This window comes from Salmo trutta, chromosome 3 (assembly GCF_901001165.1).
Source record: "Salmo trutta chromosome 3, fSalTru1.1, whole genome shotgun sequence".
Taxonomy (NCBI): domain Eukaryota; kingdom Metazoa; phylum Chordata; class Actinopteri; order Salmoniformes; family Salmonidae; genus Salmo; species Salmo trutta.
Window position 1 is genome coordinate 41,024,588 of NC_042959.1, and position 72,089 is coordinate 41,096,676.

The 72,089-nt window shown below is 43.1% G+C and overlaps 1 protein-coding gene across 2 annotated transcripts; it reads right to left on the reverse strand.

Annotated features, from left to right (window-relative positions):
* Window positions 1–15,524: 15,524 nt before the first annotated feature.
* Window positions 15,525–56,420, reverse strand: LOC115175139 (C-terminal-binding protein 1-like). Of its 2 annotated transcripts, XM_029734363.1 has the most exons (10): window positions 56,142–56,420; window positions 47,101–47,202; window positions 34,259–34,413; window positions 28,752–28,896; window positions 26,755–26,961; window positions 24,812–25,026; window positions 16,755–16,885; window positions 16,515–16,642; window positions 16,225–16,339; window positions 15,525–16,121 (listed from the first exon to the last, which is right to left on the reverse strand). In XM_029734363.1, the coding sequence occupies exons 3-10, from the start codon at window positions 34,394–34,396 to the stop codon at window positions 15,932–15,934; spliced, it is 1,269 nt and encodes a 422-aa protein (XP_029590223.1). In that variant the 5' UTR covers window positions 34,397–34,413; window positions 47,101–47,202; window positions 56,142–56,420; the 3' UTR covers window positions 15,525–15,931. The 2 variants fall into 2 exon arrangements, with proteins under 2 accessions (XP_029590223.1, XP_029590217.1); XM_029734357.1 differs by lacking the exon at window positions 47,101–47,202.
* Between the last annotated feature and the right edge of the window lie 15,669 nt (window positions 56,421–72,089).

The following is a 72,089-nucleotide window of genomic DNA, read 5'->3' on the forward strand; positions in this document are numbered from 1 at the left end:
CGGGGTTCATTTTATACCAGATTCTCTGATTTAATTATGTGTGTGTTAATGAAGATAGTCTGAGTAATTATTACCCACTACCAGTTTATAAAGTGTCAGGGTTCGCTGTTGTTTCCCTGCATCACTCAGTGTGTTGTCCTTAAACCAGTGTAGGCATGGAGGGTCTTCAATATGCAATTAACCACCAATTGTCCGAGTTGGAGACCGAGATGGCGAGATCTTTGTCGGAGCATCTGAGGGCAAATGTTGGCGTGGAGAATATTAACGACCTTGAATATGTTCAGCCGGATGAAATAAAATACAATTTGACGCCAATATAGTGCTGGGAATTGCTTCAGTCCTTCAACCAAAGAGGTGAGATCTTGATTGATAAATGTAACACATTTATGTAATTGTTATGAAAAAAGGTGCTATCTAGAACCTAAAATGGTTATTTGGCTGTCCCCATGAGAGAACCCTTTAAAGATCCCTTTTTGATTCCAGGTACATGTATAACCCTTTTGGTTCCAGGTAGAACTCTTCTGGGTTCCATGTAGAACCCTTTCCACCAAAAAGGGTTCTCATATGGGGGCAGCCAAATAACTCTTTCGGAACCCTTTTTTCTAAGAGTGTACACACACAAGGTTAAAAAAGTTTTGCAAATAGTTTGTTTGTTTGCCCTCAAAATAAATGGTTTATGCTGTGAGGAGCGAGGCATATGCAATAAAAGGGGCGGAAATTATAAAAGTACAAAAATATACAAATGTTTCTATAAATTGTTTGTTTGTCCTCTTAGGCTGGTATGGAGTGCAGCGCATAGCCTAACATAGCCTTGCATTTTTTTTAAGAAAATGAAGAATGAATAGGATCTGTAACAATGGATAGGACACTTGTCCTCCTCCAAGCATCAGTGACCTCCAGGAACAGTGGCTTTCCTTTTCACCAAGTTATGGCTCTGCGGCCACTTCAATACTCGTGATTGACAGTCACCTGACTCTCGCTCTCCTGAACAAGGGTAAGAGAATTGTCAACTTTTTTTAAAGCCAAAAGACCAAGTTGAGGAGAGAGATCCAGTGCCTGCTGAATGAAATCGACGGTTACATAAAAGGCAATGACGATCTAACAGCCACTGCTGCCATTCTTTTGTTGATAACCCACTTCAAAGAGAAGGACAAATCTCTGTTCCTCTTGGCAGATGTAAGGAATAGTGTTTTTATACTTATAAAGTTTATATGATTAATGGTGTTTATACTGTACTATTACACATAATTAGAATATTTTTTATATAATATTTTAGGTCACTGCAACTCGGGTTGATGTCGGGGCGCAAATTCCTTTGCCAGACACACCAAGGCTGATCATGCTTGGAAATACATTTATTTGATTTAAGGTGGAACAGAAATATATAGTATTGTGGTACCCATCTAGAGATGTCGAAAGTAACACCCTTACTTTTGTGTATTTCAGGAAATACTCTATTGGGTTCCTCAAAATGAATGGTGTCCATCGAGGGGAGAGTGGTCTGTGTTTTGGATAGTGTTAAATTTGCGTCAATTCGTTTCTGGTATCAGAACAAAATAGTCAGCACATAGTAACTTCTGATTTAGCTGTACTTTAATTAATGCAAACACGTGTATGGTAAATATGTCGTTCGTATACGGTCTCTCTGTGACACCTCGCAGGGCAGACAGAAGAAGAGGGCGTCACATTCTATTGTTCTCTCTTTTATACTCTGACAGAGATAGTTCCCGCTCAATGCTGGCCTGTCAGAGGGAGGAGGAGCGTGGTTTAAACTTGCTCCTCCTATCGTCGGCGTGCAGGCTGGTCCCAGCCTCGTGACGCACTTCCTGTTGCCGGTTGTAGTTCTTCTTGTCTTCAACAGTTGATTTATCCGTAGTTTATATACTTAATATTGTAACATAGCTTCCCCGGTATATTATAAAGGTTATGCATACAAATAGCCAGTTCAACCCTAACAATAGTGAGTCCAACTTTGCTGCTGCCCTCTCTGTGCTCTTCAGCACTTTAAATGTTTTTAACATAGAATACCAGGAGTCATCCTCTGCAACCTTGGAGCTGATACAGAGGTAAGCATTGAACATTTGTTGATCCAACACTTACATTTAGAATTTGTTAGTTACATTGCAGTGATATTTCTTGTTGTTATTTTTTCAATGCCTCAACTGATTTAACTTCTCTAGGGTAGGGGGCAGTATTTTGACGTCCAGATGAAAGGCGTGCCCGTAGTAAACTGCCTGCTACTCAGGCTCAGAAGGTAGGATATGCATATTATTAGTAGATGTGGATAGAAAACACTCTGAAGTTTCTAAAACAGTTTGAATGATGTCTGTGAGTATGACAGAACTCATATGGCAGGCAAAAACCTGAGAAAAATCCAACAAGGAAGTGTGGAAATCTGAGGTTTGTAGTTTTTCAAGTGATTGACTATACAGTATACAGTGACTTAGGGTTCATTTTGCACTTCCAAAGGCTTCCACTAGATGTCAACAGTCTTTAGAACCTTGTTTCATGCTTCTACTGTTACTGGGGAGAGAATAAGAGCTGACTCAATAAGATGACTGCCTGAGACCAATGACTTGTTTACTGGGCGTTCACACAGGTGCGCTTGTCCGGTTGGAATATTATCAAATATTTATGATAAAAAGACCCTAAGGATTGATTGTAAACATCGTTTGACATGTTTCTACGAACGGTAATGGAACTTTTTGACTTTTCGTCTCGGGTTTTGCGTTCGTGCATTATGCCTTTGGAATAGTGATTTGAACGCTCATAAATATGCAGTTTATCGAACAAAACAAACATTTCTTGTGGAAGTGGATGTAACGATCGTCAAAAGGAGTAGACCAAGGTGCAGCGTGGTATGTGTTCATCTTGATATTTATTTTAAATCAGAACACTGAAACAAAATAATAAACAATGGAAAACGACCATCACGTCTTGCAGGCTTCACAAAGTAGTACAAAAATAAGATCCCACAACTCAAGGAGGGAAAAGGGCTGCCTAAGTATGGTTCCCAATCAGCGACAACGATAGGCAGCTGCTTCTGATTGGAAACCATACCTGGCCAAAACATAGAAATATAAACCATAGAATGCCCACCCCACACCCTGACCTAACAACATAGAGAAATAAACCATCTCTCTCAGGTCAGGGCGTGACAGTACCCCCCCCCCCAAAGGTGCGGACTCCCGGCCGCAAACCTGAACCTATAGGGGAGGGTCCGAGTGGGCATCTATACTTGGCGGCGGCTCTGGTTCGGGGCATAGCCCCCACACCGCCCGCTGATACCCCCGTTTCTGTGTCGCCGGAGGAACCAGATCATGGATCATCGCCGGAGGCTCTGAACTGCCGACCACCGCTGAAGACTCTGGGCTGCAGAGCGTCGCTGGAGGCTCCGGACTGGGGAGTGTCGCTGCAGGCTCCGGACTGGAGACCGTCGCTGCAGGCTCCGTGCCATGGTTCATCACTGGAGGCTTTGTGCCATGGATCATCACTGGAGGCTCCAGGCCATGGATCATCACTGGAGGCTTTGTGCCATGGATCATCTCTACAGGCTCCGGGCCATGGATCATCTCTACAGGCTCCGGGCCATGGATCATTCCTACAGGCTCCGGGCCATGGATTATCCCTACAGGCTCCGGGCCATGGATTATTCCTACAGGCTCCGGGCCATGGATTATCCCTACAGGCACCGGGCCATGGATTATCACCGGAGGCTTCGTGCCATGGATCATCCCTACAGGCTCCGGGCCATGGATCATCACTGGAGGCTTCGAGCCATGGATCATCACTGGAGGCTTCGGACCACAGATCATCACTGGAGGCTTCCTACGTGGAGCTGGAACCAGTCTCACCGGACTGGGGAGACGCACAAGAGACTGGGTGCACAGAGCAGGCACAGGGTATACTGGGCCGTGGAGGCGCACTGGAGATCTGGAGCTTAGGGCTGGCACACCCCGTCCTGGCTGGATGGTTATTTTAGCCCAGCGAGGGCGGAGCGCTGGCACAGGACGAACTGATTTGTGCTGGTGAACGGGGGGTACCGTGCGTAGAGCTGGCGCAGGATAACCTGGGCCGAAGAGACGCACTGGAGACCAGAAACGCTGAGCCGGCACACTTCTTCCTGGCTGACGGCCAACTCTAGCACGGCAACGGTGAGGAGCTTGCACCGAGCGCACCGGGCTGTCAGTGCGCACTGGTGACACAGTTCACATCACCGCATAACACGGTGCTTGCTCGTTCAATCGCTCCCCACAGTAAGCACGGGGAGTTGGCTCAGGTCTCAACCCCAACTTTGCCAATCTCCCCGTGTGCCCCCCCCAAAAAATGTTTTGGCGCTGCCTCTCGGGCTTCCGTTGTTGCCTTGCTTGTGCCTCCCAGTATCGCCGTTCCGCTTTCGCTGCCTCTATCGCCTCTTGCGGACGGCGATACTCCCCAGGCCTTGTCCAGGGTCCTGCCCCATCCAGGATTTCCTCCCAGGTCCAGTCATCCTGCCCACGCTGCTTGGTCCTTTGGTGGTGGGATCTTCTGTAACGGTTGTCCAAAGGAGTAGACCAAGGTGCAGCGTGGTATGTGTTCATCTTGATATTTATTTTAAATCAGAACACTGAAACAAAATAATAAACAATGGAAAACGACCATCACGTCTTGCAGGCTTCACAAAGCAGTACAAAAATAAGATCCCACAACTCAAGGAGGGAAAAGGGCTGCCTAAATATGGTTCCCAATCAGCGACAAGGATAGGCAGCTGCCTCTGATTGGAAACCATACCTGGCCAAAACATAGAAATATAAACCATAGAATGCCCACCCCACACTCTGACCTAACAACATAGAGAAATAAACCGTCTCTCTCAGGTCAGGGCGTGACAGTGGGAGTCCTGAGAGTGCATTCCGACGAAGATCAGCTAAAGTAAGTGAAGATTTATAATACTATTTCTGAGTTTTGTTGACTCCAGAACTTGGCGGGTAACTGTATAGCTTGCTTTGATGGCTGAGCTCTGTACTCAGAATATTGAACAATGTGCTTTTGCCATAAAGCTATTTTGAAATCTGCCACAGCGGTTGCAGTAAGGAGAAGTGTATTTATAATTCTTTCAATAACTGTTGTAAATTTCATCAACGTTTATGATCAGTATTTTTGTCAATTGATGTGCTCATTCACCGAAAGTTTTGGAGGCAACACATTTTCTGACATTGAGTCCTGGGAGTGTCATCTGATGAAGATCGTCAAAGGTTAGTGATTAATTTTAGCTGTATTTCTGTTTTTGTGACGCCTCTCCTTGCTTGGAAAATGGCTGTGTGGTTTTTCTTGTCTCAGCACTGTCCTAACATAATCTAATGTTATACTTTCGCCGTAAAGCCTTTTTGAAATCGGACAATGTGGTTGGATTAACGAGAAGTGTATCTTTAAAATGAGATATAATAGTTGTGTGTTTGAGAAATTTGAATTATGAGATTTTTGTTGTTTTGAATTTGCCGCCCTGCTATTTCACTGGCTGTTGAATAGTGTGTCCACTGGTCTTGGCTGGTCTTTGGAAGGAATTAAGAGTCCTCACTGTCAGAGACCGTGTCAAGACCAAGTACAAATGTATCCGACACCAATACAAGACATACTCAATATGTGTTCTCGAGATCGGACTTGAGACCGGTACTACAAGACTGCTTGAAACTAGTCTGATTTTCTCAAACAATGCTGCTCCTCAGATGTTTGAATGGGTTCTTGGAAACATGGGGACATTTCTGGGGAAAATATTAGTGGTTTTGCTTTGGAAAAACTTTGAAATTCACTGTGAGATGGTTCAGATGAGTGCCTAATAAAAGAGGCATAAATTCAAACCCATCGCCACTGACAAGTCAGCATTCAGATTATAGCCCAAAAAATAGACCTTGAGCATTGTGAGGGCCAGATGGCTAAAGGATGTTAGCAGGCATTAAAACTGTCTTTTCTTAATAAAACACAAATGAGGGAATCTCTCTAACCGTTTCTCTAGATGAGCTTGTAAAGGTACCACAGAAGTCATAATAGCTGAGACATTGATGGAAACCAGATGACAGACAACAGCTCCCGTTCAAATCACAGGTTGGCAACAAAACCAGACAGAAAGTGGTCCTATTTCCTCCTACAGTCTCATTTCGCAAAACGTAACCATTAACGATGGAGGATCAAACAAAAATATGGCCTAAATGTTTGCATAGCCAAACTGGACTTTTCTTAATCCAAACATAAAACATCCTTCTTCTGTTTTAGTAGTCTTTTTAGGCCCCATCTCATATGACTCTTCTCCATAGTCTGTTTACCTTACATTTTAACTGTTGCTCAATTTAAAATGTCATATGGGTCTACAAAAACAATTAGATTTGAGGATTTATGTACGTTTTATAGAGCGAATTACTCTTGCCTTTTGGATGATGTTTTGAAAAATATCAAAGCATTTGACTCAGCCTTTTAAGTTTTCTTTAGTTAAAATTTGGACAATTAGCTTCTGTATAAATGTTTGATATGTAGGGGTTGAAACAAGGTTTAAGACATTTCTTTTCAAAGCGGAGCACAGAAGTTTTATTGTGAGCTGAGAGGAGAACCAGCCATCCATGTGAGCACATTTTCCGGCTCCCAGACTTTACAATGTGCTATGTAGGCTAAACCCCTTCTCACCTTATTTTTGGTCATATGTGTAATAATGCCACAACACCGTATATGGATCTATAACAGTTTGGAGATAACTTTTCCATTCAATGTCCTGTGTATTTCCCTGTCTGTGCCCCAAGTCAACCAACTGCAACTCTGCTCAGAGAGGTAGAGAGAGTTGGGGAGGAAGTCTGGAAATTCTGACAGGCAGCATCTCAGTCACTGCTGAACTTATCTGTGAAGGCTGGACCTACCATTCCACAAACACATCCATATGTGAGGAGCCTAATGTTTGTTGGACAGGTTGAAATGAGAGGAAGAAAGTCAAGGTAGGATACCAATCAAGCTTCAACTCCATCTGCTTGTATGCTCTGAAAGAAATATCAGAACTACCAGCTGCTCTTTTCCGGGGATTGTAATTTAGAGTGAAAAGAACACACACATATACAGCTCTTTCTATTGCCCATGCCAGCAGCCTGACTCAAGCCTGTTAGGAAAGGAACTAACAAAATATACAGCCATGATTGTAACTAGTGTCTTAGTTGTAAGTGAGCAATTCAAGTCAGATTTGTGCAAATAAATCATTCTTTGTGAAACAAATGTATGTTTTATTGACATTCAAATATAATTCACCCTAAAAAAGAGTAACCCCATTGCCTCAAAGAAAATCAAACAAGTTGAACAACGGAGTAGATTGATATTTGATTGAGTATGCTACTTACTTGTCTCCTATAATTAAATGCATAGGTTTCTGCGTTCCAACATATACAAATGTAAATCATCAAGATTGCAACTTGCCTTTTTCCCCCACGAAGCAAGATGAATATGTGTTTATTCCTATATCCTTGAGAGGAAATACATGAATATGTTTATTGAAAATCGAAACAATAATCTCATGGGAATTCAGATACAGGTACAATGGCCTTCAGCCTCGCAGGCAGCTATTGTACCATTGAGTAGAGTCTTTGGGTAATGCATCCATTTTCCTTGGACTGAATGCCAACGGACAAAGACACAACATTTGACATTTTAACAGGGACTTTTATTTATTTTAAAAATAATTAATACAAATGCATACAGTCACAACCATCTCTTTTTGGATTTTGGTTAACCCAAAATAATTACACTACCGTTCAAAAGTTTTAGAACACATACTCATTTAAGGGGTTTTCTTTATTTTTATTATTTCTACATTGTAGAATAATAGTGAAGACATCAAAACTATGAAATAACACATGGAATCATGTAGTAACTAAAAAAGTCAAAATATAGTTCATATTTGAGATTCTTCAAATAGCCACCCTTTGCCTAGATGACAGCTTTGCACACTCTTGGCATTCTCTCAACCAGCTTCACTTGGAATGCTTTTCCAACATTCTTGAAAGAGTTCCCACATTTGCTGAGCACTTTTCCTTCACTTTGCGGTCAAACTCATCCCAAAACATCTTAATTGGGTTGAGGTCGGGTGATTTGTGGAGGCTAGGTCATCTGATGCAGCATTCCATCACTCTCCTTCTTGGTAAAATAACCCTTACACAGCCTGGAGGTGTGTTGTTTCTTTTTAATGATCCACATTGTCCTGTTAAAAAATAAATGATGGTCCCATTAAGCCCAAACCAGATGGGATGGCGTATCGCTGCAGAATGCTGTGGTAGCAATGCTGGTTAAGTGTGCCTTGAATTCTAAATAAATCACAGACAGTGTCACCAGCAAAGCACCCCCACACCATAACACCACCTCCTACATGCTTTACAGTGGAAAATACACAGCGGTCGGAACCAAATATCTCCAATTTGGACTCGAGACCAAAGGACACATTTCCACTGGTCTAATGTCCATTGCTCGTGTTTCTTGGCCCAAGCCTCTTTTTGTTATTGGTGTCCTTTAGTAGTGGTTTCTTTGCAGCAATTCAACTATGATGGCCTGATTTACACAGTCTGCTCTGAACAGTTGATGTTGGGATGTGTCTGTTACTTGAACTCTGTGAAGCATTTATTTGGGCTGCTATTTCTGAGGATGGTAACTCTAACTCTGGGACTTCCATTCCTGTGGCGGTCCTCATGAGAGCCAGTTTCATCAGAGATTGATGTTTTTGAGACTGCACTTGAAGAAACTTTCAAAGAACTTGACATTTTCCGTATTGACTGATCTTCATGTCTTAAAGTAATGATGGACTGTCGTTTCTCTTTGCCTATTTGAGCTGTTCTTGCCAGAAGATGGCGCCGACGGAGTTGGCAGCATTGTGACTAGCTCTTAGGAAACTTTGCAGTATTTTGTTTTTTAATGTACTATTTTTTACATTATTAGTTCAGGAAATGTTTTGTGTCATTACATACAGCCAGGAAGAACTATTGGGTATTAGAGCGGCGGTAACTCACCAGAACTACCAGCATTACGACCAGGAATACGACTTCCTTGCAGCAGATCCTTTGTTCACTCTCCCCAGAGCAATTTAACTTATTCCAGAGACTGACTCAAAACATCGCCGGCAGAGGAGAGGCACTTGAGGCGGCCTGCTGGTTCGACTTAAGAGGCGCACACACCACCCAACGCTTCCGAGTATATTACACTCTAAAGTTCAGTCTTTGGGTAACAAAGTTGATGAGCTTAGTGCAAGGATTTCTTTCTAGAGAGACATCGGGGCCTGTAACGTACTTTGTTTCACGGAAACATGGCTCTCTCGGGGTATTCTGTCGGAGTCGGTAAAGCCAGCAGGATTCTCAGTACATCACGCAGACAGGAATAAATATCTCTCCGGGAAGCAGAAGGGCGGAGTGGTGTGTTTCATGATTAACGACTGATGGTGTAATTATAGGAACATACAGGAACTCAAGTCCTTTTGTTCGCCCAACCTATAATACCTCACAAACAAATGCAGAACAGAGAATTCTCCTCTGTCCTCTTGCCACGGCCGTTTACATCCCCCCTCAAGCCGAAACCACAACGGCCCTCAAAGAACTTCACTGGACTTTATGCAAACTGGAAACCACATATCCTGAGGCTGCATTTATTGTAGCTGGTCATTTTAACAAAGCAAATTTGAGGACTAGGCTGCCAAAGTTCTATAAACATATCGACTGTACTACTCGCGCTGCTAAGACTCTCGACCATTGCTATTCAATCTTCTGGAATGCTTACAAGGCCCTCCCCCGCCCTCCTTTCGGCAAATCTGACCACGACTCCATCTTGCTCCTCCTTTCCTATAGGGAGAAACTCAAACAGGAAGTACCCGTGCTAAGGACTATTCAATGCTGGTCTGACCAATCGGAATCCACGCATCAGGATTGTTTTGATCACGTGGACTGGGATATGTTCCGGGTAGCTTACGAAAATAATCTAGAGTTTATATGGAAGTGTATAGGAGATGTAGTACCCACTGTGACTATTAAAACCTACCCTAACCAGAAACCGTGGATAATTGGTAGCATTCGCGCGAAACTGAAAACGCGAACCAGCGCATTTAACCATGGCAAGGTGACTGGGAATATGGCAGAATATAGTGGGCCTCCCGAGTGGCGCAGTGGTCTAAGGCACTGCAGCGCTAGCTGTGTCATTAGAGATCCTGGTTTGAGTCCAGGCTCTGTTGCAGCCGGCTGCGACCAGAAAACCCATGGGGCGGCGCACAATTGGCCCAGCGTCGTCCGGGTTAGTGGCGGATTTGGCCGGCAGGGATGTTCTTGTCCCATCGCGCACCAGCAACTCCTGTGGTGGGCTGGGCAGAATGCACGCTGACACAGTTGCCAGGTGTACAGTGTTCCCACTGACACGTTGGTGCGGTTGGCTTCCGGGTTAAGTGGGTGTTGTGTCAAGAAGCGGCTTGGCTGGATTGTGTTTTGGAGGATGCATGGCTCTCGACCTTCATCTCTCCCGAGTCCGTACGGGAGTTGCAGCGATGGGACAAGACTGTAACTACCAATTGGATACCATGAAATTGGGGAGAAAAGGGGTACAAAAAAATTATAGAAAAATAATATAAACAATGTAGTTATTCACTCCTCAAGGCAATCAAACAAGCTAAACGTCAGTGTAGAGATAAAGTGGAGTTGCAATTCAACGGCTCAAACACGAGACGTATGTGGCAGGGACTACAGACAATCACAGACTACAAAAGGAAAACCAGCCACGTCGCCGAGACCAACGTCTTGTTTCCAGACAGGCTAAACACATTCTTCGCACGCTTTGAGGATAACACAGTGCCACCAACTCGGCCCGCTACCAGGGACTGTGGGCTCTCCTTCTCCATGGCCGACGTGAGTAAAACATTTAAACGTGTTAACCCTCGCAAGGCTGCCGGCCCAGACGACATCCCTAGCCGCATCCTCAGAGCATGTTCAGACCAGCTGGCTGGCTGGTGTTTACGGGCATATTCAATCTCTCCCTTTCCCAGTATGCTGTCCCCACATGCTTCAAGATGGCCACCATTGTTCCTGTACCCAAGAAGGCAAAGGTAACTGAACTTAATGACTATCGCCCCGTAGCACCCGTAGCACTCACCTCTGTCATCAGGAAGTGCTTTGAGAGACTAGGATCAAATCACCTCTACCTTACCTGCCACCCTAGGATCAAATCACCTCTACCTTACCTGCCACCCTAGACCCACTTCAATTTGCTTACCGCCCCAATAGATCCACAGACAATGCAATCCCCATCACTCTGCACACTGCCCTATCCCATCTGGACAAGAGGAATATCTATGTAAGAATGCTGTTTATTGACTATAGCTCAGCATTCAACACCATAGTACCCTCCCAGCTCATCATTAAGCTCGAGGCCCTGGGTCTGAACCCAGTCCTGTGCAACTGGGTCCTGGCCTTCCTGACGGGCCGCCCCCAGGTGGTGAAGGTAGGAAACATCACCTCCACTCTGCTGATCCTCAACACTGGGGCCCCACAAGGGTGCGTGCTCAGCCCCCTCCTGTACTCCCTGTTCACCCATGACTGCATGGCCAAGCACACCTCCAACTCAATCATCAAGTTTGCACACAACACAACAGTAGTAGGCTTGATTACCAACGATGACGAGACAGCCTACAGGGAGGAGGTGAGGGCTCTGAGAGTGTGGTGCCTGGAAAACAACCTGTCACTCAATGTCAACAAAACAAAGGAGATGATCATGGACTTCAGGAAACAGCAGAGGGTGCACCCCCCTATCTACATCGACGGGGCCGCAGTGGAGAAGGTGGAAAGCTTAAAGTTCCTTGGCGTACACATCACTGACAAACTGAAATGGACCACCCACACAGACAGTGTGGTGAAGAAGGCGCAACAGAGCCTCTTCAACCTCAGGAGGCTCAAGAAATGTGGCTTGTCACATAAAACTCTCACAAACCTTTACAGATGCACAATTTAAAGCATCCTGTTGGTCTGTATCACCACCTGGTACGGCAACTGCACCACCCGCAACCACAAGGCTCTCCAGAGGGTGGTGCGGTCTGCCCAACTCATTACTGGGAGCAAACTACCCGCCCTCCAGGACGCCTACAGCACCCGATGTGACAGAAAGGACAAAAAGATCATTGAGGACATCAACCACCCGATCCACTACCTGTTCACCCTGCTATCATCCAGAAGGCAAGGTCAGTACAGGTGCATCACAGCTGGGATGGAGAGACTGAAAAACAGCTTCTCTCTCAAGGCCATCAGGCTGTTAAACAGCGATCACTAGCACATTAGAGGCTGCTGCCTATAGGCATAGACTAGAAATCACTGGCCACTTTAAGGAATGGAACACTAGTCACTTTAATGTTTACTTATATCTGGCATTACTCATCTCATATGTATATACAGTGTTCTATACTATTCTACGGTATCTTAGTCACTTACTGTTTACATATCTTGCATTACTCATCTCATATGTATATACTGTTTTCTATACTATTCTACGGTATCTTAGTCACTTACTGTTTACATATCTTGCATTACTCATCTCATATAGATATACTGTTTTCTATACTATTCTACTGTAGCTTAGTCAGTTCCGCTCTGACATCGCTCGTCCATATGTATATATTCTTAATTCATTCCTACTTATATTTGTGTGTATTGGGTATATGTTGTTTAATTTGTAAGATATTACTTGTTAGATATTACTGCACTGTCGGAGCTAGAAGGACAAGCATTTCGCTACACCCGCAATAATATCTGCTAATCACGTGTATGTGACCAAGAAAATTTGATTTGATTTGATCTTTTACAAAATAGGGCCATCTTCTTTATACCAACCAGACCCCCCCCCCCCCCCCCCCCCCCCCCCACACACACCTTGTCACAACACAACTGATTGGCTCAAACACATTAAGAAGGAAAGAAATTCCACAAATTAACTTTTAACAAGGCACACGTTAATTTAAATACATTCAAGGTGACTACCTCATGAAGCTGGTTGAAAGTATGCCAAGTGTGTGCAAAGCTGTCATTAAGGCAAATAGTGGCTACTTTGAAGAATATCAAATATAAAATATTTTTTGATTAGTTTAACACTTTTTTGGTTACTACATGATTCCATATGTGTTATTTCATAGTTATGTCTTCACTATTATTCTACAATGTAGAATATGTAAAAATAAAGAAAAACCATTGAATATGTACGTGTGTCTAAACTTTTGACTGGTACTGTACATCAGTACGTCAGTTGTTTTGCTCACAGGCCTCAGAAGACTCACAGGCCTCTCATATATAGGGCAGACACTTCAGAACAAACTTTCTTTAGATTCTTTGGGGGGGTGACTATCTGTTTTTACATGTAGTGCATCTGTTAATCAATGCATTTGTATGGGCTAATAGCAGTAAGGCTAAATTCAATTTGTTATCAAATATACACTGCTCAAAAAAATAAAGGGAACACTTAAACAACACACTGCAACTCCAAGTCAATCACACTTCTGTGAAATCAAACTGTCCACTTAGGAAGCAACACTGATTGACAATACATTTCACATGCCGTTGTGCAAATGGAATAGACAACAGGTGGAAATTATAGGCAAATAGCAAGACACCCCCAATAAAGGAGTGGTTCTGCAGGTGGGGACCACCTATGCTTCCTGGCTGATGTTTTGGTCACTTTTGAATGCTGGCGGTGCTTTCACTCTAGTGGTAGCATGAGACGGAGTCTACAACCCACACAAGTGGCTCAGGTAGTGCATCTCATCCAGGATGGCACATCAATGCGAGCTGTGGCAAGAAGGTTTGCTGTGTCTGTCAGCGTAGTGTCCAGAGCATGGAGGCGCTACCAGGAGACAGGCCAGTACATCAGGAGACGTGGAGGAGGCCGTAGGAGGGCAACAACCCAGAAGCAGGACCTCTACCTCCGCCTTTGTGCAAGGAGGAGCAGGAGAAGCACTGCCAGAGCCCTGCAAAATGACCTCCAGCAGGCCACTAATGTGCATGTGTCTGCTCAAATGGTCAGAAACAGACTCCATGAGGGTGGTATGAGGGCCCGACGTCCACAGGTGGGGGTTGTGCTTACAGCCCAACACCGTGCAGGACGTTTGGCATTTGCCAGAGAACACCAAGATTGGCAAATTCGCCACTGGCGCCCTGTGCTCTTCACAGATGAAAGCAGGTTCACACTGAGCACATGTGACAGACGTGACAGAGTCTGGAGACGCCGTGGAGAATGTTCTGTTGCCTGCAACATCCTCCAGCATGATCGGTTTGGCGGTGGGTCAGTCATGGTGTAGGGTGGCATTTCTTTGGGGGGCCGCACAGCCCTCCATGTGCTCGCCAGAGGTAGCCGGACTGCCATTAGGTACCGAGATGAGATCCTCAGACCCCTTGTGAGACCATATGCTGGTGCGGTTGGCCCTGGGTTCCTCCTAATGCAAGACAATGCTAGACCTCATGTGGCTGGAGTGTGTCAGTAGTTCCTGCAAGAGGAAGGCATTGATGCTATGGACTGGCCCTTCCGTTCCCCAGACCTGAATCCAATTGAGCACATCTGGGACATCATGTCTCGCTCCATCCACCAACGTCACGTTGCACCACAGACTGTCCAGGAGTTGGCGGATGCTTTAGTCCAGGTCTGGGAGGAGATCCCTCAGGAGACCATCCGCCACCTCATCAGGAGCATGCCCAGGTGTTGTAGGGAGGTCATACAGGCACGTGGAGGCCACACACACTACTGAGCCTCATTTTGACTTGTTTTAAGGACATTACATCAAAGTTGGATCAGCCTGTAGTGTGGTTTTCCACTTTAATTTTGAGTGTGACTCCAAATCCAGACCTCCATGGGTTGATAAATTGGATTTCCATTGATTCTTTTTGTGTGATTTTGTTGTCAGCACATTCAACTATGTAAAGAAAAAAGTATTTAATAAGATTATTTATTTCATTCAGATCTAGGATGTGTTGTTTAAGTGTTCCCTTTATTTTTTTGAGCAGTGTATTTTTTACATATTTTTTTTATACCTAAAAATTGTATTTAGCCTTACTGCTTATTAGCCCATACAAATGCATCGAATAACAGATCACTACATGGAACAACAGATAGTCCCCCCCCCAAAAAAATCAAAAGAAAGTTTGTGTTAAAATTCTTTTTTTTTTTAAATCTACATTTTTGTTGATACTTCAAGGGGTCTTAAAATTCAAAATCAAATAGCTAAATAATCTTTGGTATGACCTTCTTAAAACAATTCCATATAGCTTAGTAGAACCCACCTCCTTCCCCGGCATAGACAGTGCTTAAGACTCTTATGGGTTAGTATGTTTGCTCATATAAACAAAACAGGCAGGTGGTAGAAAAAGAAAGCACTATCTGGCATAAATGGAAAATAACTCCAGAAATTCAATTTCCTGAGAAGTTGTGCAAAAGCTTCCTCTTTTGGGGCTTTGTATATATAAAAACAAACATACTGTCTTTTTAAAATCAGTTGGTTAGTTTTCACCCTTATTTTTCTTTTAGACTGCAATATAAATATTGTTTTCATAGTTCTAAAAACTGTACACAAATAGGTTATTCATGTTATAATCAACTACTTCTGCTTTAACGATGAACCCATAGGACACAGCAACAGATATTCGCCCACTTTACTAGGTCAAACTACATTCTAAACAGCAGGATTCGCTTTAAAGGATATTTGTGTTTTCTCTTTCCAAATCCACATTATTATTTTATTTTTTTCTGCACAAAAAAATGTTTGAAAAAGTTGACCACTATGGTTGGACCAGATGAACTGTAATAGACCTCTTTGAGTCTGTCTGTTTCATGGCAGCTGTTTGAAACCTATGAGGCTTCAACTCCATTCCTCTTCGGACGAATGAAGACCAGTAGAGTTCTTTTGGTTGGACAGAGAGCTCTGGGGGCGGGGCTACAACAACTGGTCATTGGGGTGCTGCTCTCTGTCTGACTCTGCTTTGCCTGGCTGGCCCGGCGAAGGGGCGTGAGAGGGGTGGGCGACGCTGGGCAGGCTGTGTGTTATGGGCACGGCATTAGGAACGATTCCCTCTATAGGCGGAGGGAGCCCCCCAGAGGCCAAACTCACAACACCAGGAGGGTACCTGAGACAAGGAGAGGATGAATCAGAAAATGCTATAGTACTTGTAAATGCATATACAGTACCGGTATCTACTTGTTATTATGTATCAACAGTGGGTTCATTACCTGTAGGACCCATTGAGCTCAGGATGAATGACAGCAGGGTCCATATTGACCCAGTGAGTAGTCTGGAACAGGAACTCTTTATTCACACAGTTCTTTAGGCTGTCTGGAATACGACCTGGAAGCAGGAAACAGTCATTGGTGAAGCACAACGCCGTTATTAGGGAGTTCGTTATTGTGGCTTTGCTGTTGTTTATTAGTGAGTGGGAAGCCTGGGAGCCTGATACATTGTCCCTTGGGGAAAACAATAATCAACCCAAGAAAACCCATTATTAGTGTAACAGGTATGTTACCTGAAATGGCTCGTCGGATCTCCCGAGCTGCCTCCTCTCTCATCTCAATAGAAGCCTGTTCGCTGTACCAGGCAGCATGGGGAGTACATATCAGGTTAGGAGCATCTTTCAGAAGTCCCTGGCTGAAGCTGAGAAAAAGGAAACATTGTTGCGTAATATTAGACTCACCTCAACACAGTGGGAAAAAAATATAATCAAAATGAAGACAGTATAAGATAGAATAATGTAAAGGGAGCTAACCCAAAGGGCTCTGTCTCGTGGACGTCCAGGGCCGCCCCTCGTATCCTCCCCTCTTTCAGGGCCTGTGCCAGGGCCTTCTCATCCACAAGCCCCCCTCGGGCCGTGTTAACCAGGAACACACCCTGGCGCATCTACAACATACCATATAAAATATGTAAACAATGCAGTGCACAACTGTAAATGAAATGTCTTAGTAGGTTTAGGTTTAATTTATTTGCACCAAAGCAAATAAGTGATGAACAACAATACAGATAAAAACAAATAAATAAAAAACGGTGTGCAGGTGTCTATATATAATACATAAGTACAAACATTTAAAATGTTTGTTAAAACAGATAACAAAACCCGCTAATCGTAAATGTACAAATTAACTGATCAACAATCACAAAAAATAATAAACAGTATATGTTTTGTTTATATGTGTGTGTGCATGTGTGGATGTGAGTGTGTGAGAGTTGGGATATATGGAGGAGATTACTGATGAGTAGTTTCGTTCATCAGGCTGACCCCCTGTCTTTGCTTGATGTTATTGAGGGATGATGAGGTTTTGGCAATGTGAAGATAAGAATTCCAGAGTATGGTACCTCTGTATCTGATAGAGAATTGACTATGTGAGGTGTGGCAGTGGGGAGGGTGAAGGTTATCACAGTGTTTATATAGATGGATTTCAGAATTAACCTATAAAAATCCATTGAAGGGTTTAGGTAAACTGTCTGGGAGGTATGAGTATTTGTAGATGAAAATGCATAATTGACATACATTGATGTGGTAAATAGACAAGATATTGAGTTTCTTAACTTTTTAGTGACGGGGCAGTATTCGGAAATTCAGATGAATGACGTGCCCAAATTAAACTGCCTGCTACTCGGGCCCAGAAAGTAGGATATGCATATTATTAGTAGATTTGGATAGAAAACACTGAAGCTTCTAAATTCACCGGAGGTTTGCGGGGGGTATGCTAGTTCTGAACGTCACATGCTAATGTAAAAAAGCTGGTTTTTGATATAAATATGAACTTGATTGAACAAAACATGCATGCATTGTATAACATAATGTCCTAGGGTTGTCATCTGATGAAGATCATCAAAGGTTAGTGCTGCATTTAGCTGTGGTTTTGTTTTTTGTGACATTATATGCTAGCTTGAAAAATGGGCGTCTGATTATTTGACATAATCTAATGTTTTGCTTTCGCTGTAAAGCCTTTTTGAAATCGGACAGTGTGGTTAGATTAACGAGAGTCCTGTCTTTAAAATGCTGTAAAATAGTCATATGTTTGAAAAATGGAAGTTTTCAGATTTTAGAGGAATTTGTATTTCGCGCCACGCCCATCATTGGATATTGGAGCAGGTGTTCCGCTAGCGGAACATCTAGATGTAAGAGGTTTTAAGGAATCTTCTCAGGTTTTTGCCTGCCATATGAGTTCTGTTATACTCACAGACACCATTCAAACAGTTTTAGAAACTTTAGGGTGTTTTCTATCCAAAGCCAATAATTATATGCATATTCTAGTTACTGGGTACTGCCCGCTAGGCCTAACAGGTTAAGGATTCATGGAATTTGTTAGTAAAATATATTTTGGGGAATATCCAAAGTATGTGCATAAATTTGTTCTCATACTTTTTGTAATTTGCAGAATTCAGGGGAGAGGGATATGTGAGAAACGTTTTACACAACTTTTTATTTTTTTACTGAGGATTTTTTGAGACTGGTTGTTAAAACCTGTTGGGGATAGGGGGCAGTATTGAGAATTTAGAAAAAAATATGTGCCCATTTTTAACTGCCTCCTACACAAACTCAGAAGCTAGGATATGCATATTATTAACAAATTTCGATAGAAAACCTCTGAATTTTCTAAAACTGTTTGAATGGTGTCTGTAAGTATAACAGAACTCATATGGCAGTCAAAACCCTGAGACAATTTCTAACAGGAAGTGTGTATCTGATGTGTTGAATTACTTTTAAGCCTATGCCATTGAAACACACAGGGACGTATTAATCATTGAGCACTTCTTATGGCTTCCACTAGATGTCACCAGTCTTTACAAAGTGGTTTGAGTCTTCTACTGTGAAAACTGACCGAGCAAGAGACTTGGAACGTTGGTCATAAGCGGATGTCCGATACGACTCTGGCGCACGAGTGCATGTTTGGGTACTCTCGTTCCAATACGTTTTAAAAGAGAATGCAATTGTCCACCTTGAATATTATTGAAGTTCTGATTGAAAAAGGCCCTAATGATTTATTCTATACAACGTTTGACATGTTTGAACGAACGTAAATATATTTTTTCCTCTTTGATGAAGACAAGTCCGGCGGGTGTTGTTCATGTTTTTGAGTAGCCTACAGGACGCGCTAACAACACGGAGCTTTATGGACATAAATTATGAGCTTTTTCGAACAAAACTACATTTGTTATGGACCTGGGATCCCTGGAAGTGCCTTCTGATGAAGATAATCAAAGGTAAGGGATTATTTACATAGTATTTTTGATTTTAGATCTCTCCAACATGGCGCTTAGTCTGTATCGCAAAGCCTATTTTTCTGGGCGCAGTGCTCAGATTATTGCAAAGTGTGATTTCCCAGTAAAGTTATTTTTAAATCTGGCAATGCGGTTGCGTTCAAGAGATGTTAATCTATAATTCTTTGAATGACAATATAATATTTTACCAACGTTTTCAAATAGTAATTATTTAATTTGTTGTGCTGATTAACTGGCGGTATTGGAGGGAAAATATTTCCTCAACATCAACGCCATAGTAAAACGCTGTTTTTGGATATAAATATGAACTTGATAGAACGAAAAATGCATGTATTGTCTAACATAATGTCCTAGGAGTGTCATCTGATGAAGATTGTCAAAGGTTAGTGCATAATTTTAGCTGGTTTTCTGCTTTTGGTGACGCCTGTCTTTGCATTGACAAAACATTACACACAGCTGTTTTCAATGAACTGTCCTAACATAATCAAACTTTATGCTTTCGCCGTAAAGCCTTTTTGAAATCGGACAACGTGGTTAGATTAAGGAGATGTTTATCTTTCAAAGGGTGTAAGATAGTTGTATGTTTGAGAAATTTGAATTATGACATTTAATTGTTATCAAATTTGGCGCCCTTGATATTTCACCTGCTGTTGATAGGGTGTACCAGGGGTGGGACGCTTGCCAGACAGGTTAACCAAGGTTAACCAAGGTTTCCAGAACCCTTCTGGTGCTCTCTTACGTGGTTTAACTCAGGGAAAGCAGTGGTGAAATACAGAGTTGAAAGATGTGAGAAGTCTGGTAAGCACACTCCACATTGGCCTGATGATATACATTTTCCCATGAAATATCATCAATCAACATCTTAAAGGACAATTCATTTTGTTAACCTCTACGGGCTAGGGGGCAGCATTGAGAATTTTGGAAAAAATATGTGCCCATTTTTAACTGCCTCCTACACCAACTCAGAAGCTAGAATATGCATATTATTGTTCAGGTTTGGATAGAAAACACCCTAATTAGGCGCGTGCGCGATTCGCCCCCGTGGAGTATTTTCATTCGGCTGTTTAGCTAATTGCAGATTCCCAGTCGGAATATTATCGCTTTTCTACGAGATAAATTGCATAAAAATTGATTTTAAACAGCGGTTGACATGCTTCGAAGTACGGTAATGGAATATTTAGAATTTTTTTGTCACGTTCTGCGCCATGCGCACAACCGTGATTTAGCATTCTGATTGTGTCTAGAACGCACGAACAAAACGCCGCTGTTTGGATATAACGATGGATTATTTGGGACCAAACCTACATTTGTTATTGAAGTAGAAGTCCTGGGAGTGCATTCTGACGAAGAACAGGAAAGGTAAGACCATTTTTCTTATAGGAAATATGATTTTGATGAAGGCTAAACTTGCCGGGTGTCTAAATAGCTAGCCCGTGATGGCTGGGCTATGTACTTAGAATATTGCAAAATGTGCTTCATCCGAAAAGCTATTTTAAAATCGGACATATCGAGTGCACAGAGGAGTAATGTATCTATAATTCTTTAAATAATTGTTATGCTTTTTGTGAACGTTTATCGTGAGTAATTTAGCAAATTGTTAGTAAATTCCCCGGAAGTTTGTGGGGGGTATGCTTTTTCTGAACGTCACATGCTAATGTAAAAAGCTGTTTTTTGATATAAATATGAACTTGATTGAACAGACATGCATGTATTGTATAACATAATGTCCTAGGTGTGTCATCTGATGAAGATCATAAAAGGTTAGTGCTGCATTTAGCTGTGGTTTAGGTTTTTGTGACATTATATGCTAGCTTGAAAAATGGGTGTCTGATTATTTCTGGCTGGGTACTCTGCTGACATAATCTACATTTTTGCTTTCGCTGTAAAGCCTTTTTGAAATCGGACAGTGTGGTTAGATTAACGAGAGTCTTGTCTTTAAATAGCTGTAAAATAGTCATATGTTTGAGAAATTGAAGTAATAGCATTTCAAACGTTTTAAAAATCGCGCCACAGGATTACACTAGCTGTTACGTAGGTGGGACGAATTCGTCCCGCCGGTCCCATAGAGGTTAAATATTCTACATTTAATACTACTAATCATTCCCATCTGTTCATTTCCAGCTGCCAAAGAGAAGTGGAAAATTGGAAAGTGGTCAGAAATGTCAGGATAAAGAACCTGTATTAGCGACATTATTCAAAGATTTTGTAAATAATATTATCAATAAGGGTGGCAGATAAACTGGTCACTCTAGTGGGCTTATAGATGAAGGGATACATATAGCTGGAGTATAAAGTATTCAAAAAGTCAGATATCAGTGAGTGGTTCTTACTTGTAAAATGTATGTTGTAATCACCCAATAGAAAACACATTTTATGTTATTATTAATCACATTCTCGGTTGATGCTATAAAATCTGACTGTAGTTTTGACAGACCAACAGTATCATCCGCATATACAGTACCAGTCAAAGGTTTGGACACAAATCAAATGCAAATAGTCTGGGTAGCCATTTGAATAGATGTTCAGGAGTCTTATGACTTGGGGGTAGAAGCTGTTTAGAAGCCTTTTGGACCTAGACTTGGCGCTCCGGGACCGCTTGCCGTGCGGTAGCAGAGAGAACAGTCCATGACTAGGGTGGCTGGAGTCTGACAATTTTTAGGGCCTTCCTCTGACACCGCCTGGTATAGAGGTCCTGGATGGCAGGAAGCTTAGCCCCAGTGATATACTGGGTCGTACACACTACCCTCTGTAGTGCCTTTCGGTCGGAGGCCGAGCAGTTGCCATACCAGGCAGTGATGCAACCTGTCAGGATGCTCTCGATGGTGCAGCTGTAAAACCTTTTGAGGATCTGAGGACCCGTGCCAAATGCCAGCGTGGCAGATGTGTTGTTACCTACCCTTACCAGGTGTTTAGTCCCAGGGTCCTTGGTGGTCAGGGACTATGGTGGTCTGCTTGAAACATGTTGGTATTACAGACTCAGACAGGGAGAGGTTGAAAATGTCAGTGAAGACACTTGCCAGTTGGTCAGCGCATGTTTGAAGTACACGTCCTGGTAATCCGTCTGGCCCTGCGGCCTTATGACTGTTGACCTGATTAAAGGTCTTAAAAAAAGGTCTTTACAACCTGTTTGGGATAGGGGGCAGTATTTTCACGGCCGGCTAAAAAACGTACCCGATTTAATCTGGTTACTACTCCTGCCCAGAAACTAGAATATGCATATAATTAGTAGATTTGGATAGAAAACACTCTAAAGTTTCTAAAACTGTTTGAATTGTGTCTGTGAGTATAACAGAACTCATATGGCAGGCCAAAACCTGAGAGGATTCCATACAGGAAGTGCCCTGTCTGACAATTTGTTCTCCTTCTGTGGCATCTCTATCAAAAATACATTATCTGTGCTGTAACGTGACATTTTCTAAGGCTTCCATTGGCTCTCAGAAGGCACCAGAAAGTGTAATGGGGTGTCTGCAGTCTCTGGGCGAAAAACAGCAGAAGTTTTTGTGAGTGGTCAGGCTGGGAACAGTGACACTGGAGATGCGCGTCCACGAGACGACTCCGTTTTTTTCTTTCAGCCTTTGAATAAATACAACGTCGCCCGGTTGGAATATTATCGCTATTTTACGAGAAAAATAGCAAAAAAAATATTTTAAACAGCGTTTGACATGCTTCAAAGTACGGTAATGGAATATTTAGAATTTTTTGTCACGAAATGCGCTCGCGTGTCACCCTTCGGATTGTGACCTGAATGCACAAAAAAAACGGAGGTATTTCAATATAACTATGGATTATTTGGAACCAAAACAACATTTGTTGTTGAAGTAGAAGTCCTGGGAGTGCATTCTGACGAAGAACAGCAAAGGTAATCCAATTTTTCTTGATGGCCGGGCTATGTACTCAGAATATTGCAAAATGTGCTTTCGCCGAAAAGCTATTTTAAAATCTGACACCGCGATTGCATAAAGGAGTTCTGTATCTATAATTCTAAAAATAATTTTAAAAATAATTAAAAAATAATGTTTTTTGTCAACGTTTATCGTGAGTAATTTAGTAAATTCACCGGAAGTTTGCGGTGGGTATGCTAGTTCTGAACATCACATGCTATTGTAAAAAGCTGTTTTTTGATATAAATATGAACTTGATTGAACAAAACATGCATGTATTGTATAACATAATGAATGTCCTAGGAGTGTCATCTGATGAAGGTCATCAAAGGTTAGTGCTGCATTTAGCTGTGGTTTTGGTTTTTGTGACATATATGCTTGCTTTGAAACTGGCTGTGTGATTATTTTTGGCAGGGTACTCTCCTGACATAATCTAATGTTTTGCTTTCGCTGTAAAGCCTTTTTGAAATCGGACAATGTGGTTAGATTAACGAGAGTCTTGTCTTTAAAATGGTGTAAAATAGTCATATGTTTGAGAAATTGAAGTTATAGCATTTTTGAGGTATTTGTATCTTGCGCCACGCTCTACCATTGGATATTGGTGAGGCGTTCCGCTAGCGGAATGTCTGTCCCTAGCAGGTTAAAAGGTCTTTCTTTTAAAAGTCTTTAAAAGTCACTGTGGGGACGACATCATCGATGCACTTATTGATGAAGCCAGTGACTGATGTGGTGTACTCAATGCCATTGGAAGAATCCCGGAACATATTCCAGTCTGTGCTAGCAAAACAGTCCTATAGTTTAGCATCTGCTTCATCTGACCACTTTTTTATTGACCAAGTCACTGGTGCTTCTGCTTAAATTTTTTTGCTTGTAAGCAGGAATCAGGAGGATAAAATTATGGTCAGATTTGCCAAATGGAGGGCAAGGGAGAGCTTTGTACATGTTTCTGTGTGTGCAGTAAAGGTGGTCTAGAGTTTTTTTCCCTCTGGTTGCACATTTAACATGCTGATAGAAATTTGGTCAAATGGATTTAAGCTTCCCCACATTAAAGTCCCTGGCCACCAGGAGCGCCGCCTCTGGATGAGCATTTTCCTGTTTGCTTATGGAGGTATACAGCTCATTGAGTGCGGTCTTAGTGCCAGCATCGGTCTGTGGTGGTATATAGACAGCTACGAAAAATACAGATGAAAACTCTCTAGGTAGATAGTGTGGTCTACAGCTTATCATGAGATACTCTACCTCAGGCGAGCAAAACCTCGAGACTTCCTTAGATATCATGCACCAGCTGTTGTTTACAAATATGCATAGGCCCACGCCCCATGTCTTACCAGAGGCTGCTTACCAGAGGCACACCTACTCATTCAAGGGTTTTTCTTTATTTTTACTATTTTCTACATTGTAGAATAATAGTGAAGACATCAAAACTATGAAATAACGCACATGGAATCAAGTAGTGACCAAAAAAGTGTTAAATCTAAAATATATTTTTGATTTTTTAAAGTGCTTTAGGACTATGGGCACGCCACTGAGAGGTCGGGTAGGCTATTTGGAGTGTTTATCCGACTGGAGACATTTTTTTTTAGAAGATATGTCCCCCCACTTCTTAAATCAAAGTTGTCCACCCGTATTGTACAATATGTGTCCCCCCTTTTTGTAGGCCTAATTTAGATTGTGTGTGTACATGCGTCATGTCCCTGACCTGTTTGATGGTGAAGTCATTGATGAGGTGGTGGTTGTGCTCATTGAGACTGCAGTGGAGGGTGACACAGTTGCTGTGGAAAAGCAGATCCTGGAGGGTGTTGACCCGCTGCAGGCCCAGGGCTCGCTCCATCCCGTCAGACAGGTATGGGTCATAGAAGATCACATTGAACCCAAACGCTTTGGCTCTGAGTGCTACACCCTGGCCAACACGACCTGAGGATACACAACAACGCAACATGGACATTTGAGTAATTCACAGACAGGTAAATACTGTAGTTACACCAAAGGGATGCAATAAAGGTGAAATCCTTACAGCATATACCATGCCTGTTAAGTAACAATTCACAGCAAACAATGGCATATAGAAAAGCTATCGAACACTACTGAACAATCCCATATTTTAACCTCTTATGGCTAGGGGGCAGTATATTCACGGCTGGATAAAAAACGTACCCGATTTAATCTGATTATTAGTCCTGCCCAGAAACTAGAATATGCATATAATTATTAGCTTTGGAGAGAAAACACTCCAAAGTTTCTGAAACTGTTTGAATGGTGTCTGTGAGTATAACAGAACTCCTATGGCAGGCAAAAACCTGAGATGCTTCTGTTCAGGAAGTACCCTGTCTGAACATTTCTTGCCCTTCTTTATTATCTCTATCGTTTACAAAGGATCTCTGCTCTTACGTGACACTTCGCACGTCAACAATGGAGTCTCAGAGCCCGGGAAAAACAGGAATGACGTAATTCAAAGCCCTGGCTGAAGCACACGAGAGCAAAAGCTAAGTGGTCACTCAATGGACTAAGCCTTACGCTCGCGACCCGCCCCGCCCCCGGCTTTCTTTTTTTCCCTCAGTATACAGACAGGCAGATTCCCGGTCGGAATATTATCGCTTCTCTACGAGATAAATTGCATAAAAATTGGTTTTAAACAGCGGTTGACATGCTTCAAAGTACGGTAATGGAATATTTAGAATTTTTTTGTCATATTTTGCGTAATGCTCATGGCCGAGATTTAGCGTTGGGATAGTGTCTAGAACACACGAACAAAACGTCTTGATGGAACATAACGATGGATTATTTGGGACCAAACCTACATTTGTTATTGAAGTAGAAGTCCTGGCAGTGTATTCTGACAAAGAACAAGCAAGGTAAGAACATTTTTCTTTTCGGAAATGTGATTTTGGTGAAGGCTAAACTTGCAGGGTGTCTAAATAGCTAGCCCTGTAATGCCGGGCTATGTACTTAGATTATTGCAAAATGTGCTTCATCCGAAAAGCTATTTTAAAATCGGACATATCGAGTGCATAGAGGAGTTCTGTATCTATAATTCTTTAAATAATTGTTATGCTTTTTGTGAACGTTTATCGTGAGTAATTTAGTAAAATCACCGGAAGTGTTCGGTGGGAATGCTAGTTCTGAACGTCACATGCTAATGTAAAAAGCTGGTTTTTGATATAAATATGAACTTGATTGAACAGACATGCATGTATTGTATAACATAATGTCCTAGATGTGTCATCTGATGAAGATCATCAAAGGTTAGTGCTGCATTTAGCTGTGGTTTTGGTTTTTGTGACATTATATGCTAGCTTGAAAAATGGGTGTCTGGTTATTTCTGGCTGGGTACTCTGCTGACATAATCTAATGTTTTGCTTTCGTTGTAAAGCCTTTTTGAAATCGGACAGTTTGGTTAGATAAAGGAGAGTCTTGTCTTTAAATAGCTGTAAAATAGTCATATGTTTGAAAAGTGTACGTTTTCGGATTTAGAGGAGTTTGAATTTCGCGCCCCGCCCATCATTGGATATTGGAGCAGACGTTCCGCTAGCGGAACGTGTAGATGTAAGAGGTTTTAACAACCAATTATCCACAATCATATCTTCAGCTAATAGCTAGTTGGGTAGTGTAATACAACATTGTACTGAAAGATCTCGGACTAACCGAGGCCGATGATGCCAAGTGTCTCCCCGCGGATCCGCGCCGCTCCGGACGCCACCTCTCTGATCTGCTCCACGCTCTGTACGCTGGTGCCCTCGTGCAGTGCCTGGTGAAGCCACGTGGTTCGTCTGTACAAGTTCAGGATGTGACACAGTGTGGAGTCCGCTGTCTCCTCCACAGATGCTGCTGGCATGTTACACACTGCTATCCCTATTGGGGGAGAGGACTATTGTAAACAGCTACTCGTAGTGTAAGGTTTACTTTAGTTTACTTTATAAAAAAGTTGTTTTTATTTTGGAGATCTGAGCAGTTGCACTTTGTTTTAAATGGAATTCCATAACATGCAGAAAATTACACTGCTCAAAAAAATAAAGGGAACACTTAAACAACACAATGTAACTCCAAGTCAATCACACTTCTGTGAAATCAAACTGTCCACTTAGGAAGCAACACTGATTGACAATACATTTCACATGCTGTTGTGCAAATGGAATAGACAACAGGTGGAAATTATAGGCAATAAGCAAGACACCCCCAATAAAGGAGTGGTTCTGCAGGTGGTGACTACAGACCACTTCTCAGTTCCTATGCTTCCTGGCTGATGTTTTGGTCACTTTTGAATGCTGGCGGTGCTTTCCCTCTAGTGGTAGCATGAGACGAAGTCTACAACCCACACAAGTGGCTCAGGTAGTGCAGCTCATCCAGGATGGCACATCAATGCGAGCTGTGGCAAGAAGGTTTGCTGTGTCTGTCAGCGTAGTGTCCAGAGCATGGAGGCGCTACCAGGAGACAGGCCAGTACATCAGGAGATGTGGAGGAGGCCGTAGGAGGGCAACAACCCAGCAGCAGGACCTCTACCTCCGCCTTTGTGCAAGGAGGAGCAGGAGGAGCACTGCCAGAGCCCTGCAAAATGACCTCCAGCAGGCCACAAATGTGCATGTGTCTGCTCAAAAGGTCAGAAACAGACTTCATGTCCACACGTGGGGGTTGTGCTTACAGCCCAACACCGTGCAGGACGTTTGGCATTTGCCAGAGAACACCAAGATTGGCAAATTCGCCACTGGTGCCCTGTGCTCTTCACAGATGAAAGCAGGTTCACACTGAGCACATGTGACAGACGTGACAGAGTCTGAAGACGCCGTGGAGAATGTTCTGCTGCCTGCAACATCCTCCAGCATGACCGGTTTGGCGGTGGGTCAGTCATGGTGTGGGGTGGCAATACTTTGGGGGGCCGCACAGCCCTCCATGTGCTTGCCAGAGGTAGCCTGACTGCCATTAGGTACCGAGATGAGATCCTCAGACCCCTTGTGAGACCATATGCTGGTGCGGTTGGCCCTGGGTTCCTCCTAATAATGCAAGACAATGCTAGACCTCATGTGGCTGGAGTGTGTCAGCAGTTCCTGCAAGAGGAAGGCATTGATGCTATGGACTGGCCCGCCCGTTCCCCAGACCTGAATCCAATTGAGCACCTCTGGGACATCATGTCTCGCTCCATCCACCAACGCCACGTTGCACCACAGACTGTCCAGGAGTTGGCGGATGCTTTAGTCCAGGTCTGGGAGGAGATCCCTCAGGAGACCATCCGCCACCTCATCAGGAGCATGCCCAGGCGTTGTAGGGTGGTCACACAGGCACGTGGAGGCCACACACACTACTGAGCCTCATTTTGACTTGTTTTAAGGACATTACATCAAAGTTGGATCAGCCTGTAGTGTGGTTTTCCACTTTAATTTTGAGTGTGACTCCAAATCCAGACCTCCATGGGTTGATAAATTGGATTTCCATTGATTCTTTTTGTGTGATTTTGTTGTCAGCACATTCAACTATGTAAAGAAAAAAGTATTTAATAAGATTATTTCATTCATTCAGATCTACGATGTGTTATTTTAGTGTTCCCTTTATTTTTTTGAGCAGTGTATATAATATTTGACCTAGTAAGCCTGCAAGTCTTTGGGTGAACATCTAATATAAAGTTGAGAAAGAGTAGTGCAGGGCCTCACCTAAATCTCCAGCCGACTTGATGTCGATATTGTCGAAGCCACTGCCTATGCGGACGATGATCCGAAGTGCCTTGAATTTCTCCAGGTCCTCCCTTATTAGCGTTATGGTGTGGTACATTAGAGCTCCTACAGCCTCGTTCAGTACCTGCCAACAGAAAGCTCTCAGGTTTAGTACACAGAGGACAGTTATATAGCACCCTTCAATAATTAAAAAAATATATAGATATTGAAATTTACATGCTTTTTTAGAGTTTTTTAGAGTGAAGTACATTGGAAAAAAGCAAACGAAAATGCAAGACTGAATTGGAGACAAAACAAGCAACAAACAAAGAAGGTAGGCTTTTGAAAAAGTAACTATTTTTCACAAAATTGTACAGTTATCTTAGCTAGCTGAATTGTTTACCAGTTGCTAAGCAGTTGCTAGGGACTCTCCTGGTTAACAAAGAATAACAAAGAATATCTATTTAACAGAAGAAAAGAAAGACAAAATAAGGACAGAAGAAAAAGGACAATAGTTCAAGAAACAACGTTTCTATTGCGTTTCTATTGTATTTCTATAGCTTCTTCAAGCTTTCCAAGATGGCGTAGCAGTCAGACATCCTTTGTCCTCGTCTTGTCCCATGTGTATGTCTTTTTGTCTTTTTCTTCACATGTCTTTTTGTATATTTTTTTCTAGAAACTCAACTTCGAAACACTCCTGCAACCCGCCTCACCAAATGTGGTGCTGATCTGTTTTTTTATTTTTAATCTTTTTTCAAAAGTATTATTCACCTCGTAAAGCTATCGCCAGTTTTGTACAACGCGACTCAGACCAGAGCATACCGGACCTATTTTCTCTACATATCCCCGAATTTCTACCACAAGCTCTGGACATTTACACCTGGATCTTGCAGCTGACTAGCTGCTATCCGAGTGACTATTGACTAATGTCAATTCCGGAGCAAACACCAATTATCCTGGAGCTAGCCAGCTGAAGAGTTCCATCAGCCACTCCTGGGCTACAAAAACCTATCCGGACCCGTTTTACTGCTGATGCGGAGCCCCACCGGGCCTTCACGACTGGAATTCCAACGTTATCTGCCCGAGGGAGTTATTCAACTGGCCCCTCCATCGCAACGTAACCTGAATACCCATCTGCTAACTGCGGCCCGCTAATCGTTAGCTGTCTTGAGCATATCGGCTGCTATCTGAACAGGTCTATCGAACAATCTTCTTGGGCCACTATAACTATAACTATTTTGACAATTGGATTGGTCCGCTCTACCACACGGAACCCACTAATCTACCAACGGAAACACACGGGGTGGCTAAAAACAGACGTCCATCTTCTGCTAGCTTGCCACCCATTGCTCGGCTAGCTGTCTGAATCGCCGTGACCACAACCAACCTCAGTACTCACTGGACCCTTATGATCACTCGGTTAAGCATGCCTCTCCTTAATGTCAATATGCCTTGTCCATTGCTGTTCTGGTTAGTGTTAATTGGCTTATTTCACTGTAGAGCCTCTAGCCCTGCACATTATACCTTATCCAACCCTTCCGTTCCACCATCCACATCACCTGGTTTCAATGATGTTTCTAGAGACAATATCTCTTTCATCATCACTCAATACCTAGGTTTACCTCCACTGTATTCACATCCTACCATACCTTTGTCTGTACACTATACCTTGAATCTATTTTATCACCCCCAGAAATCTGCTCCTTTTACTCTCTGTTCCGGACGTCCTAGACGTCCAATTCTCATGACTTTTAGCTGTACCCTTATCCAACTCCGCCTCTGTTCCTCTGGCGATGTAGAGGTGAATCCAGGCCCTGCAGTGCCTAGCTCCACTCCTATTCCCCAGGCCCTCTCTTTTGATGACTTCTGTAATCGTAAAAGCCTTGGTTTCATGCATGTTAACATTAGAAGCCTCCTCCCTAAGTTTGTTTTATTCACAGCTTTAGCACACTCTGCCAACCTGGATGTCTTAGCCATGTCTGAATCCTGGCTTAGGAAGACCACCAATAACTCTGAAATCTCCATCCCTAACTACAACATTTTCAGACAAGATAGAATGGCCAAAGGGGGCGATGTTGCAATCTACTGCAGAGATAGCCTGCAGAGTTCTGTCCTACTATCCAGGTCTGCACCCAAACAATTTGAACTTCTACTTTTAAAAATACACCTCTCTAAAAACAAGTCTCTCACCGTTGCCGCCTGCTATAGACCACCCTCTGCCCCCAGCTGTGCTCTGGATACCATATGTGAACTGATTGCCCCCCATCTATCTTCAGATTTTGTGCTGCTAGGTGACCTAAACTGTGACATACTTAACACTCCGGCCATCCTACAATCTAAGCCTGATGCCCTCAATCTCACACAAATGATCAATGAACCTACCAGGTACAACCCCAATGCCGTAAACACGGGCACCCTCATAGATATCATCCTAACCAACTTGCCCTCTAAATACACCTCTGCTGTTTTCAACCAAGATCTCAGCGATCACTGCCTCATTGCCTGCATCCGTAATGGGTCAGCAGTCAACTCCACTTATCACTATCAAACGCTCCCTGAAACACTTCAGTGAGCAGGCCTTTCTAATCGATCTGGCCTGGGTATCCTGGAAGGATATCGACCTCATCCCGTCAGTAGAGGATGCCCCATTCAAGAAAATTAGAACCAGGAACAGATATAGCCCTTGGTTCTCTCCAGACCTGACTGCCCTTAACCAACACAAAAACACCCTGTGGCATATGCATTAGCATCGAACAACCCCAGTGAAATGCAACTTTTTAGGGAAGTTAGAAACCAATAAACCAATAGAAACCAATAAACCAACAGGCAGTTAGAAAAGCCAAGGCTAGCTTTTTCAAACAGAAATTTGCTTCCTGCAACACAAACTCAAAAAAGTTCTGGGACAATGTAAAGTCCATGGAGAATAAGAGCACCTCCTCCCAGCTGCCCACTGCACTGAGGATATAAACTCTGTCACCACCAATAAATCCACTATAATTGAGAATTTCAATAAGCATTTTACTACGGCTGTCCATGCTTTCCACCTGGCCACCCCTACCCCGGTCAACAGCACTGCACCCTCCACAGCAAATCGCCCAAGCCTTCCCCATTTCTCCTTCTCCCAAATCCAGTCAGCTGATGTTCTGAAAGAGCTGCAAAATCTGGACCCCCACAAATCAGCTGGGCTAGACAATCTGGACCCTTTCTTTCTAAAATGATCTGCCGAAAATGTTGCAACCCCTATTACTAGCCTGTTCAACCTCTCTTTCGTGTCGTCTGAGATTCCCAAAGATTGGAAAGCAGCTGCGGTCATCTCCCTCTTCAAAGGGGGGGATACTCTTGACCCAAACTGCTACAGACCTATATCTATCCTACCCTGCCTTTCCAAGGTCTTTGAAAGCCAAGTTAACAAACAGATCACCGACCATTTCGAATCCCACCGTACCTTCTCCGCTATGCTATCTGGTTTCAGTGCTGGTCATGGGTGCACCTCAGCCACGCTCAAGGTCCTAAACGATATCTTAAACGCCATCAATAAGAAACAGTGCTGTGCAGCTGCTTTCATTGACCTGGCCAAGGCTTTCGACTCTGTCAATCACCACATCCTCATCAGCAGACTCAACAGCCTTGGTTTCTCAAATGATTGCCTCGACTGGCTCACCAACTACTTCTCCGACAGAGTTCAGTGTGTCAAATCTGAGGGCCTGTTGTCCTGGCCTCTGGCAGTCTCTATGGGGGTGCCACAGGGTTCAATTCTTGGGCCGACTCTCTTCTCTGTATATATCAATGATGTCGCTCTTGCTGCTGCTGAGTCTCTGATCCACCTCTACGCAGACGACACCATTCTGTATACTTCTGGCCCATCTTTGGACACTGTATTAACAACCCTCCAGGCGAGCTTCAATGCCATACAACTAAATGCATGCTCTTCAACCGATCGCTGCCTGCACATGCCCGCCCGTCCAGCATCACTACTCTGGACGGTTCTGACTTAGAATATGTGGACAACTACAAATACCTAGGTGTCTGGTTAGACTGTAAACTCTCCTTCCAGACTCACATAAAACATCTCCATCTCCAATCTAAATCTAGAATTGGCTTCTTATTTTGCAACAAAGCATCCTTCACTCATGCTGCCAGACATACCCTCGTAAAACTGACCATCTTACCTGTCCTCGACTTTGGCGATGTCATTTACAAAATAGCCTCCAACACCCTACTCAACAAATTGGATGTAGTCTATCACAGTGCCATCCGTTTTGTCACCAAAGTCCCATATACGACCAACCACTGCGACCTGTACGCTCTCGTTGGCTGGCCCTCGCTTCTTACTCGTCGCCAAACCCGCTGGCTCCAGGGCATCTACAAGACCCTGCTAGGTAAAGTCCCGCCTTATCTCTGCTCACTGATCACCATAGCTGCACCCACCCGTAGCACGCGTTCCAGCAGGTATATCTCACTTGTCACCCCCAAAGCCAATTCCTCCTTTGGCCGACTCTCCTTCCAGTTCTCTGCTGCCAATGACTGGAACGAAGTACAAAAATCTCTGAAACTGGAAACACATATCCCTCACTAGCTTTAAGCACCAGCTGTCAGAGCAGCTCACAGATCACTGCACCTGTACATAGCCCATCTATAAATAGCCCAAACAACTACCTCTTCCCCTACTGTATTTATTTATTTATTTATTTTGCTCCTTTGCACCCCAGTATTTCTACTTTGCACACTCATCTACTGTCAAATCTACCATTCCAGTGTTTTAATTGCTATATTGTATTTTCTTCGCCACCATGGCCTATTTATTGCCTTTACCACCCTTATCTCACCTCATTTGCTCACATTGTATGTAGACTTATTTTTCTACTGCATTATTGACTGTATGTTTGTTTTACTCCATGTGTAACTCTGTGTTGTTATATGTGTCGACCTGCTTTGCTTTATCTTGTCCAGGTCGCAGTTGTAAACCTGGTTAAATAAAGGTGAAAAAATGTAAAATAAAAATAAATAATAGAAAAGACCACTTTTAACTAATGTGTCATCAGAATTCAAAGCAAACTGCATTAACTGTGGCTGTGTTGTTTACTCCAAAGGCCCTGACATGGGCTCTCCATTGGGCTCTTGTAGTAGTAGCTAATCTTTCAAATCAAATCAAATTGTATTGGTCACATACACATGTTTAGCAGATGTTATTGCTGGTGTAGCGAAATGGTTGTGTTCCTAGCTCCAACAGCTCAGTAGTTTCTAACAATTCACAATACAATACACAAATCTAAAAGTGTATTGAGGAAGAGAGAGATGGTCTTAACAGCCTGGCTATTGTTTTTAGGACATCGTTAGTTACGGTATGTTAGCAAGCTTGTTTAGCAGCACAAGGTCTTGCTTATAGTATGGTCAACAAATACTGGTTTTAGGCCAGGGAGTCTTTTTTGAATTAACATGAAAGAGGTAGCATGTAAATTAAGCTGAGCAGACAGATAATCATTTGGCATGGAGAGGCAGGGCAGCACCTTCTCATGGATCTCCTGGGTGGACTGGGCATCACAGAAGGCCACAGTGGCCACGTCTTTTAGGATTGGCATCTCTATGGTGCAGTCACGCCCGTCCAGCAGGGCCACCAGGGGCCGTGGGTTCATGGGCACGTTCATGATAGGCGGCCGAATGCCTGCAGACAGAGAGAGTGCATGGGTAAAACATACTGTATTTGACATCGTATTCTACTGGTATGGGTTGTGAATTTGGCATTGTCGTGTGGGAAAATTGCAGTTGTGTTTATGAGCATATACACTGAGTATACAAAACATTAAGAACCCCTATGGTTAGTTGTGGCTGTGAATTTGCCTTTCACAAATTTCAAAATACAATACCGTTTTGGAATGCAAATGCGTACTACTGACAGTGACGCACAAATATCATACACCCCCAAAAATGCTAACCCCTGCTATTATAATGGTGAGAGGTTAGCAGGTCATGGGGGTGTGATATTTGAGTGTCTGTAAATTTCTCACTATTCAATATTGATGATTCATTCAGGACTTTCCGTAATCATGGTAGCATCCACATTAATGTAGAAGTGTTTGGAAACATACACTACATGACCAAAAGTATGTGGACACCTACTCGAACATCTAATTCCAAAATCATGGCCATTAACCTGTTGGGGATAGGGGGCAGTATTTGCACGGCCGGATAAAAAACGTACCCGATTTAATCTGGTGCCTACTCCTGCCCAGTAACTAGAATATGCATATAATTATTGGCTTTGGATAGAAAACACCCTAAAGTTTCTAAAACTGTTTGAATGGTGTCTGTGAGTATAACAGAACTCATATGGCAGTCAAAAACCTGAGAAGATTTCATGCAGGAAGTGGCCTGTCTGACAAGGTGTTGTTGTTCTTGCCTCTGTTTATTGAAGAGTCAGGATCTTAGCTGTAACGTGACACTTCCTACGGCTCCCATAGGCTCTCAGAGCCCGGGAAAAAGCTGAACGATGTCGAGGCAGCCCCAGGCTGAAACACATTATCGCTTTTGACAACTGGCCGATTAGAGGACAAAGGAATTAGGCGCGTGCCCGAGTCGACCCAGTGATATATTTTCTTTCGGCTGTTTACCTAATTGCAGATTCCCGGTCGGAATATTATCGCTTTTTTTACGAGAAAAATGGCATAAAAAATGATTTTAAACAGCGGTTGACATGCTTCGAAGTATGGTAATGAAATATTTAGAAATCTTTTGTCACGAAATGAGCCGTGCGCGTGACCCTTATTTACCATTCGGATAGTGTCCTGAACGCACGAACAAAACGCCGCTGTTGGAACATAACTATGGATTATTTTGGACCAAACCAACATTTGTTATTGAAGTAGAAGTTCTGGGAGTGCATTCTGACGAAGAACATCAAAGGTAATCAAACTTTTCTAATAGTAAATCGGAGTAGTGGTGAAGGCTAAACTTGCTGGGTGTCTAAATAGCTAGCCCTGTGATGCCGGGCTATCTACTGAGAATATTGTAAAATGTGCTTTCACCGAAAAGCTATTTTAAAATCGGACATATCGAGTGCATAGAGGAGTTCTGTATCTATAATTCTTAAAATAATTGTTATGTTTTTTGTGAACGTTTATCGTGAGTAATTTAGTAAATTCACCGGAGGTTTGCGGGGGTATGCTAGTTCTGAACGTCATATGCTAACGTAAAAAAGCTGGTTTTTGATATAAATATGAACTTGATTGAACAAAACATGCATGTATTGTATAACATAGGTGTGTCATCTGATGAAGATCATCAAAGGTTAGTGCTGCATTTAGCTGTCTTCTGGGTTTTTGTGACATTATATGCTAGCTTGAAAAATGGGTGTCTGATTATTTCTGGCTGGGTACTCTGCTGACATAATCTAATGTTTTGCTTTCATTGTAAAGCCTTTTTGAAATCGGACAGTGTGGTTAGATTAACGAGAGTCTTGTCTTTAAAATGCTGTAAAATAGTCATATGTTTGAGAAATTGAAGTAATAGCATTTCTAAGGTATTTGAAAATCGCGCCACAGGATTCAACTGGCTGTTACGTAGGTGGGATGAATTCGTCCCGCCGGTCCTAGAGAGGTTAACCCAAATGCCAGCCGCACCAACGTGTCAGAGGAAACACTGTACAATGTGTCCGAGTGAATGCGCCTTGTCCGCCGCAGTAGTTGCTAGAGTGTGATGGGACAAGGACATCCCGGCCGGCCAAACCCTCCCCTGACCCGTACGACGTTGGGCCAATTTTGTGCCGCCTCATGGGTCTCCAGCTGCGACACAGTCCGGGATTGAATCCGGGTCTGTAGTGACGCCTCAAGCACTGTGATGCAGTGCTTTAGAACACTGCGCCACTCGAGAGGCACACTGTTTTGGGAAGGCTTTCCACTAGATGTTGGAACATTGCTGAAGGGACTTGCTTCCATTCAGCCACAATAGCATTAGTGAGGTCGGTATTCTAATTCATCCCAAAGGTGTTAGATTGGGTTGAGGTCAGGGCTCTGTGCAAGCCAGTCAAGTTCTTCCACTCCGATCTTGGAAACCATTTCTCTATGAACCTCGCTTTGTGCATGGGGGCATTGTCATGCTGAAACAGGAAAGGGCCTTCCCTAAACTGTTGCCACAATGTTGGAAGCACAGAATCGTCTAGAATGTCATTGTATGTTGTAGCATTAAGATTTCCCTTCACTGGAACTAAGGGGCCTAGCCCGAACCACGAAAAACAGCCCCAGACCATTATTCCTCCTCCACCAAACTTTATAGTTGGCACTATACATTGGGGCAGGTAGCGTTCTCCTGGCATCCGCCAAACCCAGATTCGTCTGTTGGACGTGCTATTTCATGAAGCTCCCAACGAACAGTTCTTGCGCTGACGTTGCTTCCAGAGGCGGTTTGAAAGTGAGTGTTGCAACCAAGGACAGGCGATTTTTACACACTACATGCTTCAGCACTCGGTGGTCCGTTCTGTGAGCTTGTGTGGCCTACCACAGAAATCTTTCAAACTGACCTGTTCAAATGGTGGCATCCTATGACGGTACCACGTTGAAAGTCACTGAGCTCATCAGTGAGGCCATTCTACTGCCAATGTTTCTCTATGGAGATTTGTGCATGAATTGGCTGTGTGCTCGAATTGTATACACCTGTCAGCAACAGGTGTGGGCGAAGCAGTTGCCGTACCAGGCGGTGATACAGCCCGACAGGATGCTCGATTGTGCATCTGTAAAGGTTTGTGAGTGTTTTCGGTGACAAGCCAAATTTCTTCAGCTTCCTGAGGTTGAAGAGGCGCTGTTGCGCCTTCTTCACCACGCTGTCTGTGTGGGTGGACCGTTTCAGTTTGTCCGTGATGTGTATGCCAAGGAACTTAAAACTTTCCACCTTCTCCACTACTGTCCCGTCGATGTGGATAGGGGGGTGCTCCCTCTGCTGTTTCCTGAACTCCATGATCATCTCCTTTGTTTTGTTGATGTTGAGTGAGAGGTTGTTTTCCAGACACCACACTCACAGTGCCCTCACCTCCTCCCTGTAGGCTGTCTCGTCATCATTGGTAATCAAGCCTACTACTGTTGTGTCGTATGCAAACTTGATGATTGAGTTGGAGGCGTGCTTGGCCACACAGTCATGGGTGAACATGGAGTACAGGAGAGGGCTGAGAACACACCCATGTGGGGCTCCAGTGTTGAGGAGCAGCGGGTTGGAGATGTTGTTTCCTACCGTCACCACCTGGGGGCGGCCCGTCAGGAAGTCCAGGACCCTGTTGCACAGGGCGGGGTTGAGACCCAGGGTCTCGAGCTTAATGACGAGTTTGGAGGGTACTATGGTGTTAAATGCTGAGCTGTAATCGATGAACAGCATTCTTACATACAGTTGATGTCGGAAGTTTACATACACCTTAGCCACCCAGGTAACAAGGAACGTAACTGAGACATTTGTAACATTCCCCTTAAGTCTTCCAGAGGTACTGAATGTCATAGCCCGTTTGGGACATTATAGGCACATTCATAACGTTTCTAATAAGTATTATAGAGGTTATAAATATCCGTTCGCTATACAGACATCAAGGGAACTTTAAAAATGTTCCTTGGTAGTCCATGAAAGGTTCTGAATATCATGTTATTTTGGAGATATCCTAGGAACATTTCATAAGGTTACATTTAGAGCTATGGTTTTTGTCTTCATATAACGTTACAATCGGAATAATATAAATACATTTTGGAACGTCGTCTGTAAGTCAAGTGGTGGTACACTTTTAACGTTGTCTTTCTAATTGTGTAGGAACATTTGTTACGTTCTAAATAAGTACTTTAGATCCCAAGATATTGGGGCCAGCATACTTGTGCTTGGAGTAAAGGAAGTGGATCCAGCTCTTCCCCTCTGCAATTTATTTTTCCATAATTCTACCGATTTAATAAATGTATGGAAATTCATAATGTAATTTTGACCTCAGTATAGGCCTATGGAAGAGGGAACGATACCTACAAATAATATTGTTTTATTATATTAATTTATGAATGTAGCCTATAACAATAATAATAATTTTAAAAAATCATTATAAAGCAGCTAGCAGTAGTGGTGGCCTGACGACGGTTCATCCTGAATATTCCTTTTGACTCCATTATCCGTCATTGCAAATATCAAAGTGGGTGTGGCAACTAACAATACTGAGGCTGGAGCCAGAAAGAAACACCTACGGTACTAAACAACACAGCTGAACAGCGAAGATGCCATTGACTCCGACTGACCGAACACAGTTCACCTCTTGGAAGTTTTTACGAAAGGTAAGTTATCCAGTGTGTACTATGTAAACCAAGTAAGTTAGTGTACTCCCAGCTCCCCAGATAAAGACATTTTGATGATGTCAGGCTATCTAACTAGCGAGGAAGCTTGCCAGTTAGCTAATTAAGTTGTGATTCAAGATGGATATTATGGATAACGTCTTGCATAGTAGAGATTAATGTTCTTTCTGTTTCTTTACGTAGTGTTCTGAAGATTGAAAATGTCTTCAAAAAAAGTAAACCTATGTGTTGTCTAACTGGTTATTCATTTTAAATGGACAAGTAAGGCAGTACAATTTCATTTTGTACTGTATGTGTAGAGGCTTTGTCATATCATTTTTTAAGCATTTTCAGACTGTTAAATCCGCTGGTGTAACACAGATGTCAAGTACTTCAAGAAAGAGAGAATACTGAACTAAATTGTCAAGGGAGAAAACCACCCTTAAGAAAAAAAGGGGAGAGAATGAAGACAATGACAATGAAAGTGGATCTAGTCTCATCAGCCAGTCTGACACGAAGAGTGAAGATACCAGTCCTACTGAATCTGACAGCAAAAGTGAGTCAGATAGTAAAGTTGAGGCAGTGGAAGTTACTCCTCCAAGACTGCCAACACATGCTGAGGAAGAGTCAGATGGTGAGCTTGAGGCAGTGGAAGTTACTCCTCCAAGACTGCCAACACATGCTGAGGAAGAGTCACATGGTGAACATGAGGTAGTAGGTGGTACTAAGCCAAGACTGCCATCACACAGTAACATAGATTCAGAGACTGAAGCCAATGCTGGTTGTGCAATTCAGGAGACAACTGACTCTGACATTGAAGATGTTGAAAAAGATTCTACCTTCAGAGAGGACCTGGCAACCTGGATAAGTGATTTCCAAGTGAAACACAATGCTGTTGATGCACTTCTGAAGATGCTGCAGTCTAATGGTCACCCAGATTTGCCTTCCACTGCTAGAACTCTCCTAGAAAAGACCAATGTTTTTGTTGAAGTCAAGTCTAATGTGGAGTTTGTCAGGTTTAAAGTGAAGGTGGAGTTAGTGAAACATCTAAGCATCTATCCTCAATCTGTTGTTGGAGATTTGAATGTTTTAGAAATATCCCTTAATCTGGATGGTCTCCCTTTGTTCAAAAGTACTAATATGTCATTATGGCCACTTTTGTGCTCCATCAATCTATCACCACCCACAGTGTTTCCTCTGTTACTTGCAATAGCATCATCGAAACCAAGCTCCCAGGAATTCCTCAATGACACTTTGCTGGAGCTTAAAGAGTTGATGCAGACTGGCTTGAAGTGGGGAGACACAACACTGCAAGTGAAGGTTTGTTCTGTAACATGTGATGCACCTGCAAAAGCTATGGTAAAATGCATAAAGATGTTTTCTGGCTACTGTGGCAGGTGCACACAAAAAGGCAGGTATGATGGGAGGATGACGTACCCGCAGGTAAAAAACCTGTGTCTCAGAACTGACAAATCCTTTAGGGAATTGGTACAGCCAGAACATCACCATGAAGGGAAAACCTTTCCTTTTTGCATCCTCCCCATTGATATGGTGAAGTCATTCCCAATTGACTATATGCACCTTTGTTGCCTTGGAGTAACCCAGAAGCTCTTGATGATGTGGACTAGGGGAAAGACTGGGGCCAGGTTGTCGTTGGTGCAAGTCAAGGAGGTAAGTCAACGACTAAAACCGACTAAAGGATTCAATTCCAGACTGCTTTGCTCGCAAACCACGGGGATTGGATGACCTTGACCATTGGATGGCCACAGAACTCAGACAGTTTCTACTCTATACTGGGAAAGTAGTGCTGAGAAGAATCTTGTCTAAAGAACAGTACACACACTTCATGGCCTTCAGTGTTGCCATGTGCATTTTGGTTTCTCCTCAACTTTCTTCAATCCACAGTGCCTATGCTCATGCTTTACTGAACTTCTTTGTGGAGCAGGGAAGGGTTTTGTATGGAGACACATTTCTCGTGTATAATGTTCACTCCCTTCTACACCTCACTGCTGATACTGAAGAACATGGCTGCCTTGACAACTGTAGCGCTTTCAAGTTTGAGAACTACTTGCAACAACTAAAGAAGATGGTCCATTCAGGGAGGCGGCCACTTGTGCAAATTTGTAAAAGAGTGCAAGAACGCACAGTTAGAGCTTCTCCCCGCCAACAGGTCATCAAAACACTGTTGACATCTAGTGGAAGCCATTGGAAGTGCAAAATGACCCCACAGACACTGTAGTTTGGCGAGGCAATCAATTGAAAAACGACAAACCACTTCCGGGTTGGATTTTTTTCTCAGGTTTTTGCCTGCCATATGAGTTCTGTTATACTCACAGACATTATTTTAACAGTTTTAGAAACTTCAGAGTGTTTTCTATCCAAATCTACCAATAATATGCATTTCCAACATTCTGGGCCCAAGTAGCAGGCAGTTTAATTTGGGCACGTTATTCATCTGAATTTCTGAATACTGCCCCCTGTCACCAAGAAGTTAACAAGAAACATTGGAGTGGTTGAAAAACGAGTTTTAATGACTCCAGCCTAAGTGTATGTAAACTTCCGACTTCATCTGTTGGTATTCCTCTTGTCCAGATGGGTTAGGGCAGTGTGCAGAGTGATTGTGTTTGCGTCGTCTGTGGGCCTATTGGGGCGGTAAGCAAATTGGAGTGGGTCTAGGGTGTCAGGTAGGGTGGAGGTGATATGATCCTTGACTAATCTCTCAAAGCACTCCATGATGACCGAAGTGAGTGCTATGGGGCGATAGTCATTTAGCTCAGTTACCTTAGCTTTCTTGGGAACAGGAACAATGGTGGCCCTCTTGAAGCATGTGGGAACAGCAGACTGGGATAGGGATTGACTGAATATGTCTGTAAACACACAAGCCAGCTGGTCTGCGCATGCTCTGAAGATGCGGCTAGGGATGCCATCTGGAAGCTCACTGTACTCACTATACAGTATATATGAATTAAATTAAAATGCTGCCGGTTAAATGTCTGGCACTACATCTTCATAATGGAAACTCAGGTGCCATATATATAAACCCTGGTCCGGCACCACATACAGTGCCTTCGGAAAGTATTCAGACCCCTTCACTTTTTCCACATATTGTTACGTTACAGCCGTATTCTAAAACTGATAAAAATATTTTTTGCCCTTATCGATCTACCCCATAATGACAAAGCGAATTATAAAAAATGTAAAGCATAAATACCCTATTCACATAAGTATTCAGACCCTTTGCTATGAGACTCAAAATTGAGCTCAGGTGCATCCTGTTTCCATTGATCATCCTTGAGATGTTTCTACATCTTGATTGGAGTCCAATTGTGGTATATTAAATTAATTAGACATGGTTTGGAAAGGCACACACCTGTCTTTCTAAGTTCCTACAGTTGACAGTGTATGTCAGAACAACAACCCAGCCATGAAGTCGAAGGAATTTTCCATAGAGCGCAGAGAAAGGATTGTGTCGAGGCACAGATCTGGGGATGGGTACCAAAATATTTCTGCAGCATTGAAGATCCACAAGAACACAGTGGCCTCCATCGTTCTTAAATGGAAGAAGTTTGGAACCACCAAGACTCTTCTTTGAGCTGGCCGCCCAGCCAAAATGAGAAATTGGGGGAGAAGGGCCTTGGTCAGGGAAGTGACCATGCGCCAGATTTCCTCTGCCGAGATGGGAGAACCTTCCAGAAGGACAACCATCTCTGCAGCACTCCATCAATCAGGCCTTTATAGTAGAGTGGCCAGACGGAAGACACTCCTCAGTAAAAGGCACATGAGAGCCCGCTTGAAGTTTACCAAAAGGCACCTAAAGGACTCTCAGACCATGCGAAACAAGATTCTCGGGTCTGATGAAACCAAGATTGAACTCTTTGGCCTGATTGACAAGCGTCCCGTCTGGAGGAAACCAGGCACCGATCATCACCTGGCCAATACCATCCCTATGGTGGCAGCATCATGCTGTGGAGATGTTTTTCAGCGGCAGGGATTGGGAGACTAGTCATGATAAAGGAAAAGATGTACAGAGCAAAGTACAGAGAGATCTTTGATGAAAATCTGCTCCAGAGTGCTCAGGACCTCAGACTGGGGCAAAGGTTCACCTCCCAACAGGACAACAACCCGAAGCACACAGCCAAGACAAAGCAAGAGTGGCTTCAGGAACAAGTCTCTGAATGTCCTTGAGTGGCCCAGCCAGAGAGCGGACTTGAACCCGATCGAACATCTCTGGAAAGACCTGAAAATAGCTGTGCAGCGAAGCTCCCCATTCAATCTGACAGAGCTTGAGAGGATCTACAGAGAAGAATGGGAGAAACTCCGCAAATACAGGTGTGCCAAGCTTTTAGCATTATACCCAAGAAGACTCGAGGCTGTAATTGCTGCTAAAGGTGCTTTAACAAAGTACTGAGCAAGGGGTCTGAATACTTATGTAAATATGATATTTCCGTTTTTTATTTGTAATATATTTGCAAAAATGTCAAATCTGTTTTTGCTTTGTCATTATGGGGTATTGAGTGTAGATTGATGAGGGGAAAGAAACAATTTAATAAATTTTAGAATAAGGTTGTAACGTAACAAAATGTGGAAAAAGTCATGGGTGTGAATACTTTCCGAATGCACTGTATATGGCGCTGGACCAGGGTTTCCGTTATGGAAATGTGGTGCCTGACATATGACCGGCAGCATTTTAATTGACCGGCCATTTGAGAAATTTACCGGATACATATGCATTAGGTGCATAACCTGATTAGGACGTCCATTCACTGTGCTCAGAATGACAGAAATCCCATTTAAATGGTAATTCATCTTAACAAAACATGCAAGTCGAGAATGCAATGAAAGGCTTCTTACCAAATTCCGATGTGCATTGAAGAATTAGAAAAGCTGTAGACATTTGCTTTTCCCCAGCCAACAAGACGAGAAATGAACAGCAAAATCACTAGCCTATGTCAATCTATTATGCCCCATAGTAGAAAAAATGACCTATTCTGCTGGTCAACTTGTCAAGAAAGAAATAGCCTATTCCCAAGAAACTCTGGGACAGTTGTGGAACGATAGATCCCAAATTAATACCACCAGTAGGCTAGGCCTAGGCTACAAACAAAAAAAGAGTTAAAAAGCAACAAGTCTGATGCATTAGATCAGAATGTTTAGCTTAAAATGTTGATCAACTCTTATTTCATCACATTATAAGCGCAGCAATGCGCACAAGGCTGTAGGTTACGGGCGAATCTTAGTTTCATAATACAATTAGCGGAAAACACTGTTATCAAAGTGACAGAGATTAAAATATCCATTAGAAATGTAGAAAGAGAGGAAATCTAAAGACGCAATAACAATAGAACGTGAGAGAAATAGCCTACTGGTTTCAATGGCATATGGAAGTCTTTATCAAATAATTGCCTCCACGGATATGGTCATACTTTGCCAAGGATACTTTGAAGCAAGGTTAAACATGCCTCATAATAGGTAGTAAAATGTTCAGGTTTCAAACAATTAATATACATATGTTTTCAAAATGCATACTGCCTCTAGATCATTGCAAAGTGGTGTGTTACACGCTGATGAAACCTATCTTCCTGCCAATGATGTCACCATTGCCCTTGATTCTAAGCAATGTTGTGCTGCTATTTTCATTGACTTGGCCAAAGCTTTTGATACGGTAGACCATTCCATTCTTGTGGGGCCGGCTAAGGAGAATTGGTGTTTCTGTGGGGTATTTGGCCTGGTTTGCTAATTAACTCTCTCAAAGAGTGCAGTGTATAAAGTCAGAACATCTGCTGTCTCAGCCACTGCCTGTCACCAAGGGAGTACCCCAAGCTCTTCTCAATTTACATCAACAACATCTCTCAGGCAGTAGGAAGCTCTCTCATCCTTTTATATGCAGATGATACAGTCTTATACTCAGCTGGCCCTTCCCCGGATTTTGTGTTAAACGCTCTACAACAAAGCTTTCTTAGTGTCCAACTGCCCTTAACTTTGTTCTGAACACCTCCAAAACAAAGGTCATGTGGTTTGGTAAGAAGAATGCCCCTCTCCCCACAGGTGTGTTTACTACCTCTGAGGGTTTAGAGCTTGAAGTAGTCACCTCATACAAGTACTTGGGATTATGGCTATGTGGTACACTGTCCTTCTCTCAGCACATATCAAAGCTGCAGGCTAAAGTTAAATCTAGACTTGGTTCCCTCTATCGTAATCGCTTCTCTTTCACCCCAGCTGCCAAACTAACCCTGATTCAGATGACCATCCTACCCATGCTAGATTACGGAGACGTACTTTATAGATCGGCAGGTAAGGCTGCTCTTGAGTGGCTAGATGTTCTTTACCATTCGGCCATCAGATTTGCCACCAATGCTCCTTATAGGACACATCACTGCACACTAGACTCCTCTGTTAACTGGTCATCTCTGTATACCTGTCGCAAGACCCACTGGTTGATGATAATTTATAAAACCCTCTTAGGCTTCACTCCCCCTATCTGAGATATCTACTGCAGCCCTCATCCTCCACATACAGCCAGTCACATTCGGTTAAAGGTCCCCAAAGCACACACATCCCTGGGCCGCTGGTCTTTTCAGTTCGCTGCAGCTAGCGACTGGAACGAGCTGCAACAAACACTCAAACTGGACAGTTTAATCGAAATCTCTTCATTCAAAGAATCAATCATGGGCACTCTTACTGACAGTTGTAGCTGCTTTGCATGATGTATTTTTGTCTTCTACCTTCTTGCCCTTTTTGCTGTGGTCTGTGCCCAATAATATTTGTACCATGTTTTGTGCTGCTACCATGTGCTGCTGCCATGTTGTTGTCATGTTGTGTTGCTACAATGCTGTGTTGTCATGTGTTGCTGAATTGCTATGTTGTTGTCTTAAATGAAATCAAAGTTTGTCTTAGGTCTCTATGTAGTGTTGTGTTGTCTTTCTTGTCGTGATGTGTGTTTTGTCCTATATATTTGTATGTATTTAATTGTTTTAATCCCAGCCCCCGTCCCCGCAGGAGGCCTTTGCCTTTTGGTAGGCCGTCATTGTAAATAAGAATTTGCCTAATTAAATAAAGGTTAAATAAAATAAAATTAAGATATGCATTTCAATGGTGAATGGGAAGCACATATCAATTAGACTACCATGAGAAATAAGGCTGAAAATAGTATCTCTTTTTAATTGTGGCCATAATAACTATTTTTAACAAACGATTGCATTTAGAATTTTGGTGCAATGATTGGGCTTATAAAAGTATTGTCTGACAGATTTTCAGCTCAAAGGCTTAGCATTTGTATGCTGTGCGCATGTGATAAATAAAATACATAACGAATATACACACACGGCAATTTAATTCCACTAAATTATGCAAATGAACCCATAGACCAATAAGCAAGACCGGTCAAATATATTTATATTTACTGGTATTTTCACCAATGAGAAGGCAAAAATAACATTATTTCTCCTGGTCAATTGGTGCCAATTTTATTCATCAGCTTTCCAATTTCTTTCTCAGCCAAAAGCCCAGACAAGTGACCTGGAAGATCTTAAATTATCGGACATTTGAGAAATGTACCGTATGCATTGGCTGTTTAACCCATTAGGGAGTCCACCCACACAGCCACCACCACCAACAAACGAGGGATATTGTCCAAATTAGCCACAATTACATGTCCTTTAAATAGCCTATAAAAACGTTTTTTGTTTCATTCTGTTGAGACAGTTAAACAAAACGGGTGGTAACGCGAATGTCTAGCAACCCAAAGGTTGCATGTTTGAATCTCATCATGGACAATTTTAGCTAATTAGCAACTTTGCAACAATTTACTGCTTTTTAGTTACTTTGGAGCTACTTAGCATGTTAGTTAACCCTTCCCCTAACCCTAACCTCAAGCCTTTAACCTAACTCCTAAGCTTAACCCGAAACTTAACCCTTTTTTGATGAAGATGGCTGCCTTTTTATTGGCTCTTAACCAACCATGCTATTTTGTTTGTTTTTTCACATTGTTTGTAGCTTATTTTGTACATAATGTTGCTGCAAACGTCTCTTATGTCAGAAAGGAGCTTCTGGACATCAGAACAGCGATTACTCACCTCGAATTAGACGAAGAATCTTTCTTTAATGAGTCGGATGGGAAGGATATACTCCAAACACCCGTACAGGCCCTCATCTCCGTCATTCGATGGAGAAAGAAACTGAGATTTTGCGGAAAGAGAGCGGGGTGCATTGTGAGGATCAGGCAAGAGTGGATAATCTGCCTTTGCCATCCGTACTGCTAGCTAACATTCAATCGCTGGGAAATAAATGGGACGAACTGAAAGCACCTATGGCCTAGAAACTGTAATATCTTATGTTTCACAGAGTCGTGGCTGAACGACAACATTCATAACATACAGCTGGCGGGATAGAACAGCAGCCTCTGGTAAGAAACGGGATGTGGGCCAATGCATATTTGTAAACAACAGCTGATGCACGATATCTAAGGAAGTCTCGAGGTTTTGCTCATCTGAGGTAGAGTATCTCATGATAAGCTGTAGACCACACTATCTACCTAGGGAGTTTCATCTGTATTTTTCGTAGCTGTCTACATACCACCACAGTCTGGTGCTGGCACTAAAACCGCACTCAATGAGCTGTATACCGCCATAAGCAAACAGGAAAACGCTCATCCAGAGGTGGCACACCTAGTGGCCGGGGACTTTAATGCAGGGAAACTTAAATCAGTTTTACCTCATTTCTATCAGCATGTTAAATGTGCAACCAGAGGGAAAAAAACTCGAGATCACCTTTACTCCACACACAGAAAAGCGTACAAAGCTCTCCCTCGCCCTCCATTTGGCAAATCTGACCATAATTCTATCCTCCTGATTCCTGCTTACAAGCAAAAATTAAAGCAGGAAGCACCAATGACTCGGTCTATAAAAAAGTGGTCAGATGAAGCAGATGCTAAACTACAGGACTGTTTTGCTAGCACAGACTGAAATATGTTCCAGGATTCTTCCAATGGCATTGAGGAGTACACCACATCAGTCACTGGCTTCATCAATAAGTGCATCGATGATGTCATCCCCACAGTGACTGTATGCACATACCCCAACCAGAAGCCATGGATTAAGGCAACATTCGCACTAAAGGGTAGAGCTGCCGCTTTCAAGGTGCGAGACTCTAACCCGGAAGTTCAGAAGTAATCCCACAATGCTTGCGACGAATCATCAAACAGGCAAAGCATCAATACATGACTAAGATCGAATCGTACTACACCAGCTCTGACGCACGTCGGATGTGGCAGGGCTTACAAACTATATCAGGAACTATACAAAGGGAAGCACAGCCGAGAGCTGCCCAGTGACACGAGCCTACCAGACGAGCTAAATAACTTCTATGCTCGCTTCGAGGTAAGTAACACTGAAACATGCATGAGAGCATCAGCTGTTTCGGGCGACTGTGTGATCACGCTCTCTGCAGCTGATGTGAGTAAGACCTTTAAACAGATCAACATTCACAAGGCCGCAGGGCCAGACAGATTACATGGACGTGTACTCCAAGCATGCGCTGACCAACTGGTACCAAATATCTTCACTGACATTTTCAACCTCTCCCTGTCCATGTCTGTAATACCAACATGTTTCAAGCAGACCACCATAGTCCCTGTGCCCAAGAACACTAAGGTAACCTGCATAAATGACTACCGACCCGTAGCACTCACGTCCGTAGCTATATAATGCTTTGAAAGGCTGGTCATAGTTCACATCAACACCATTTGCATACCGGTAGCCCCTGTATATATTTTTGTATTTCCTTAAAACGGCATTGTTGGTTAAGGGCTTGTAAGTTAGCATTTCACTGTAAGGTAACCTGTTGTATTCGGCACATGTGACAAATAAAATTTGATTTGATTTGATTTAATCTAACTCCTAACCCTTTAACCTAACTCTGAAACCTAACCTTAACCTCTAACCCTAACCTTTAGCCTAGCTAAAGTTAACCACTTTGCTAACATTAGCATTACCCACCTAGCTAATTTTAGCCACAACAAATTGGAATTCGTAAAATATCATAAGTATTGCAAACGTATTACATGTTGCACAAATTGCTATTCGTAACATATCATATGATTTGCAACACGTAACATATCAAAGGAAATGGATGATGGACATCCACAAATTAGTACATACCATACAAAACGTAACATATCATAGTAAATCTCTGATTTATATACATAATAATATGAAATGCTCTGAGACCAGGCTGGAATAGCAGACGCAGTAGCCTATCTGACAAAATAAATGCAGGTGTCGTAGCTATCCCTATCTCTCTCTGGGGCTAGGCCTAAGCTTCTCTTTCATTTATATTTTGTTTTTTAAATACTAATATCATACAGTGGAAGTCTAAGCCTATAGGCCTGATGCATTTAGTGCTCAATTCTGACAGCTGAACCGTGAAGTGGACAATCATTGTTTTAGGAAAGTAAAAATCAATAAAACAATTGGCTATAAAGTTCAAAACACAAGGAAAAGTGTTTTTGTACTTTGTAAAAGTATGTTTTAAAGACCTGGTTTAGAATAATAAATAGGCCTACAATAATAACAATTATATACATTTATAATGATGATATAACAAATTATTAAAATAATAATGAATGAAGTTCCAAAATTGCATCCTACCTGAATAGTGAGTTGCACAGTAGCCTGAATTCTGCCATTTGTGTGGTATTAAAAAATATTCTGCTAATGTCTTCTATCATGTATACACTGAACAAAAATTAAAACGCAACATGCAAACATTTCAAAGACTTACAGTAAATACAGTTGAAGTCGGAAGTTTACATACACTTTGGTTGGAGTCATTAAAACTCATTTTTCAACCACTGCACAAATTTCTTGTTAACAAACTATAGTTTTGGCAAGTCGGTTAGGACATCTACTTTGTGCATGACATAAGTAATTTTTCCAACAATTGTTTACAGACAGATTATTTACTTATAACTCACTATATCACAATTCCAGTGGGTCAGAAGTTTACATACACTAAGTTGACTGTGCCTTTAAGCGGCTTGGAAAATTCCTGAAAATTATATCATGGCTTTAGAAGCTTCTGATAGGCTAATTGACATAATTTGTGTCAATTGGAGGTGTACCTGTGGATGTATTTCAAGGTCTACCTTCAAACTCAGTGCCTCTTTGCTTGACATCATGGGAAAATCAAAAGAAATCAGTCAAGACCTCAGAAAAAAAATTGTAGACCTCCACAAGTCTGGTTCATCCTTGTGAGAAATTTCCAAACGCCTGAAGGTACCACGTTCATCTGTACAAACAATAGTACGCAAGTATAAACACCATGGGACTACGCAGCCGTCACACCGCTCAGGAAGGAGATGTGTTCTGTCTCCCAGAGATGAACGTACTTTTGTGCAAAAAGTGCAAATCAATCCCAGAACAACAACAAAGGACCTTGTGAAGATGCTGGAGGAAACCGGTACAAAAGTATCTATATCCACAATAAAACGAGTTCTACATCACATTACCTGAAAGGCCGCTCAGCAAGGAAGAAGCCACTGCTCCAAAACCGCCATTAAAAAGCCAGACTACGGTTTTCAACTGCACATGGGGACAAAGATCGTCTGATGAAACAAAAATAAACTGTTTGGCCATAATGACAATCGTTATGTTTGAAGGAAAAAGGGGGAGGCTTGCAAGCCGAAGAACACCATCCCAACCGTGAAGAATGGGGGTGGCAGCATCATGTTGTGGGGGTGCTTTGCTGCAGGAGGGACTGGTGCACTTCACAAAATAGATGGCATCATGAGGAAGTAAAATGATGTGGATATATTGAAGCAACATCTCAAGACATCAGTCAGGAAGTTAAAGCTTGGTCGCAAATGGGTCTTCCAAATGGACAATGACCCCAAGCATACTTCCAAAGTTGTGGTAAAATGGCTTAAGGACAACAAAGTCAAGGTATTGGAGTGGCCATCACAAAGCCCTGACCTCAATCCTATAGAAAATTTGTGGGCAGAACTGAAAAAGTGTGTGCGAGCAAGGAGGCCTACAAACCTGACTCAGTTACACCAGCTCTGTCAGGAGGAATGGGCCAAAATTCACCCAACTTATTGTGGGAAGCTTGTGGAAGGCTACCCAAAATGTTTGACCCAAGTTAAACAATTTAAAGGCAATGCTACCAAATACTAATTGAGTGTATGTAAACTTCTGACCCACGTGATGAAATAAATAAAAGCTGAAATAAATCTTTCTCCCTACTATTATTCTGACATTTCACATTCTTAAAAAAAAGTGGTGATCCTAACAGACCTGACATGGAATTTGTACTAGGATTAAATGTCAGGAATTGTGAAAAACTGAGTTTAAATGTATTTGGCTAAGGTGCATGTAAACTTCCGACTTCAACTGTATAAGGAAATCAGTCAGTTGAAATTAATGAATAAGGTTCTAATCTATGGATTTCACATGACTGGTAATACAGATATCTGTTGTGACCATCATTTGCCTCATGCAGCGCAACACATCTCCTTCTCATAGTTGATCGGGCTGTAGATTATGGCCTGTGGAATGTTGTCCCACTCCTTTTCAGTGGCTGTGTGAAGTTGTTGGATATTGGCGGGAACTGGAACACACATCCATCCACAGCATCCCAAACATGCTCAATGGGTAACATGTCTGGTGAGTATGCAGGCCATGGAAGAAATGGGACATTTCAGCTTCCAGTAATTGTGTACAGATCCTTGTCACATGGGGCCGTTCATACTGAAACATGAGGGGAAGGCGGTGGATAAATGGCACGACAATGGGCCTCAGGATCTTGTCACTGTATCTCTGTGCATTCAAATTGCCATCGATAAAATGCAATTGTTTTCATTGCCCGTAGTGCATCACCCCATGGGTCTCCGGTTGCAGCCTGCTGCGACAGAACCTGGACTTGAACCAGGATCTCTAGTGGCACAGCTAGCACTGCGATGCAATGCCTTAGACCACTGTGCCACTCAGGAGGCCCAGAGATGGTTTCTGACAGTTTGTGCAGAAATTATTTGGTTGTGCAAACCCACAGTTTCATCAGGTGTCTGTGTGGGTGTTCTCAGATGATCCCGCAGGTGAAGAACCCAGATGTGGAGGTTCTGAGCTGGCGTGTTTATACGTGGTCTGCGGTTGTGAGGCCAGTTGGACGTACTGCCAAATTCTCTAAAACAACATTGGAGGCAGCTTATGGTAAAGAAATTTACATAAAATTATCTGGCAATAGCTCTGGTGGACAATTCTGCAGTCAGCATGCCAATTGTATGCTCCCTCAAAACATGTTACATTGTGGCTTTGTGTTGTGTGACAACTGCACATTTTAGAGTCGCCTTTTATTGTCCCCAGCACAATGTGCACCTGTGTAATGATCATGCTGTTTGATCAGCTTTTTGATATGCCACACCTGTCAGGTAGATGGATTATCTTGGCAAACGAGAAATGCTCACTAACTAACTAACGAACGACCCTTACGTCCAGTATTCTAAACAGTGTCTCTCTTGTGGCTTAAGGTTTGCCCCTCCTCAGCCTGCTCCTGTGAACCCTCATCTACGTTCATACAGTCAAACTACAACACCCCAGAAAGCCTGAGTTGTGTTCGACAAGGATACAAGGACGACTGTGTGATCACGCTTTCTGTAGCCGATGTGAGCAAGACCTTTAAACAGGTCAACATTCACAAGGCCGCAGGGCCAAACGGATTACCAGGACATGTACTAAGAGCATACAAGGACCAACTGGCAAGTGTCTTCACTGACATTTTCAACCTCTCTCTGACCGAGTCTTTAATACCTACATGTTTCAAGCAAACCACCATAGTCCCTGTGCCCAAGAAAGTGAAGATTAAATAACTACCACCCCGTAGCATTCACGTCGTTAGCCATGAAATGCTTTGAAAGGCTGGTCATGGCTCACATCAACAACATCATCCCGGAAACGCTAGACCCACTAGACCCACCCAACAGATCCACAGATGACGCAATCTCAATCGCACTCCACACTGCCCTTTCACACCTGGACAAAAAGACCACCTATGGGAGAATGCTGTTCATTGGCTACAGCTCAGTGTTCAACACCATAGTGCCCACAAAGCTCATCACTAAGCTATGATCCTGGGACTAAGCACCTCCCTCTGCAACTGGATCCTGGACTTCCTGACAGGCTGCCCCAGGTGGTTAGGGTAGGCAACAACACATCTGTCACGCTGATCCTCAACATGGGGGCCCTTCAGGGGTTTGTGCTTTGTCCCTTCCTGTACTCCTTGTTCACCCACAACTGCGTGGCCAAGCATGACTCCAACACCATCATTAAGTTTGCTGACGACAAAACAGTGATAGGCCTGATCACCGCCAATGATGAGACAGCCAATAGGGAGGTGTCAGTGTGGTGCCAGGGGAACAACCTCTCCCTCAATGTGAGCAAGGAGCTGATCGTGGACTACAGGAAAAAGAGGGCCAAACACGCCCCCATTCTCATCGACGGGGCTGTAGTGGAGCGGGTCGAGAGTTCTAAGTTCCTTAATGTCCACATCACCAACAAACTATCATGGTCCAAACACACCAAGATAGTCGTGAAGAGGGCACAACAATGCTTTTTCCCACTCAGGAGACTGAAAAGATTTGGCATTGGTCCTCAGATACTCAAAATGTTCTACAGCTGCACCATCAAGAGCATCCTGACCGGTTGCATCTCCGCCTGGTATTGCAACTGCTCATCATCCAACCGTAAGGCGCTACAGAAGGTAGTGCGTATGGCCCAGTACATCACTGGGGTCAAGCTTCCTGCCATCCAGGACATATATACTAGGTGGTGTCAGAGGAAGGCCCAAAAAATTGCCAAAAACTCCAGTCACCCAAGTCATAGACTGTTCTCTCTGCTACCGCACAGCAAGCGGTACTGGAGAGACCACGTCTAGGTCCAAAAGGCTTCTTAAAAGCTTCTACCCCCAAGCCATAAGACTGCTGATCAATTAATCAAATGGCCACCCTGGACTATTGCATTGACACCCCCCTCCCCCCTTTGTTTTCACACTGCTGCTACTCGCTGTTTATTATCTATGCATAGTCACTTTACCCCTACCTACATGTACAAATTACCTCGACTAACCTGTACCCCGCATATTGACAGTACCGGTACCTCCTGTATATAGCCACGTTATTGTTATTTTGTCTTACTTTTTATTTTTATTCTGTAAATATTTTCCTAACTCTATTTTCTTAAAACTGCATTGTTGGGCTTGTAAGTAAGCATTTCACAGTAAGGTCTACCTACACCTGTTGTGTTCGGCGCATGTGACAAATACCATTTTATTTGATTTGATCAGAGCTGTCCTTTACTATGCAAATATGAAATGCTTCAAACATAGCTCTATTTAATTTATTTCCCCACTTATTTAAGATGTCCTCATATACATTATTTTTCAATACAGCCCAATAAACCGATATTTGCATTGATATGAAAGGTAGAATTTTAACTGTAACCACCATAAAGAAGGAAAACAACTGTGCACCTGTGAGCAGCTCAGGCTATGTGATTTATGATCATAGCCAATCTGGCATGAACAAACATGGCGTGACTGTCTCAACCCACTGCTCTGTTCCCACAAGAAATCTCCCTTCTAGGCGAGCCAGGGGAGTATAGACACACCCCTTTCTTCTCCTTCAGCTCCCTCCCTCATTCCCTCCCTACCTCATCCCGCCACCAGCATACACACATGCAGGCGGACACATGCATACTCACCCAGAGACACAAACACCAATACACACAGTCAGTCACACAAACGCACGCACACACACAGTCACTCACACACAAGTGAGCAAACACACAAACACAATCACACAGGCAAACAGGATCATGTTGTTTGTCTGCGTTTAGATCACAACTGGACTGATCAGCCACAGGGTGTAATTCACTACAAACATGAAAATGAGGATGAATGTATATGCCTAGCTCGATTACTGGAGAGTTTTATCAGCCACGTTTGACATTTGTGTTTTAGATTAGTGAAAATACAAAAACTATTAGCTAAGCCAACATGTCTTCTTCAAAGATTATAAAAATTCAAAGAAATTAACAAACAATGAATTGTTTTATCACCAATATCCATGGCATTCCATGGCAATACTGATATGTGATCTTTGTATAGGGGTAATTCTGCCAATTTGAGCACCCCAGGGGTGAATTGGTATCTGTGTCAATTAGCCTGATTTTAATAACAAGATAAGACACAATCCATTGATCACAGAACTGAACACACCTACGAGCCCAGACATGAATAATAATAGAAAAAGATCAAACAACAAAACAAGACCACCATTGTGGAAAATATGCTGATGTTGTGAATACAATAAAAAATAAATCCAAGTAACAGACACCAGTATGGGGCAGCAGGTAGCCTAGTGGTTAGAGCATTGGACTATTAACTGAAAGGTTGCAAGATCAAATCCCTAAGCTGACAAGGTAAAAATCTATAATTCTGCCCCTGAACAAGGCAGTTAGCCTAGGAACAGTGGGTTGTCATTGAAAATAAGAATTTATTCTTAACTGACTTGCCTAGTTAAATAAAGGTACAATTTTTAAATTTAAGACATGGAAGTATTCACAATACTAGCATGACTACTAAGCACCTACAAAGCTGTTTTCTGTCCTTCCTGAATCTGAAGTATTCCCATAGTAGACTGTTCTAGAATCAATGTTTCTTTCTTCCCTGAAAGGAAAATTAGGAAGCAAGTCAGACGGAACTGGAAACACCGTTGCCAACTGCTCAATAAACGGGAAGGCCATTTAGGAAGTATCTGCTGTGTGTCTCCTTGCCAGCCCTTACATTTTTTGAAGGGAAATAGTATTTCTGTCCTTCACCCCTACAGGAGGCTATAGGCTAAGCATACCAGGCATCAACAGAAACATATTTAGAGTTGAAAGCAAGCTATTACAGCATTGTAAGTTGCTGAATGGTAGAGATGAAAGATAATGGAGAGGGAGAAAGTGGAGGGGGAAAGGAAGAGGGGGAAGGGAAGGAAGAATACTGTACAGTACACTGTGTACACACCACACAGCACAATCACAGTTAACATGTGGTCCAATACACCAAAGGAAAGCTAAATGTTTACCTAAAGGCAAGCCTTTGTTCAGAAAATGCGAGCTTCCCATCTTTTTTCCCAAAAAAGAATATTCACTTCAGCAAGACATTCATAAAAGTCCACAGCATATGGCGGCTACTTCAATTTCCTTATTCCTTTTCCCTCCCTCAGTGGCAAGCATTCCCCTTTGCTCCTTCACTCTCCCTCCCTCTCTCACTTTCTATTTCGACTATCTCTATCACACATGCATGCACACACAGAATGCAACTGTCACTGCATTTATGGGAGTGGGAGAGCAAGAGAGCGAGAGAGAGAAGAGCGCAAGTGTGAGGTGGCTGAAAGAAAATAAGAGGAATGGGGTGGAGCTAAGGCCAAACAAAATGTATATTTTGTTTCCTGAAAGATACTCTCCACAGGGTCGGTAAAAAGCTGATGTTTTCGGTAAAAAGCGGATGTTTTCGGTTTTCAGGGATACAGACCTAACTTCCGTTTCCCCTGAAAAACAGATGAGGGGTCTCCACACAGACGTTTTTTATGCATGCTAGGTTAGATTACCTGAAGAATACAAAATGATAAATGTTATGCAATAACGGCCCATGTACGTGTGGTTAATTCCTTTTCTGTGTTAAAATGGAGCAATCAGCAACACGAAAACGGCTCTTTTTTTAAAAAGATTTACGGAAACTGAAAATGGCTTTAAACGTTTTTGCATATAAACCAAACAATATCTGGATATTTTGATTTTCACATGCGGGTGGCGTTAAATGTGGAATGCCTGTCATTTGCTAAATGCACAGCCAACACTTTATGTCCCTTCAAAATAGTTCACCCTTTAACTTCATTGTATGAATCTATTATATATTAATTCATGTATTAATTTATATTAATTAATCTATTAATGCCAAGATAGTGATATTTCTTTACTTCTGCTGTAGATTTAAGATTATAAGGTAGTCCCAACAAAGATAGTGTTTTTTTGTCTTATGAATGAACTGCTGTTACTGTAAATGGTTAGCTAACTGATATATCCTAGCTACCTACTTAACCATTGGTAATCTGAGCATTTTAGGTGTCATTTCAGAATGAGGGGTGCTGCAGCTCTGCTGTTGTTGCTATCCTGTCTGTTGAGGGCATGGGCTCAGGAAAAGAGGAGAAAAGAGGTGTCAGAGAATTACATCACTCAACAGTGACAGTGAAGAGGTACAGAGAATGGTGAGAGTTTCAGATTAAGAGCCAAAGGTCGGAGGCTACACAAACAACCCACAAATGACTGGCCAGGCCACCACACACACACTTGCAGTATACTTGTCTCACTGCCCGTAACCCCTACCTGCCACTTACTTACTCACACACCTAACATTTCGGGAAGATCTAGGCCTGTGTTCACAAAGTGTCTCAGAGTAGCATTGATGATCTAGGATTACTAATCAGGTTCCCCTTGTCCATGTAATCAGCAGATGAATAGAGGGGAGAGACTTGACGCAGCTGCTATTTCAGCACTGTTCAGCACTGAGTGCCCGTCGCCTGATTGAGTTATCATTACAGGAAAGTCCCACTTAACAAATTAATGTGTAGATTATTTATCTTTATATTGAATTGTTGTGTCCATGTGTAACAGTACTCTTCTTGCGTTGTGTACAATCAATCATCGACACGAACTCCAACTTGTAACAGTCATGGAGCTTTATTCTGATTGGAACAGCACAAAATTGCACTTCATGCAATGCACGGCTCACCATCCAACTCTGCACTCACGCACGCTGGTTTGGTGCTTGTTCACTGGGCAATGTAGTTACCAAAATAATACAATTACAATATACAATATAATATCTTTAACAATGTACCTGATAGGAACAGCACAAAATTGCACGTCATGCAATGCACGGCTCACCATCCAACTCTGCAGTCACGCACTGTACAAAATATACAAACCCCCCCCACCAGACACAGTAAGTTGCTAGCTAGTATTAGCTGGAATTCTCTACAACAAAATGCACCACAAATATTCACCAAAAACCGCTGCATCTTATGTGTGATGTTCGAATAACATTTACAAACAAATTGATATAAATTGTACATTTAAATCATCACTTGGGAGTATAAAAATCCCTTTTGACGTACAGTGCTTTGCAACCAGCAACCTACCGCTGGTTTTGTGCTTGTTCACTGGGACGATTCTAATTGAAACATCCTCCCTCGTAAGCAAGCTACGCAAACCAGCCAATAAGATGCCATGTTGAGTAGGTGAAGGCAAGACAAAAATAAAACCAAAACCCATTGGCTTAACAATAAAGTGGCAAGGGGAATCACCAATATAACCCTGTTACATGTTTGATATTTTATTATAGGGAACAACATGGAACGTAGCCTATACAGTGCATTCGGAAAGTATCTAGACCCCTTCCTTTTTCTACATTTTGTTACGTTACAGCCTTATTCTAAAATCTACACTTAATACCCCATAATGACGAAGAGAAAACAGGTTAGACATTTTTGCAAATGCATCACAAATAAATAACAGAAATACCTTATTTACATAAGTATTTTTGCTATGAGACTCGAAATTGAGCTCAGGTGCATCCTGTTTCCATTGATAATTCTTGAGATGTTTCTACAGCTTGATTGGTGTCCACCTGTGGTAAATTCAATTGATTGGACATGATTTGGAAATGCACACACCGGTTGATATAAGGTCCCACAGTTGACAGTCCATGTCAGAGCAAAAACCACGCCATGAGGTCGAATTAATTGCCAGTAGAGCTCCAAGACAGGACTGTGTCGAGGCACAGGTCTGGGGAATGGTACAAAAACATTTACATCTTAGTCATTTAGCAGACGCTCTTATCCAGAGCAACTTACAGTAGTGAATGCATACATTTCATTTCATGCATTTATTATTATTATTATTATTTTTTTTTTGTACTTCCCCCCCCCGTGGGAATCGAACCCACAACCCTGGCGTTGCACACACCATGCTGGCATTGCAAACACCATGCTCTACCAACTGAGCCACAGGGAAGGCATTTCTGCAGCATTGAAGGTCCCCAAGAACACAGTGGCCTCCATCATTCTTAAATGGAAAAAGTTTGGAACCACCAAGACTCTTCCTAGAGCTGGCCACCTGGCCAAACTGACCAACTGGAGGAGAAGGGCCTTGATCAGGGAGGTGAGCAAGAACCCAATGGTCACTCTGACAGAGCTCCAGAGTTTCTCTGTAGAGATTGGAGAACCTTCCAATCAGGCCTTTATGGTAGAGTGGCCAGATGAAAGCCACCCCTCAGTAAAAGGCACATGACAGCCCAGTTGGAGTTTGCCAAAAGGCACCTAAAGGTCTCTCAGACCATGAGAAACAAGATTCTCTGGTCTGATGAAACCAAGATTGAACTATTTGGCCTGAGTGCCAAGCATCACGTTTGGAGGTAACCTGGCACCATCGCTACGGTGAAGCATGGTGGTGGCAGTGGGGTGGGGATGCAGTGGGGATGTTTTTCAGCGGCAGGGACTGGGAGACTAGTCAGGATCGGGGGTAAGATGAACAGAGCAAAGTACAGAGAGATCCTTGGTGAAAACCTGCTCCAGAGCTTCCAGAAAAGGGATGGGCAACTCCCGTCCTTGGGGGCTTAAGTGGTGTCACACTTTTCCCCCATCCCTAGCAAACACAGTTCGAGACCATGCAATCAATTTAAATCAAATCAAATTTTATTCGTCATATGTGCCGAATACAACAGTGAAATGCTTACTTACAAGCCCTTAACCAACAATGCAGTTTTAAGAAAATACCTAAAATAAAAGTAAGACATAAGAATAACAAATAATTAAAGAGCAGCAGTAAATAACAATAGCGGGGCTATATACAGGAGGTACCGGTACAGAGTCAATGTCAATGTCAATGTGCAAAATGGCCAGAAACAAAGCACTTTCTTCTGAAACTTGTCAGTCTATTCTTGTTCTGAGAAATGAAGGCTATTCCATGCGAGAAATTGCCAATGCAGATAGTCTGGGTAGCCATTTGATTAGCTGTTCAGGAGTCTTATGGCTTGGGTGTAAAAGCTATTTAGGATGCTTTTGGACCTAGACTTGGCGCTCCGGTACCGCTTGAGTGCGGTAGCAGAGAGAACTGTCTATGACTAGTGTGGCTGGAGTCTTTGACAATTTTTAGCGCCTTCCTCTGACACCGCCTGGTATAGAGGTCCTGGATGGCAGGAAGTTTGGTCCCAGTGATATACTGGGCCTCTGTAGTGCCTTGTGATTGGAGGCCGAGCAGTTGCCATACCAGGCATTGATGCAACCTGTCAGGATGCTCTCAATGGTGCAGCTGTAAAACCTTTTGAGGATCTGAGGACCCATGCCAAATCTTTTCAGTCTCCTTAGAGGGAATAGGTTTTGTTGTGCCCTCTTCAAGACTGTTTTGGTGTGCTTGGACCATGTTAGTTTGTTGGGGATGTGGACGCCAAGAAACTTGAAGCTCTAAACCTGCTCCACTACAGCCGCCAGGATCAGCGTGGCGGATGTGTTGTTATCTACCCTTACCACCTGGGTCCTGGAAGTCCAGGATCCAATTGCAGAGGGAGGTGTTTAGTCCCAGGGTCCTTAGCTTAGTGATGAGCTTTGAGGGCACTATGGTGTTGAACGCTGAGCTTTAGTCAATGAATATAATTCTCACATAGGTGTTCCTTTTGTCCAGGTGTGAAAGGGCAGTGTGGCGTGCAATAGAGATTGTGTCATCTGTGGATCTGTTGGAAGGGTATGCACATTGGAGTGGGTCTAGTGTTTCTGGGATAATGGTGTTGATGTGTGCCATGACCAGCCTTTCAAAGCATTTCATGGCTACAGACGTGAGTGCTACGGGTCGGTAGTCATTTAGGCAGGTTACGTTAGTGTTCTTGGGCACAGGTACTATGGTGGCATACTTGAAACATGTTGGTATTACAGACTTGTCCAGGGAGAGATTGAAAATGTCAGTGAAGACACTTGCCAGCTGGTCAGCGCATGCTCGGAGTACAGGTCCTGGTAATCTGTCTGGCCCTGCGGCCTTGTGAATGTTGCCCTGTTTGAAAGTCTTACTCACATTGGCTGCGGAGAGTGTGATCACACAGTCATCTGGAACAGCTGATGCTCTCATGCATGTTTCAGATTTAGTCTACCCCTCTTCTCTTTTGACCTTTCTCATTGTAAAACGCAGGTTATCTGGAGTCATTTCACATTGCCCTGTGGAAAAATACCCCAAAGCGGCTGCATTGTGGGTACACAAGCATGAGGGGGTGGACACACCTTGCGGTTATGGAGCACAAAAAGATTGTGTGACAGAAACCAGCAAGGGACACTGAAAGGTAAAAAATCATGACTACAACAGTAATGACACAACCACCTCATTCTTCTCTCTGCAGATTCCCAAAACACAATGCAAAGAAAAGGTAAAAAAAAATCCCCTGCAAATGGCTACTATTGACAAGAATGATCAGACAAAGTCAATGGGCTGGGGAGGTTTACAGACAGTACTTTGAGATGAGGAAGGGGGTTGTGGTTGTGCCGGGTTGTGCTAAAAGTAATTGTTTTGTTGTGTATGAGAGCGATTGAGAGGTTCCATTTCTCCCCATTCTCCCATACACAACAATTCATACTGCGTAAGAACTGCCCTCCTAAGACATTTCACAACTTCTCTAGTCCCTTAGCCCATTCACTTTGTTGACTGATCTTTCCTCTCAAAAGCAGTTCGCACTGTCCCTCATTGTACCTAAACAATACACTAGCCAGTCCCATTCGTTTGAAACTCTTCCATAAAATGTGTAAAATGCTAACATTCTGATATTTTTTTTACCAATTGGTCTTTTGACCAATCAGATCAGTTCTGAAAAAGATCTGATGTGATTTAGACCAATCAGTGGAAAAATATCAGTATTGGGCTGCCTGTGTAAACTCCGCTAATGTGTCTCAGCATAAGACCATGTAGAACCACCAAAAAATAAATATGGCCATTTTCTATCAATCTTAGAAATGTGTCTGCCTTTATGGATTCACTGAATATATTTATATAAGCTGTACAGGGCTCTGTAGCATCAAACAGATACTAAACATTCAGATATTCAAATAATGTTTATTTGTCAAAACCCAAAATACCGGGGAGTGTACACTATTTAATGCTAACTCAAGAGAACTGGGTATTCAACAATAATGTTATATGGTAAAAGTAACATACAAAACAAATAGGTGTAGTACAGTTCAGTGTGTCCGAGTGTCTCAGGTGTAGAGACACACAAGAGCAGAAAACTGTAGCCTCTGATTATTACACCAGATAATGTGATTTACCCAAAGAAGTATTCTCTCATTGAGCGAGATAGGTGGATGTCAACCCCAAAGTGTTGCATGTTATGATGACAGAGACCTGTCTCAGTCAATGAGAGAATAATTGAAATGGACAAGATGGCAGCATACTGTTGGGTTCTAATTTAAAATAACTTCAAATATCCTTGTTCTGTCACACTCTGATCTGTTTCCCCTGTCTTTGTGCTTGTCTCCACCCCCTCGAGGTGTCGCCAATTTTCCCCATTATCCCCAGTGTATTTATACCTGTGTTCTCTGTTTGTCTGTTGCCAGTTCGTTTTGTTTTGTGAAACCTACCAGCGGTTTTCCCCTTGTCAGTTCTAGTTCCTATTTTAAATTTTTTCCCAGTTTTGACCATTCTGCCTACCCTGACCCTGAGCCTGCCTGCCATTCTGTACCTTGCCAAACCACACTGGAATATACTGACCCATGCCTGCTCTGACCCTGAGTCTGCCTGCCGTTCTGGACGTTTTGCACCCTATCGGGATTACTGACCTCTGCCTGCCCTTGAGCTGTTGTTTTGCCTGCCCCTGTACTAGTAATACACTTTTGTTACACTGTCTGCATCTGGGTCTTACCTGAAACGTGATAGTACGACCTGGCCATGACTGACACAGCAGACTCGAACCAGCTTCGCAATGCCATCTCCTCTAGAGGTCGACCGATTAATCGGAATGGCTGATTAAATAGGGCCGATTTCAAGTTTTCATAACAATCGGAAATCGGTATTTTTGGACGCCGATTTGGCCGCTTATTTTTTTTTATTTGTATTTTTTCATTTTTTCATTTTTTTTAACCTTTATTTAACTAGGCAAGTCAGTTAAGAACACATTCTTATTTTCAATGACGGCCTAGGAACGGTGGGTTAACTGCCTTGTTCAGGGGCAGAACAACAGATTTTTACCTTGTCAGCTCAGGGATTCAATCTTGCAACCTTACGGTTAACTAGTCCAACGCTCTAACCACCTGCTTTACATTGCACTCCCCGAGGTTAAGTGAATTCAGTAAGAAGCTAAGGTAAGTTGCTAGCTAGCATTAAACTTATCTTATAAAAAAACAATCAATCAATCATAATCACTAGTTAACTACACATGGTTGATGATATTACTAGTTTATCTAGCCTGTCCTGCGTTGCATATAATTGCTTAGGTACATGTTGCTCCAACCATAAACATCAATGCCTTTCTTAAAATCAATACACAAGTACATATTTTTAAACCTGCATATTTAGTTAATATTGCCTGCTAACATTAATTTAGTTTAACTTGGGAAAATGTGTCACTTCTCTTGCAAACAGAGTCAGAGTATATGCAGCAGTTTGGGCCGCCTGGCTCGTTGCGAACTGTGAAGACTATTTCTTCCTAACAAAGACAGCCGACTTCGCCAAACGGGGATGATTTAACAAAAGCGTATTTGCGAGAAAAGCACAATCGTTGCACGACTGTACCTAACCATAAACATCAATGCCTATCTTAAAATCAATACACAGAAGTATATATTTTTAAAAATGCATATTTAGCTAAAAGAAATCCAGGTTAGCAGGCGATATTAACCAGGTGAAATTGTGTCATTTTGTGTTCATTGCACGCAGTCAGGGTATATGTAACAGTTTGGGCCGCCTGGCTCGTTGCGAACTAATTTGCCAAAATTTTATGTAATTATGACATAACACTGAAGGTTGTGCAATGTAACAGGAATAACGTTTTGTTTTCGAGATGATAGTTTCCGGATTCGACCATATTAATGACCTAAGGCTCGTGTTTCTGTGTGTTATTATGTTATAATTAGGTCTATGATTTGATAGAGCAATCTGACTGAGCGGTGGTAGGCAGCAACAGGCTCATAAGCATTCATTCAAAATAGCACTTTTGTGCATTTTGCCAGCAGCCCTTCGCAATGCATTGCACTGTTTATGACTTCAAGCCTGTCAACTCCCGAGATTAGGCTGGTGTAACCCATGTGAAATGGCTAGCTAGTTAGCCGGGTGCGCGCTAATAGCGTTTCAAACGTCACTCGCTCTGAGACTTGGAGTAGTTGTTTCCCTTCCTCTACATGGGTAACGCTGCTTCGAGGGTGGCTGTTGTCGATGTGTTCCTGGTTCGAGCCCAGGTAGGAGCGAGGAGAGGGACGGAAGCTATATTGCTACACTGGCAATACTAAAGTGCCTATAAGAACATCCAATAGTCAAAGGTATATAAAATACAAATCGTATAGAGAGAAATAATCCTATAATAACTACAACCTAAAACATCTTACCTGGGAATATTGAAGACTCATGTTAAAAGGAACCACCAGCTTTCATATGTTCTCATGTTCTGAGCATGGAACTTAAACGTTAGCTTTTTTACATGGCACATATTGCACTTTTACTTTACATTTACATTACATTTTACATTTAAGTCATTTAGCAGACGCTCTTATCCAGAGCGACTTACAAATTGGTGCATTCACCTTATGATATCCAGTGGAACAACCACTTTACAATAGTGCATCTAAATCTTTTAAGGGGGGGTTAGAAGGATTACTTTATCCTATCCCAGGTATTCCTTAAAGAGGTGGGGTTTCAGGTGTCTCCGGAAGGTGGTGATTGACTCCGCTGTCCTGGCGTCGGGAGGGAGCTTCTTCCACCATTGGGGTGCCAGAGCAGCGAACAGTTTGGACTGGGCTGAGCGGGAACCGTGCTTCCTCAGAGGTAGGGGGGCCAGCAGGCCAGAGGTGGATGAACGCAGTGCCCTTGTTTGGGTGTAGGGCCTGATCAGAGCCTGAAGGTATGGAGGTGCCGTTCCCCTCACAGCTCCGTAGGCAAGCACCATGGTCTTGTAGCGGATGCGAGCTTCAACTGGAAGCCAGTGGAGAGAGCGGAAGAGCAGGGTGACGTGAGAGAACTTGGGAAGGTTGAACACCAGACGGGCTGCGGCGTTCTGGATGAGTTGTAGGGGTTTAATGGCACAGGCAGGGAGCCCAGCCAACAGCGAGTTGCAGTAATCCAGACGGGAGATGACAAGTGCCTGGATTAGGACCTGCGTCGCTTCCTGTGTGAGGCAGGGTCGTACTCTGCGAATGTTGTAGAGCATGAACCTACAGGATCGGGTCACCGCCTTGATGTTAGTGGAGAATGACAGGGTGTTGTCCAGGATCACGCCAAGGTTCTTAGCACTCTGGGAGGAGGACACAAGGGAGTTGTCAACCGTGATGGCGAGATCATGGAACGGGCAGTCCTTCCCCGGGAGGAAGAGCAGCTCCGTCTTGCCGAGGTTCAGCTTGAGGTGGTGATCCGTCATCCACACTGATATGTCTGCCAGACATGTAGAGATGCGATTCGCCGCCTGGTTATCAGGAGGGGGAAAGGAGAAGATTAATTGTTTGTCGTTTGCATAGCAATGATAGGAGAGACCATGTGAGGATATGACAGAGCCAAGTGACTTGGTGTATAGCGAGAATAGGAGAGGGCCTAGAACAGAGCCCTGGGGGACACCAGTGGTGAGAGCGCATGGTGCGGAGACAGATTCTCACCACGCCACCTGGTAGGAGCGACCTGTCAGGTAGGACGCAATCCAAGCGTGGGCCGCGCCGGAGATGCCCAACTCGGAGAGAGTGGAGAGGAGGATCTGATGGTTCACAGTATCAAAGGCAGCAGATAGGTCTAGAAGGATGAGAGCAGAGGAGAGAGAGTTAGCTTTTGCAGTGCGGAGAGCCTCCGTGACACAGAGAAGAGCAGTCTCAGTTGAATGCCCAGTCTTGAAACCTGACTGATTAGGATCAAGAAGGTCATTCTGAGAGAGATAGCAGGAGAGCTGGCCAAGGACGGCACGTTCAAGAGTTTTGGAGAGAAAAGAAAGAAGGGATACTGGTCTGTAGTTGTTGACATGGGAGGGATCGAGTGTAGGTTTTTTCAGAAGGGTGCAACTCTCGCTCTCTTGAAGACGGAAGGGACGTAGCCAGCGGTCAAGGATGAGTTGATGAGCGAGGTGAGGTAGGGGAGAAGGTCTCCGGAAATGGTCTGGAGAAGAGAGGAGGGGATAGGGTCAAGTGGGCAGGTTGTTGGGCGGCCGGCCGTCACAAGACGCGAGATTTCATCTGGAGAGAGAGGGGAGAAAGAGGTCAAAGCACAGGGTAGGGCAGTGTGAGCAGGACCAGCGGTGTCGTTTGACTTAGCAAACGAGGATCGGATATCGTCAACCTTCTTTTCAAAATGGTTGACGAAGTCATCCGCAGAGAGGGAGGAGGGGGGAGGGGAGGAGGATTCAGGAGGGAGGAGAAGGTAGCAAAGAGCTTCCTACTTACTTACTTTCTTCTCCAACACTTTGTTTTTGCATTATTTAAACCAAAATCAAAATCAGTCGACCTCTAATCTCCTCCCAAGGAGCCACCATTGGAAGACACGAGGAGTTGCTTCGTGGTCTTATGGAAGGGTTCCAGACCATGGCCGAACGCCATGACCAAGCGTTGAACACATTGCTGGAGCAATTCCGCAGGTTGTCTGTTAGGCACTCAACCATGACAGTAACCTCCCAGCCCCTCAGTAACCCGGCTGTTAGCAGCGCCGCCTCCCCGGTCATCCAGGTTTCCTGGGAACTCTGCTTACCTCCCCCGGAATGCTTTGATGGAGAGTCGGGCACCTGTTGGGCGTTTCTCGCTCAGTTCCCTCATCATCGAGCTGCAGCCCTCCTCCTTCCCCTAGGACCGCTCTAAGTTAGCATACCTCATCACACTAATGTCCGGGAGGGCTCTCACCTGGGCTATGGCAGTATGGGAACAACAGTCGGCATTATGCTTCATTCTGGAGGAGTTCGTGGCGGAGGTAAATCAAGTTTTTGATGCTTCATTGTCGAGGAGAGAGGCTGCCCAGAAGTTACTCCAGCTTCAGCAAGACTCCCACAGTGTGGCAGACTATACGATGGATTTCTGCACGTTGGCTTTTGTGCACTTTTCCTCTCCCCTTACTCACACCCCTTTTCATGCCATTTTGCTTTGGGGGAACTAGTCGAAATCTCTCCGGGTACTCATCGACTCTGGGTCCGTTGAGAGCTTTATGGATGCTTCCCTGGCTTCATAGCTGGACATCCCCACTCAGCCCCTCTCCATTCCCATGGACGGTAGAGCACTGGAAAGCGGCTCTATAGACCGGGTCACCCACAATACCATCCCCATCAACCTACATGTGTCAGGGAACCACAGCGAGACACTGCTTCACCACAGCTCCCTTCTTGGTTCATCCTGACCCGTCCCACCAGTTCGTGGTGGAGGCTGATGCTTCGGATGTCAGAGCGGGGGCTGTCCTGTCCCAGCGTTCTGCCCTGGACCTCAAGTTACATTCCTGCACCTTCTTCTTCCATCGCCTTAACGCCATGGAGAGGAACTACGATGTGGGGAATCGTGAGCTTCTCGCGTTGAAGATGGCTTTGGAGGAGTGGAGGCACTGGCTGGAGGGGGCGGAACATCCGTTCATTGTGCAGACCAACCACAAGAACCTGGAATGTCTCCGCACCGCCAAGTGACTCAACTCCCGAGACCATCCTTCCCATGTGCACAGGCACAGATTACATTTACAACAATGCCTAATAGAAAGAAATATGGCATAACTCTCAACCTTTACACATCGGCCGGACCGTACAAATGTGTACCTAGGTAGGTAGGCAGACAGTATCTACCTACAGCCATGTCTATCAAGCATGCTTAGACAAATATTTTTTATTTTAGAAGCAGCTTCAGTTGTAGAGATTTACAACAGTAAATGGTTGTATTATTGTTTCTACTCACTGTTTGCTAGTAAACTTAGCTAACTAGCTTGCTGGATTTAAAATACATGTTATTCACATCTGTTTGAAATCCTATCTTCCGTCATGCCTATAATCTTGTGAGATTGGAATGCATCCACGGTCATAATCATAACCAGTATCAAACCTTGTCAATTATGTTACATAGCTACAGTGAGAGAAAAAGTATTTGATCCCCTGCTGATTTTGTACGTTTGCCCACTGACGAAGAAATGATCAGTCTATAATTTTATTGGTAGGTTTATTTGAACAGTGAGAGACCGAATAACAAGAAATTCCAGAAAAACGCATGTCAAAAAAGTTATAAAATGATATGCATGTTAATGAGGGAAATAAGTATTTGACCCCTCTGCAAAACATGACTTAGTACTTGGTGGCAAAACCCTTGTTGGCAATCACAGAGGTCAGACGTTTCTTGTAGTTGACCACCAGGTTTGCACACATCTCAGGAGGGATTTTGCCCCACTCCTCTTTGCAGATCTTCTCCAAGTCATTAAAGTTTCGAGGCTGACGTTTGGCAACTCGGACCTTCAGCTCCCTCCACAGATTTTCTATGGGATTAAGGTCTGGAGACCGGCTAGGCCACTCCAGGACCTTAATGTGCTTCTTCTTGAGCCACTCCTTTGTTGCCTTGGCCGTGTGTTTTGGGTCATTGTCAATACTGGAATACCCAAAGCATCATTCTCTCATCCACAACCCATTTTCAATGCCCTGGCTGAGGGAAGGAGGTTCTCACCCAAGATTTGACGGTACATGGCCCAGTCCATCGTCCCTTTGATGCGGTGAAGTTGTCCTGTCCCCTTAGCAGAAAAACACCCCCAAAGCATAATGTTCCCACCTCCATGTGCCAAAGAGCTCCATTTTGGTCTCATCTGACCACAACACTTTCGCCCAGTTGTCCTCAGAATCATTCAGATGTTCATTGGCAAACTTCAGACGGGCATGTATATGTGCTTTCTAGAGCAGGGGGACCTTGCGGGCTCTGCAGGATTTCAGTCCTTCACGGCGTAGTGTATTACCAATTGTTTTCTTGGTGACTATGGTCCCAGCTGCCTTGAGATCATTGACAAGATCCTCCCGTGTAGTTCTGGGCTGATTCCTCACCATTCTCATGATCATTGCAACTCCACGAGGTGAGATCTTGCATGGAGTCCCAGGCCAAGGGAGATTGACAGTTCTTTTGTGTTTCTTCCATTTGCGAATAATCGCACCAACTGTAGTCACCTTCTCACCAAGCTGCTTGGCAATGGTCTTGTAGCCCATTCCAGCCTTGTATAGGTCTACAATCTTGCCCCTGACATCCTTGGAGAGCTCTTTGGTCTTGGCCATGGTGGAGAGTTTGGAATCTGATTGATTGATTGCTTCTGTGGACAGGTGTCTTTTAAACAGGTAACAAGCTGAGATTAGGAGCACTCCCTTTAAGAGTGTGCTCCTAATCTCAGCTCGTTACCTGTATAAAAGACACCTAGGACCCAGAAATCTTTCTGATTGAGAGGGGGTCAATTACTTATTTCCCTCATTAAAATGCAAATCAATTTCTAACATTTTTGACAAGCGTTTTTCTGGATTTTTTTGTTGTTATTCTGTCTCTCACTGTTCAAATAAACCTACCATTAAACTTATAGACTGATCATTTCTTTGTCAGTGGGCAAACCTACAAAATCAGCAGGGGATCAAATACTTTTTTCCCTCACTGTAGCTAGTAAAAATATTTATCGTTGCTGATGTTACACGTTTGCTAACAAGTTACAAACGTGAGGTGTGGCGCATAACAGGTTTTCAGGCGCCAGGCTAACCTGCTTGCCAACTTCAGCCATGTGCTAACGTTTTCTGGTAAATCTAGCTTTAGGTGGCAGGTTGTAATGTTGTAGCTTGCTGTTTAGTAGCTATTTCTACAGCTAAAAAGAGACAAAAGATCTCCAATTGTAAAACCTCATATTTTTATTCATAGATATGGCTGCTGGTAGTTGTTTAGTTAACATAGCTAAGTTAGCAAACATAAAAATGATTTGATTTCCCCTCACTGTACCACAGCAGTAAGTTAGACAGCAATACACAATATGGGTTTCAGTAAATAAACTAAAGTTGGCTAGCTAGCTAGGGACTAATGTCACGACTCCTGCCGAGAGTGACTCCTCTCCCTGTTCGGGTGGCGCTCGGCGGTCGTTTTCACCGGCCTACTAGCTACCACCGATCCCTTTTTCCTTTTCTGTTGGTTTTGCCTTTATTTGTTGCACCTGTGTTCTATTTAGTTATTAGATGGGTATTTAAGCCCGTCTCCCCACCTGTTCTGTGTGCGGGCTTGTTTCGTTCTTTCACACTGTGTGTTGTGTAGTGGAACGTGTTTTGTGTGGGACTTTGTATTTTGATTATGCCCTGTTGTATTTTGGGTGAATACTCTTTTTGGTGGTGCGTCAAATAAAGCACTTTAGTAAACGCTCTTGTTTCCTGCGCCTGACTCCACACCCACGACGTCCAGCGTTACAACTAAAATGATTGTGACTAAAACTAGACAATATCTGTCCAGTTTCAGGTACAATATTTAAATTCATATAATTTCATTTTCTACATATTTTCAATTCATAATTTAATACATTATACTGTGGGCTGCCACTCAAAACAAATTATAATTCAACAATAAAAGTCTTTGCAGGACAAGGATTGTCTTCACTTTCAAGAATGCCTGAATTGCTTTACATTGCAATTTGATGTTTCCCCATCAAATTGTTTCAGATCTAGGCACGGACCATGGTGATAAGTAGTGTCGTGTAATCGTCTAATCAAGTGAGAGAGACTTTGTCATTTCTTCAAACAATCAATCTTTATTTGATATTGATTAATTATTGCAATAATGGAGCTGGTCAACGACCCAGACCCACCCGTAGGTGATTCATTGAGAGCCCAATGATTCTGAGTTGGGGCTTGACTTATATAGCCCAACCTTGTTACATTTCCTTAATCCACCACAACTGTCTCAATGTGTCAAACCAACAGATATCTACTGAATGAGGTGCCCAAATATTCGGAGTCCTCTGTGTTCTTCAGCGAGTACTAAGAACTGTTTGTTCTTAGAATAGAGGATAAGGAAAGACTTCGTTCGGAACAGAGACACCTAATTTTCAATATAACCTTTCTCTTGCATTTCTAAGAAGATGGTCTCTCAAAATGGTCTCTCAACACCATATCTATTGTGTTATAGTCTCCTAGATTATTTTAACATTTCTACAAAGTGCCAATGGTACCAATTATATGCATATCCTGGCTTCAGGGCCTGAGCTACAGGCAGTTTACTTTGGGCACGTCATACCTACAAAAATAAGAAATAAAAGTAACAAATGGGGCCAACCACTGCAATTCCTATGGCTTCCATAGGGTGTCAGCAGTCTATGTTCAAGGTTTCAGGCTTGTAACTTCAAAAACGAATAAGAAATAACAGTTTCAGTAGAGGGACACAGTCTTGGAAATTTGTGTTTGCGCGCGCCATGAAGACATTACGCACCTGCTAAAATCGGTTTCCTATTGAACATACTTCTTTCCAAAAGAAATATTATAGTTTGATTACATTTTAGGATATCTGAGGAGTAAATAGAATCATATTTTGACTTGTTGAAACAAAGTTTAGGGGTAGATTTTCAGATTCCTTTCTCTGCAAGTTGAACGAGTGGATTACTCAAATCGATGGCGCCAACTAAACAGACTTTTTGGGATATAAAGAAGTATTTTACCTAACAAAACTACACTACATGTTATAGCTGGGACCCTTTGGATGACAAATCAGAAGAAGATTTTCAAAAAGTAAGTGAATATTTAATCGTTATATGTGAATGTATGAAACCTGTGCCAGTGGAAAAATATTTTGATGTGGGGCGCCATCCTCAAA

What these genes read in the sequence shown, in the direction of transcription:
- LOC115175139 (XM_029734357.1), bottom strand. Translation starts at nt 56,181, where the DNA reads ATGGGAAGCTCGCATTTTCTGAACAAAGGCTTGCCTTTAG. An exon ending in CAAGTCGGCTGGAGATTTAG is followed by an intron (nt 26,962 to 28,751) that starts GTGAGGCCCTGC and finishes CTCCCCCAATAG; the next exon opens with GGATAGCAGTGTGTAACATG. An exon ending in GATCCGACGAGCCATTTCAG is followed by an intron (nt 16,340 to 16,514) that starts GTAACATACCTG and finishes TCCTGCTTCCAG; the next exon opens with GTCGTATTCCAGACAGCCTA.